Genomic DNA, 72,089 nt, shown 5'->3' with positions numbered 1-72,089 from the left:
GTCATACATAACTGTAGAACTAGATGGATGCAGTTTGCCCATGACGTATATAAATATAAAATGAAGTATATAATATGATTAATTTAGTTTACAAGAGATAAAGGGCTTTTTTCGTTGTATTTTTATTATTCTATGCTTTGGTATAAGAATAGTTGAAAAAACATCTTACATTTATAATTAAATTCCTAATAGGCAGGAATAGCCAAACTATCTATATTTACTCCTAAGAAATGAGGTTTTCTTTTAACTAAAAGAAACTCCTAACTAGGATAAATTTCCGTAATTATATCTTAGTTTACCACAATTACTACACTTTTAAATAAAATTCCTATCATGAATATGAAAAAAATTATTACATGACGTTTCGAGTGCCTTACAGCATTTGTGGTCTATAACCACTTCATCGAGTTGAATAAAGAATAACTATTTAACATAATATACATTAATAAGAGATTATATAAATCATGGAATTGGGTTGTTAATAAATTAAAACCCCAGAAAGAAGAAATGTATATCTATATAAAAATAATTATAAGAAACTAAGATGACTATCCCATTTCATAAATTATTTTACAGGTACAATGTTTTTATCGCTGAGTAACATAGGCTTTATGTCCAATATTTAAAAGTAAATAAGGCTAATAAAATCGCGTTTGTATCAAAAAGTAAATTTGAGTCAATTTTGAAAAACTTTTAGATTTACGTTGGCGCCTGGTAAATAGAGCTCAGAGCTGGTGGTTTCCCTCAACGAATACTTATTCGTAACAATCACAATACTGCAAGGGAATTCTGCAAAGGTACGCTGCCACGGGGACCAAAACTTTATAAATTTGTATTATATATTTAAATTATTATTAATCTATATAAGTTAGTATTGTAAATACAACACAATATTTTTAAAATAATTTAACAAAATACGAAGACCACGCATTCAATATTAAGTTGTACAGTATTTCACTGTTTCATTAAAACAAAAAAACCGGTTTATAACATTCGCACAGCTGGATGTTTTATATATTGTGGAAAGAAAGTCTATAATTTATTTGTTACAAAAAAAAAACAATATTTCCTGTTCATAAAATTAGTATAGATAAGCACGTGTTTTATTCTCTTTCACATATATCGTTAGACAAGGAAAATACTTATTTTGTACAGCGCGATATGATAGATTACGACGTGGATCACTGTCCACGAATGCAATACTCTTTAGGAAAAACAAACTCTTGTGTACTGTCAGAGGAAATGAATATGGCAGATAATATTTATTTAAAAATGTTAATTTATTTAAATGAAACTTTGACATTTATTTATTATATTATAAAATAAAACACTAGAAATAGTGTAAATTAAAATATGAATTACGGAAAACTTAAATTTACAGGAGATATGTTATGACTGTAGCAAGTGGAGACGTCTCTGGACAAGGGGTGAGGCAAACGAACAGGTGGGTCACATAAGAGTTTATTGTATACTGCCGCCCATGGACATCTGGAACTCCAAGTTTGCAAGTGCAGTGACAGCCCTTAAAAGACCTGCTATAAAAACTTCGTATTCTACCACGAAGTCCGAATAAATAAAAACAAATGAATTTATAAATATCATACCTTATTTTGTTTTTGGAAGTCACCTATATGTAATTTTTTAACGCGTTCCGTAAGTTTCGTTACGACTATTATATGTTGACACTTTTCTTTCGCGACACCCGATTGCAAAGTAACGAAGCCTAAACAAACAGTAGAACGTAAAACATTTCTACTTTTCATCGCCCGGAAATGTTTTGTTTAAGTTAAACAATTAATTTATAGAGAGATAATAACTGTATATATGTCTCATAATATTGAATAAGTCGAATGTACAGTCTTTTACTGTAATCACCTAATACCTGTTCTATGACTATGTATGATAAATATAACCTTAGGAGCAACCGTTACAAAGGCTTTCGCTTTAATCTATCTACAGAAGACCAGCATCTCACCTCATGGCTCCCCCAATCCCTTGAAATACCACGGTAAAGCACGTGTATTCCATGATTCCTGAAAACCCTGGCATGTCTCATGAGTCCTTATGGTTTGGATTTGTGGTTTGGATGTTGCTAACCGTTTTACTTGTTTCTTGGTGTAATTTTGGCGTCAATTTAAAATCTGGACATGTCATTCATTCTAAGCCCGGGTGATGAATTATTTTGGTAATAGTGCGAAAATTATTCACACCGAAACAGCTTCTTAATTTCTAACAAGCTACAGTGCATTTGTGTAGTACAGTTACCTGTGGGCAGGTGTTGACAAATGTCGAGAGTAAACCGATTACAGACGACGATTTACTCGCTGTATCTAAAGTTCTAAGTCTTCGCCTCATGTATGCATGTACCCCGAAGAATGTTGGTACTGTACAACTTAGTACTGTCATTCAACTCTGCTGGGTTGGAAGCACGCTGGAGTTTTGAACCTTCATAACATCAACAAACGTATACGATTTGGATTGTCGTTTCTTGTAAAACAACGATATAGTATATAATTATTCTGCACTCTCGTTCTGGTTTGGGACGAATGGTTTGTTTTTTTATTTATTTAGTAGGTTAGGTAGTATGTTAGTACCTGTTTGTATGTAGACATTGTCGTCGGTTATGGGTAGATACTTTACTTTAAAATAAGACTAAAAAAGTATTAAATAATATTATTTTCTATCTATACCCAATTGGCCTTCTATAATAATTATGTTAATCAATGTTTTGTAACAACAACAATGGTTAACTTTTAGCATTATATAATCAGATAATTATAAAGGGGCCAATTAGGGTGTTGCTAAAAACAAAATTCCAATAGAAGAAAATTATGTAATATATGATGTTTTTTATAAAATAGGGGGCAAACGGGCAGGAGGCTCACCTGATATTAAGTGATACACACACATGTACAATCCGCACATGGACACTCTCAATGCCAGAGGGCTCGCGAGTGCGTTGCCAGCCATTTAAGAATTTGTACGCTCTTTTCTTAAAGGATGTACATTCCATGTAAATATATTTTCAACAAAAACGTTTTTTTTTTCCAAACTATAACACATCCATGCGTAATATCATCCGGATCCATTTGGCCGTTATTATGTAGATATTATTGAAGCAGTTTCAAATGCATCAAAGAGTTAGAATGCATGTTCTTAGTCAAAAGTTCTGTTACAAATGACAATGCATTTTTTTATATTGAAGTAATGTGATGTTATCGAAATTTATATCAACATATTTATTAAAGTAGCAGAAAAAAATTAAAAAGTATTCTATTCGAAATGACGACCTTTAGCTTTCATACAGGCTTTAATCTGTTTGGTCTTCAGCTCTTATAAAATCCGGAACGTTAGTTTCAAGCCAGGCTTAGGTAGTCGTGCCCTGTGACCAGTTGCAGAACTAACGTGGACTTGGAGGATTGCAGAATCCTGCTGGAAAGTCCACGATATATTTTTAAAAAGTGTATTGCTGAAAGGTTTCACAACATGATCTTAGGCTGTATCTTCTTACAGTTTGGCTGAAGTTTTCACTCCTTTTTCACAAAAACTTAGTTTTGTGATTCCTTGATAATCCACGCCCCACCAAACCATCACTGACGCTGGATGATGACCACATTGTACCTTTCTGACCACTTGAGCAGTTTTTTTAGAACTGTGAGCATATTGTAATTTGCATATTTAATTCTATATTGTAATTTGATAATGAACACGAAAATATATGTGAAATGGCGCAAAATAGAAAGAAATTTTTAAAATAATAAACGTGTTCTAAATTCTAATATTTAAAAAGTTGAATAAAGGAAAAGTTTTTATTTAACAGTATTTACGGCCAGACTAGTTATACATAAAAAGAAGAGTGCTTTTGACTAGGAAAAAACTAAATGAGTACTTACTAAAATCGTAAAAAGTACTTTCAGGTGCTTTATATTCAGTGTATAAAAACTCCTCATTTCATCGCTCATTTCTCTCACTATAATAACACATCACAGATAAAAATGGGTGGCGAAGATTGAACGTAGAAATATTTCAGTAATATGACAGAACCGCAAGATAGACTATTGGGTGTGCTGATGGATTGCGAAGACCAAATACCACAGACTGTTTAACGGACCTTCAAACATCGCCGATAACAACTTCAAAGTCACGGAACAATTTATTTCTTTACAGAAAAACTTATTTTTCTGTGACGGTAGAACACAAGTTGGTCACAATTTCTCCGTCCACCAGAGTCGAATATGCATTACAATACTATAATAATCATTGGTTTACAATATACAAAGTGCCATGATGGGAACCTGTTATTAACACCCGTGCCAAGTGTCGTAGTACAGTTATGTTTGTACAAGTAGGTAAATATAAAAAAGAAGTAACATAAAGAAAAGAAGACTACTAAAACTTTTTATAGTTTGAATAATGTGGTAGTTTTTAGAATTGTATTCGATTGTTAGTCAGTTTTTCATGTAGTAGATTCTGGTAAGGAAGGAACCAGCTGACTTCTGCGCTATTTCCGAACCAATTCGACTCAGGGAAGAGGAGGAATTGCTGCCAATGCCAGAGGGACTAAACTTAAATTTATTTTTATTAAACTACGTAATGTTATGTAAATTGTAAATGTTTTTTAATTGTTGTTTTTTATCATTACTAATAAACAATTTCAAATTTATCTACAAATTACAAGAGTTCATACATTTTAAACAGCCGTTTATTGTAACGTTAAATTCATACCTCGAACAGTTAACATTGGCCATTGATTTACAAAGTGAGATTCTCTATAATAAGGCGAGTGACGTCTTTTTATAAGGTTCCAGGTATTATGTTACAGTATCATTTGTTATATACGGTAGAATTGTTATGCTTGACATTTTAATAAATATACCTTTATTAAGTTAAGTTTTTTTATAGAACAGGGGGCAAACGGCTCACCTGAACTTAAGTAATATCGTCGACCTTGGAGGCGCTTCTGCCGCCCAGGGATGTTTACCGGACATTTAAGAATTGTTATCCTTATGGAAGGACCCTAAGTCTAATTGGTTCGGAAATTGCATAGACGGCTGGATAATATATCCGATAACTATAGTTAAATTGAAATTGTAAATTCGTTGGCGCTTGATCTGAAGAATTATATTTTATATATCAGAAGATTTAAACTTCATTTTGAGTCTCCAGTACATTTAGCTGTTTTTTTATTCAATAGTTACTTTGTTTAAACTGCATACACTATTTTATTTAATGTATTAAATTAATAAACTAGTTAAAAATACCATACCAAGTATTTTTTTTATTAATGAAATAATGCATAAGGCAAGTCTTAAGCAACTTTATTTTTATTAGGTTGAGTGGGGCCACTTATGCCATAGTTTTGTTTTTCTTTTTGATACTTCTTCCTATTTTGTTGTGTACCATCCTCCCTACCGTGGCCTAATGGTTTCAACTTGCAACTCTCATCCCCGGGTTTGTAGGTTTGATCCTCGGCTTCACCAATGTACTGTCTGCATTGAACACTGTGTCGTACGCCGAAGGAAAATGCCATGAGGGAACCGGCATGGATTAGATCTAAAAAGATGCCTTGAAAGATTCCTTAGAAAGGACCACATAGAAATCAAAGGCCCTGAAAAGGTTGTAGCGTCATTGGCATGTATATATGAACCCTATTTACATTAGCACGAGTATAAATTACTATTATAAAGTCAGTTTCAGACATCATTCAATGTATTTTACTAAGCAGTATATCATTAAACAAGTCACGTATATTTCATCTCGTAAACTGTAGGACATCGTATTAACGCGACGAGACAGTTTTCAAGATAGTAAAGCTGCACAAGAGTAGGTTTCGAAATGTAATTCATAAAAACAGTCTTATTGCACTCTTTAACGTACTCTTTCATTCCGTTCCGTCAATTAATGATCTTTACGCTGTTATGAAAAGAGACGAGGGATAGGGTCAGTGTTTATGGATTTTAATGTACTTATCTGAACGCATGGGAAGCACAAGCGATATAAGATCTAGCGAGCACAAACATTACGGGTTTTGAGAGAACTAACATCGCAGTTGCAATCAACGCGTTGGCGAACGTGTCAGCGATTGTAAAAGATTATTGGCGGTTAGGACGGGGCACATAAATGGACAAATACAAACAAGTTTCTTAAACCAATCAGAATCAGAGACAGTTAAGATAATTCAAACTCAAAAAAGATCTTTAGGTAGGAAAAAATACGGATTGGAAACAAATTCAATGTATAATTTGTTTGTGTTAGATAGAAGCAGAAATATCCCTATTTATGAGAATACATATTGGTAATGCCCACTATACATTGTATATGTATATTCTTACTTTAACATATCTTTTTTACAGCAAACTCCCAGAGATTATTTGAAGAAATTCAATAGTCTCGTTAATCTTTAATTAACCAATAAAGCTTTTTATAAATTTGACGATTATTAAAATGATCCTAATCCTTGGGATTGATTTGCTCCAATTCAAATATGAAAGGCTGCTCTGACTTAAAAAAAAATATATGACAGAAAAATTGGTGATGATGAAAACAGAATGGCGGAGGGATTCTTGCCCGCTCTACGCCCTTGACTTGCGAACTGGTAGTAAATGTAAATTTAGAATCAATTTAACATCTTTTCTGATGGCGTTCATTAGTGTCCTTGATTACCTACATGAATAAAGTTATTTTGAGTTTGTAATTGAGTTACTTAATATAAATTTCCAGAGCCAATTGGTTGTTACCTTGGCTTACGTTATTATGATATTATGTTACATATTACTTATAGTATATATGTAATAATTTGTTAAGTAACAAACAATCTCCCTCTTTATAATATTAGTGTATTGAATAAACACTTTATTTATAAAAATCAAATATAATTACAATTTTTTAACCTAAATAGTATTAATAAAAATATTTAAAAAGTAATAAAAAGCAAATTAAAACAAATTTAAAAAGTTTGGCACTTTTAACGCTGTCAGCATTTCCTCGCTGTATTGCGATACTTATTCGTCGAGTGAGGAAAGCACCCGCTCTGGAATTACCCGTACTATCAACTAGGCGCCAACTTAAATCTTTCTTAACCACCTGTGCACTGGAACCACATGACCCAAGAGTCTCTTCTCCAAAGTTAACAAAATCAAAGTTGGACGAAGGACTCTTTTATTTCAGCCGTTATTCTTTTATTTTCGCCTGCTGGGGCCGCGCCAGCATTTGTGCTTGTCCTAGAGGTAGGACGGGATTAGCGTGTACGACTGGAATCCCATACCAAAGCTCATCCTCTTCATCAAGACATCTTTCAGGGACCAAAGACATCATCCATCCATCCATCATTGCCATCATCTCTAGTGATGCCAACATCTAAAATGGCTAGAACTCTGTCGAAGGCAAGTGGCGTATGATGTGGTGAATACTTATCTATCGTCAAACACAATTTGGGATAAGCATTAAGCTAATAATCAGCTTCCCTAGACCCCACTCCACCCACCTTGCGCTGTAGGCATTGTCCTTGTTGGTAATTATATTTATTTATTCATAATTACATAAAATTATACAAGAAACTATGATTACAAATTTTAGACGTAATAGTATTGGAAGATAAGCAAGCTAAGAAGGGAAAAAAATAAACAAGGAACCTTAAACTATACCATACCATAACCATAAATGAAAACTTAAACTTCATTAAGAGCATGATAAACAATGTTATTATAGATAAACTAGGTATTTGTAAAAGCGTATGGCCCGAACTGTGGATAGAATAGGATACTTGCTGTGTCAAGTATTTTTACAAACCAACAATCGGTGTGGATATGCGGACGCAACCGCCGCATCGCATGTCGGGAAGCGGATAAGGCTCTGCTGTTACCGCATCCCGCCTAAGGCTATTGTTGATGGTGCCTTGTGGGTTTGAACAATCGCGAGCCATTAAAAAAAATTAGTTGGAAGACTCATCAAGTTGTAAGAGCGAGATAGCCTATTCACTGGACCATTAAAAGCAGCAGATAAGCGAGCCGTAGGGTATGTATAGAAGACTAATATCTAACATGTTATCAATATTTGGCTCGTATGCCAATACTATCTTACCTTTAAACTGAATACTCGCGTAAACAAGACGTAGATAATGTAAATGAAAAAAAAAGACAAAGATTAAGTCGTCAAAACCCCTTCAAGCATATTTATGTCAATTGTCAATCCGGCAGAAGAATTAAGACTAGCCACACCACACTGAACCTTTCTCAAGTCGTTTTTGTTTTGGACAGATGTGACTTATATCGGGATTAGAGCGACCTACTTAAATTCACCGAAAAAATTGACAACCGGGATTTGAGCGTCACTTGTTTCATAGCCCTTTATTTAAGGATTTTATGATGCTTTAGGTTTTTTCCCCACATTTTATTGTTATAGTAAGGGTCTGTGATAAAATTATTCTTTCCCGCAATACATACCAACGAGCTCATGTATTTATAGCAACCCAAATTTGTGAAAAATTTGGTGACATTTCGTATTGATTATCTTTGGGTTTGAATGGCTTAAATTGGTAAATTACTTAAAATAAGAATAATGGTACTATTACTATCGGCAATTAAATATTCATATTGTATAGATCCTTAACATTAGCAACACAAATAAATCACTACGATTATGAACTTCACACTATTGACTTTGATGTTGTTAAATTATAAGCTCTGAGTCATAATAACAATGGCAACTGACAGTAACAGCATTGTTTCAACATAATACATTACTTGTAATAATAATAATGAGTATGGACGCTTCAACCTTTTTAGATCTGGGCGTCAGATTTTTGTATCTGTCTTATGATCATTTGTTAATATATTAGGCAAGTAGGCGATCAGCCTTCTGTGCCTGACACACACCGTCGACTTTTTGGATCTAAGGCAAGCCTGTTTCCTCACGATGTTTTCCTCCACCGTTCGAGCCAATCTCAAATGTGCACATAGAAAGAAAGTACATTGGTGCACAGCCGGGGATCGAACCTACGACCTCAGAGATGAGGGTCGCACGCTGTTAAACGCTTTTTTTTAGAATCCATGTAACTGAATCTTCAATGTTCACAATTAAGTTTTGGAAACAAAGGTATTGTTACTGCTATTATGACCAACAGAGTCAAGCCATTACGTAGGAATTACAAATACTGTGTCATCAGATTTTAAGATATCACTTTAATAAAATATTTTATTAAAATCATATAATTAGAGAGTTTAACAATGCTTTGAGTAACATACTGAGGGAAATTTGTCTTAGGCTCCAAAACAAGAATCTTCCGTAAGGCCGCAGAATTTCCTTAAGAATTAGACAATGTGTTTCTTCTCTGAAGTATGTAACATATTTTATGTCCTATTTATATATATAAATTACATATTAAAATGAAAAAAACGATTTAAAAAGAATATTATTCAGTATCACAGTAATTGTGTAATATTAAAATATTTGTTTAAAATCATATAATTAGAGCGTTTAACAATGCTTTGAGTAACACACTGAGTGAAATGTGTCTGAGAGGCTCCAAAACAATAATTTTTCGTAAGGACGCAAAATTCCCTTAAGAATTAGACAATGTTCTTTCTTCTCTCAAGTATGTAACATATTTTATGTCCTATTTATGTATATAAATTACATATTAAAATTATGTTATTTAATGATGATGATAATGATGAATGATATTATTTAGTCTCACAGTAATTGTGTAATTTTAGGTTAGACTTTAAGCGTCTAAAACCCGTTTTTATAACTAAAAAGTTACTATAATTCTGCCTGAGCCCGTTAACTTCGAATTTCAGCAATATAAGCATAAAACATAAGCTTTCAGTGGCATTGTAAAAATGTTATGAAACGAGGAGTTCAGGTAAGCATTAATGAGACGCCCGCTCGGGTTACAAAGTCTGCCCACTGCCGAGAAAATTACTCTAAAATTTACATAATAGAGAATCCGTGGCCGCCCTAGTCCTTTGAAACTCTGAACGGTCCGCGTCGAGTGACACCGCCGTACATTAAATTAACATCTCTCTCACTTTGTTTGTGAAGTCCACACTGCACTAATTTGTGACAAAATTAGTCTAAGTTTCAAGTGAAATTCCGCGGGCCACTTTGTATAACTGTTCATAAATAGTATCATTTATTTATTTATTATTGCGATTGTCAATATTAAATACAAATTAATGCTCACCTAGAAGCACGCTGGACTTTCACCCCCACGTTGTGGACAACCCTAGGTAGTGCGCTGCACTATTTGGTTGTGGAATGGAATTCGGCCAATTAGGCGGAATTAGGAAGGACCAATTCCTAAAAGGCCGGCAAGGCGCTGGCGAGCCTTCTGGCAATGTGAGTCCATGGGCAGCGTATTAATATCCGGTGAGCCTCCTGCCCGTTTGCCTCCTATTACATTTAAAAAAGTGTTGCCATCCATCTTCTCTAGAAAGTATAATATGGGTTCATTAAGGCGACGAATTAATAGGCATCTTCTGGACGGGCATTTCTGTCCAATTCTGAATTTAAAAAAAAGTATATCTAAATTTACACTAACCAAACTGCTACTCTAAACTCTATCAAAATGTGGAAATGACCCCGCATTCCTGGAAGATACAACGCGGATGTTGGGTCTTTAATCATTGCACACTTAAACATTTTTTAAAGCCACTGTTACTCTGTTCCATTTTTAAATATAAAAAAAACACAAATTCAAACTGAATGATATGTTCTATTTTTAAATAAAAAAAACACAAATTCAAAGTGGTTGATATGTTCCATTTTAAATTAAAAAAAAACACAAATTCAAAGTGTATGATATGTTCCATCTTTAAATTGTATCGACAAATATTTACAATTATTTTATAGTACCAATTAATTGAAGATTAAGTGAGCAAACTAATTAAGATGGAGCAAACAAAGGTTAGTTAACTCGAGGTTCGATTCAGCGAAACTAAAAACGTGAATCGAGCATTTCAGGTAATTGTGTAACTGGCGCGCATCATTAGGTAATTGTAGTTGCGGCCACGACTACCGTCGATCCGAACAAATACTCCTCAGCGCTCAATAACTTGATTCTTGTTTCATACTGTTTTCTTTGTAATGCAGATCTTTTATACAAATTTGTATGATTTACAAGTTGGAATATAATTCGAAATTCAAACTGGCCTTTAGATTCAGAGTGGAGACAAATCCAATGCTTTTAAAAATAATAGAAAGGCCACTGTTAGTAAAATTGTCTTTGATTGGAGTTTTTATTTGAATTTAGAATTATAAAACTGTTCAATTGTTTTGCAAGTATATTTTTATATGTGATAGCATAAACAACAGACATTTTAAGAGTGATAACATCACGCCTAGTAAAACACTCAGGTATAAAGCCTTACTTATAGCTTTAAACAAAGTTCATTTACGATTATTTGTATGTAAATGTGGAGGAAAGATCGTGTACTAGTCTTCCAACCTAAAAGCTATTGTTTAATGCATACAAAGTGTTTGTTCTTTTGATTCAAACATAATATTTTCTTTCAGATAGGGGTCTGCTCGTGATCAATGACTTTATCGATTTTTGTATGCAAGTGAAGATCGCCGCTCTCGCTTACATACAAGAACTGAATTGAAGCTAGCTGCGTAAACACAAAGTTTACGCTAATTAATAGGGGCTTAGAAGAGATCGCTTATTGTCGATGGATTCAATAAATATTATAAAATAAAGTGTTCCATAATATATAATTGCGTTTAAATCCGGGTAGTATTTTTTAGATTTATCTTTTATCGAAGTTATACTTCTTTTGGCGTTTGGGAAAAATCGTAAGAGTAAATTTTATTCGATGCATGCACACCGTCACAAAAAACCAACACCCACGCACCGTCACAAAACACCGACACCCTGAAGTTAGGATAGTGTTTTCGTTTTTTTGAAGTTCTACGTGTTTTAGCGCGTTCGGGATAAAAAATGAGAGTATTTTTTTCTATTGATAGTGTCGTTTTTTCGCGTAGAATAAGATGAAAAAAATAAAATTGTAAAAGATTTTTACCTTGTTACACCAAAGCAGTATAACTTCTAACGCGTGTACATAATTACATGCACGATGTTTTTTATTTTTACTTTTGACACATATTAAAATAAAGACAATCAGATACTTATGTGAATATGTTAAAGAAAGGAATCATATGTGGAAATGACATGAGACCTTAAGAAGGCGCAGCCCTAACCAGATCCAGCCATCCTTTCAATGGAGTAGCCCGCAATATCACAGGAGCTCACGAGGGGACTCTTTGTATGGCAGAAGTCGAATAGGTCCGCCAAGCATCGCGCTTTCCTCGCTCAACGAATAAGTATCGCAATACAGCGTGGAATGCTGCCAGCGTTAAAGATACACTGCCACAGGAAGCAAACTTTTTAAATTTGTTTTATTTTCTTTTTAATAATTTTAATAATTAATTTGTAGCTTAAGAAAATTGTAAATATTGTTTAATTATATTATATATTATATAAAAATTGTTATGCACCATGAAAATCTAATACATAGGTTATGTAGGTATAATGAAAATAATAATAATAGCAAATGATAAATAATAGAAAATGTCCACCGAGTTATTTTTCAACAGTTTTATTGTAAATCCGACACATTATCTTATCAGGACCATTTTTCTAATTAAAAAGCAATATTAATATATATATAGTGCACATATAGTCATACTAATTAATTCAATCTCAATTGGTAATTACTATCGATGAAAATGTACACTTCATCGCAGAAATTAATTTATTAACGTTTTTTTTATCGAAGTTCGAGCGTGTTTGTGATAAAAATTAACGAATCCAATCAACTGTTATCTCGCGAATATCTGTAAACAATTTTATATTATTTAAAAAATACATACGGTGGCAGTATTTGTACTACCTAGTCTGTGAAGGTTTAAACGTATAAAATTAAATTACTAACGTAAAACTATTATATAATGCGTAGTTTATACACAATAATTTCATAATTTTTATTACTCAAAGGTTGTATTACCATTTTTTTTCTATTACTTTTGTTTGCTACACCCTAATATAATCTATGCATTAATTTAACTTCTCTGTGACTGTTCTTTAATTAACTAAAAAGTTTAAGTTATTTAAATAATTATTATTTTGTGTAATTCACAAATTTTATGCTATTATAATTACGTCTAGTTTGCATATCAAAAATGCAAATCTCAGCTAAAGATTGCATATAGTTCCCATTGTTAAATTTAGTTTGTTACTGTTAAACCTTTCGAAACAGTATAACTTTAGTTTTATTTATTTTATAAGTTTTCAAAATAAGCAAAACGGCTTAAAAACGGTCTATTATAAGTTTCTTTCCAGTGGCATAACTATACCATCTGGGGCCCGAGGCGATTTCTTTACTGATAGGGTCTACTATCAGTAAAAATTGTCACGTTGTACTCAGTTTAATTTTAATAATCTTCGAGATTTTCAGCGTACTGAATTGCACGTCGTATATGTCCCACTAATGCCAGAATAATAACTCCTCTATTAGGCGAAACGGAATGAAGTCCCCACGCTAGTCCAATGCGTATTGCATTTATTTATAGAACATAATATCTCAATGCATTCATCATTTAGTCGCTAGCTTTTCGGTGAAGGAAACGTGAAATGTATGCACATTTAGAATGAAAAAAAAGGATTGTGCGGCTTCTTGGGCAGGGGCCCTCTTGGGTCGGGGGCCCGCGGCATTTTGCCAGCTGCCACCCTATTGCTACACCACTGTTTGTTACATTTCAGGAAATACTGTACACTGGATATGTAGCACTATAAATTTTTGTGTAACAAAAATCATCTTTAAAAATAATCTTTGAAATTGAATTGAATTGTGTCTAGTATAAGATTCAGATAAAAAGCCATAAACAAACATAATTAACCACATGCATATAGAATTTTTCCGTATCACTTAGACGTCGATCGTTCCTCAACAGACCGTTTCTTGAGAAATTTTTCCCCGGACCACTACTATGTGGAACCAGCTGCCCACTGAATAATTTCCGAACCAATACAAGTTAGAGTCATTAAAGAGAAGAGCGTACCATTCTTAAAATGCCGGCAGCGCGCTTGCCAGCCTTTTGGCAATGAGTGTCCATGGGCAGTATCACTTACTATCAGATAAGCCTCCAGCCCGTTTGCCTCCTGTAACATAAAAAAAAATAATCATAGCGGTCATCATATTTCCCAGCGGTCTTCGTAAGCGCGTTTCAGGGTGTGCCGTCATCGTACTGATTTATAGCAAAAGTTTGTTAGCGACGGTTATGTGACGAGCATGGGTTTCTGTACAATTTTGAATCTGTGGAGATATTGCTTAGTTCTATCAAAGATTAAAACGATGTATTCAAAAATATCAGATGCTGGAAATATCGATATATTTAAATATATACAAATCGAAATGCAACCCGCAGTTTAATATCGTTACTGGTAAGTCCTCTTTGAAGTTGCATCAAGTTTACTCAGTTCACGTTAGTCCGTAGTATATATTAAGCTTAAGTTTAGATTTGTTATTGCATAGTTCATTTCAAAGTCGGGTTAACGATTACTTTCCATAGGAGACCAAAGCTTTTTTATTGCATGAATTAATATGAAAGATCCCACCAACACAAGGTGTTATTATACGCTTATTTTTTGAAGGGGAATGAGCAAGCACTCCAAGTTAAGATAGAGAATTATCACTAAATAAATTCAGAGCCCTCGTTAAGCGTAAATTAAACGTTTTATAAATTTAACGAATATTTAAATAATCCTAATCCTTGGGATTGATTTGATCCAGTTCAAACAATTTGTATGACTTTAACTTAGCGATTAAAAAGAGTTTCGGAAAGTATCTTGCCCGCTCTACCCCCTTGACTTGCGAACTGGTAGTAAATGTAAATATACAATTAATTTAACTTCTTTTCTGACTTTATATAAGTGTAATTGTTTACCTATATGAATAAAGTTATTTTGCGTCTGAGTTTGAGTAAGTGTTTACCGCCCTCCATGGACACCCACACAACAGGAGATTTACAAGTGCGTTATCAGCCTTTAAGATGTGTATAGATTATAAAGCTATATTTTTTAACATTTTGGCACTAAGCTCAACTAAAGTGCCGCCACCCATTGACACTCACATAGCCAGAAGGTTTGCAATGGCATTGCCAGCCTTTTAAGAATCGGTACGCTCTTTTTTTGAAAGACCCTAAGTCTAAATAATGTGGAAATCTTCAATGGCCTGGTTTCACATAGTGCTGGTGCGAGGCAAAAACTGCCTGAAAATGCTCAATTGTGGAACGACGGACGTCAAGGTGATGATTAAGAAGCTTCTTAGATACATTGGGGTATCTTCCCTTTTCTTGAAAAAAAAATTATAGTCTTTTTTCACCGTTTATCACATGGTTAAAACAATTTGACAGAAAGAGACAAAAGGGTAAGTAATAGTGGAATACGGTTCATTTAGTTTTTATGATTATTAGTTGTGGGGCATTGTACTCTCATACCCTATGGTGCTACAACCTTTTAGTTCTATGCCTCAGATGCTTCGTAATTATTTCACATAATAGACAAGTGGTAGGGTAAGGTGATCAGCCTTCTGTGCCACGTACACGCTAATTTTTGGTCTTAGGTATGGTGGTTTCCTCCAATGTTTTCCTTCTTCATACGAGCGAGTGTAAATGTTATATAAAAGGTGCACGGTTCAGGATCGAACCTACGACCTAAGGGAAGTCGTACGCCTAGGACAACACTCCTTTATAAATGGAGGACAACACTCCTAATTATAGTTATTATGAATTAAAAAATATGTCATCTAAATAGATGATAATAGTCAGTTACTACACCTAGATGTACCCATGTAAGTGGGTGTGTTGCATGGAGTCATACCTCTTTGATAACTCACTTGGAGATTTCTTATCTATTAGATTAATATATATATGTAATTCAAAGCAATTTAGGTATAGGTTTCTCATTCTGCAATAAGTTGATGTGCATAGGTCCACGTATCTTTAATGTCGTAACGAATTCGCCTTTTTCTCTATAATGTCATTCAATTACTTAATGAATGAGCTACTCATGAAACGCACATATAATTATAAACTCATTAGCTTGACACAATTAATGGTAAAATCTTACCAATTTTCATATTATTATAACACCCCTGTTCCGGTCTATTGCGTATTCCTGCTAAGATCTAGAATATTTTCAATGCAATCGGATATACTTACGAAATACAAATCGTAATCATAATAAGACATAGACTGTTTAGAAAAGACCGCCGTGAAATTTTAGGTCAAAACGCGATTGTAAGTGCGTCCTCCTATTTCACCATGCCTACCTACTGCTGATAGAGGACAAAACATGTTTTTTTTTTAAATTAATAATGTACTATTAATTGCTTAAGATGTCATGTGGCATTTGGTGTAATGTTTGCAACTCCTGATTAACATTGTGTAAAATGAAAAACTTGGCGATTAAAAAGAGTGACGGAGAGTTTATTGCCAGTTCTTCTCTTCCTTTCTACGTCCTTGATTTAAGAACTGGTAGTAAATGTTATATTTGAAGCATTTAATATGTACTTCTTTCTGATGTTCGTAAGTGTACGTTGTGTTACCTAAATGAATAAACGATTTTTATTTGATTATCATGTGCGCTTGACTTGACTAATGCAATGTCACCCACAGCAGAGGGCATCCAGCGTCAAATGCCAGCCTGATCGGCCATGGGCAGCTCGTTAGCTATACTCCACATCATTCCAGCTGCGTGATGAAAATCAATCAGTAGAATGATTGTCAGAATAAAAGCTCATAACCACTGGTCTATCACTGCTTTTAAACAGTTTTAAAATAATATATTACCTTCTTTTTCACGAAAATACCATTATTACAATAAAATAATAAGAAATAGAGGTTGAATACTAATAAATCCTCGATTCTACAAGTTAATCAAGCCATTATGTAGGATACAGGTCGGATATTGCCTGAAACTTTAATTAAAAGGGAATCCTATCCAAGTACAGCTTATGGCCGTGTTTGCTCTTCACGTTGGCCGTCTCAAGTAACTTAACCCTTATTCGTGCAATTTTTTATAGAATATTTTTGATTATAATATCTTAGTTGGTTTGATATATTATTATTCAATGAGCAGTGTGTATAGTGGTTTCCTAGTGCGACTTTCATCACTAAGAGTTGAATGTATTTGCTGTCTATAGCGCTTTTAATACTCGCTAGTACGGTGAACGAAAACATGGTGAAGAAACCGTCCTTAGACACAAAAATCTGCGGCGTATACACGGCACAGAAGGCTGATCACCGTGTCCATTAGAAAAAACAAATGATCTCGAAATTGATGCAGAAATGTGAGGCCCAGACTTAAAAGGTTATATGACATATATTTGCGTAATACGTATTTACCATCCAACGGAGGCGGCGCGTAAGGCTTTAACGTGTTTAATATACATATTAAGGACCTCTCTACGTACCCCAAAACATTCTTCACTGACATAATATGTGGAACCTGTGATACAGTAATGCTACAAGTTTGTGTGGTCAATTTGACACTAGGGAAATTACGCATTTATTGTAGTTTGCCAGTTACAACAGTGTTAGGTTAATTTAATTGTTATCATATTGTATTTATTAATTATTCTAGTTTTCAATAACATTAAAACTAATTAACAATTAACCTACATAGTAACAAAAAAAAATCATAAATAGAAAATTAAAACCAATTTAAAAAGTTTGGTACCTGTAGCAGTGTACCTTGAATGCTGGCAGCATTTCCATGCAGTATTGGGATACTTATCTGTTCAGTGAGGAAAGCACCAGCTCTGAGCAAGTAGGCGCCAACTTAAATCTTTATATAGCGCCTGTGCACTTTAACCCCACGACCCTAGAGTTGCTACTCCAAAGGGAACAAAATCAAACTTGGACGAAAGACTCTTATATTTGGACCGATTATTATTTTAACAAGGAAACGCTCACGATTTTTCATAATAACTATCACTACCAAACAGAATTCTTACAAACTATTCATATATGATCTAAAAAGCAACAGATATATATAAAAGCTTATTGCAAAATTTTGGAAAAGATAGCAAATGTTAGATATACTAAAATGTTTGTCATTCACCGGACCATACTACTAATACTAATAATTATTACCACTATACTATAAAAACTATAAAAACATTTATTGTGATTGCAATTTCTCAGGTATTAAAGATTCCTGTATAAAATATAGATATTTCAAATTAAATATTCCCAGAGATGAGTTCAAAAGATGAAGTTATTTATGACGGCGTTAAAAAAGAAAAGTTTGTTTTAATTTAGATAAGATTCTTTTGTGACAAATTAAAGCCAATTCGTTGAATGAAATCTCGTGATGATTAAAATTATATGCCATAAAGATTTAGATAAGAATTTTCTATTAAATATATTTATATAAGTTTTTGTTTTATTGTATTGATAGTTTTGATCAAAAATCCTTAATAATTTTTAACTCTCCTCCTTAATCTCTCTGTTCAATCGGCACTAAGCAGTTCATGTCTCTCGTCAGCAAGGAAACATCAGGAGCGGACAATCTGTTTCCACCGGTTTCTTTCCAGCTGCAGCGCCTCCATAACAGTGTACCTAGGTAACACTGTAAATGTTTAGAAAATGAAAAACGGCTTAATGTAGAAAGTTGCCAATACTTTATTATTTTTCAAAGTAATCTCCGTTCCTCTCTACACATCGTCGCATTCGATGGAACCACTGAGAAAAGCAGTGAGCCCATTCTTAGGGATATCCACTTTGGCATTTTCGTATGCTTTCACCGCATATTTAGGGCTCATAAGGCGAATACCTCGAATTTTATCTTTAGTTCTTGGGTATAAATGTGCGCTGTATGGCGGATGACTCATTATCTCGACACCTGCCATAGTCAAATATTCACCAGTCCTCGCGAAGGTGTTTCTGGTCGTCTGTTAAAGTATGGGGAATCCATCTGGTACAAAGGTTTCTAACGTCTAAATGTTCGTGTAATATTTTTTTACTTGACTCATACCAATGCCTAGGCTTACCCTTATATGCTGATAGGTCACTCTCCTATCTTCCTCTATCATGCGTCGCACAGCACTAATGTTATCTTCAGTAGTCGCTGTTAAATGACGTCCGTCACACGGGTCAACATTGAGATTGCTACGTCCAGGATTAAACTCGTTTAACCAATTGTAAATAGTGGCCCGAGATGGGGCTTCATTAAGTAATGCTAATCGCAGCCTATTTGTTTGTTGTGTTGAGTGAGCCCATAACGAAAGTCTTAATAAATCACTGACCGAAATTTTTCTCGCGTTAGGTTAATTTTCACGTGTAACAAGAGTTTTAGATTTGCCGCCAATTCACCAAAACAAATGACAAATGAATGCAATATACAATAGTTCAAATTTTTTTTTTCATTAGCAATGTTTCTAACTGGCCCGTTTTAAACATTTTCAGTGTTACCCACTTATATCCATCTTATAACAGTGTATAGTTTTAAGTGTTACACTTGATAGGTCCATTTAGTTGTTAAACGGCCACGTGCCTTCTCTGTTATCAATAACGATTAGTTTCTTCAAGTTCTAATCGCCTCTGCACTTTGTATGGCCCAAACAAGATACAGATTTGCTGTCGGCATATGGTAGACAGGCGAGTCCGAGTATTTTAGTCTCTTAATACTGTTTTCTTCATATTTTTGTCTTTAATTATTTTTCTAAATACTTTTAAACTCTATATGAAGATACGCACAGATACAGTCTTTAAAAAATCGCATCGTCAAGGAAAAAGTAAAAGGAAGGTTGTAAAGAATTCGTACTGTGTAACCCTTCAGATTTAGTGGTTTTATGACGTTTTGGCGTTTTGTGGTTAAACAAAATGTAACTGCGCCGTTTTATTTTAAAGTAAAGACATATAAGCGACACTGAAGCAGTACTGGCCACGTAGCTCCAGCGCGAAATAAAAATAATCGAAGAAACGGATGCCGATGATATCCGAGGCCGATACCCATATAAGGTCTGTACTGGATTATTATTACTATTTTATCTAGCAGTATTGTTTTCAATTCAAACTCGTTCCGTATCGATCTATAGTTGGTGCGATTAACCAAAGAGTTGCAACTTTTCTCATTGATGCTCCACTCCTATACGTTACTATGTCACATAGCAGATAATCTAGCTTAATGAAGATATATTAAAATCCGTTCAGTTTGAGAGTTCCAATTCCTTTTATATTCAAATTGCTTAGATTTTTCTTGTATTGTCTTTTGTTAACACAGCTTTTACACATTGAAAGAAAACAATTGCGTGGTCACGGTGACTGAAGACAAAAGGTGTTGAATGTCAAAAGTATCACGGTTGTAGAGAAATTTGTGTTACCTGTATTTATTTCCCGGGAGTTGATATCGATAATAATACATAGCTTCAATACGGTTAAAAAGTGTTTTCTTAGATTTTTCTGACTATTCCCTTTTGCTCTAACATTATTAATAGATACAAAACAAGTTCTATTACAGGTGAGTCATGAATGAAATCAATATACTTTTTAAGATCAGAAGTGTATTAAATATATAAAAAACAAATCAATCCAAATGCCATATCACACGCCCGTCGCATCCAAGCACTAGAGTATAAAGGAATGAGTCGAGGCCGGAGGCAGTGAGCTCGTAATGTCCCGACCCGTCATCTGTCAAATCCTCCAAGAGACATGCGTCAACGAAGCAAGTAGACAATATATCCTTCAAGAATATAAACGTCGGAACAATGGCGTTACTGTCAGCTGCCATGTCATAGGACTCGTAAATTAAAATCAAACTTATATCACTGTAAAACGGTTACTAGTTATGTATTCAAAAAGCCTAAATTACTAAATCTACACAAGGTACTAAGGTCAACAGAAATAGTGATTTCATAGTCATTATTATTATTAAAAGAAATTTATTATGTCGGAACAATGACGTTACTGTCAGTTAACATTGTCAGTATGTCACAGAGCTTATAAATTAACGTCAAAGTCAAGTCAGTTCAAAACCTTTAATATAGTGATTCCATAGTCATTATTATTATTAAAAGTAATTAATTATGTCGGAACTAAGGCGATACTGTCAGCTGTCATCGTTATTATATCACAGAGCTTATAAATTAACGTCAGACTCAAAACAATTTAAAACCATTACTAGTAGTTATTTTCGATTTGTCAATATAACTTAACAACTATATTATAGTCCTTTGTAATAGTGTCTCCATAGAATAGTCGTTATTACTTTTAAAAATATTTTATTATGTTTAAGCAATGCCGTGACTGTCATAATGTCACAAAGTTTATAAATTAACAACATCAAAGTCAAATTAGTTTAAAACCTTTATTGACATTGGCCCATTCAATAAACCTTTATTTTTAACAGACTGCTTATGTTACTCCGCATCATTAACCTACGTTTAAAAATTAAACAATTGTAACATGTGGAATTAAAAAAAAACTGGTATTCTTAATATATAATTCTACATAAACGATTATATACTTGAATAAAAATATTTGATTTTTCATATATGGATATGTATTATTCGAACTAAAAAATATATATAATAATATAATATAGATAAAAGCACGAGTTTATTATATAAGTAGAAATTTTTCATACAAATTTCCGTTGATGTTAATGTGCATTCCGAATTTTCCCAAGTTAAGGAAAAACAGTAAAGCAAATATTACAATCTAAATAACATAATTGATAATGTAACTAGAATATAACAATAAACCTATTAATAAGGGGATTAACTCTTTCGCTATCAACTGCATATATTACATAATACATACTTTTCCCCCATTCCGATTAATAATGCGTAACCGGTTATTTTTAAACATTAAAACCGATAAAATCGTATATACTGATTTTTTTAAACTAGCCACATGCAAAGAAAATATCTATATCTATTTAAAATTATCTAAGCAACTTAAATCGCTGCAAACTTATAAAATATGTATAGTATTATATCTAAAAAAATTGTTTATTTAAAAACAGTGCAATGTTATATATGTGTAAAATGACATATGCAGCGCGCTGTCAATCGCTGACAGTAACGTCAATTGACATGTATGTCGTAAATTTTCTAATATCCCGTTTGACTCCCTTATTTTTCTTATGAACCTCCTGACAATAATAAACACAACGAAAAAGAATTGTTCAATCAGTTAACGCGTGTTGCGATGACCAAGGGAAATGGATATTTAATATTTAGTGGCAAATAAATAATAAACAGCTGATTATGAACCGCCATCTTGTCTAATGAAGAACTATTGAGATGCAGTTTACAAGTAGAGTCTAGTCAAGCACCTTTATTCTAGACGACATATAAAATGAGTTGAGCATTATGACCCGAGTTCGATAACGCAAGTTCGGCTCTGTACATCAAGAGCAAACAACGTCTGTTTATAGATCGTTGAGATATTTGCTACCGCGGCTAATAAACCCACCCAGTCAGTTATTAGATAGCCTAACGTTAACCAACATAAAAATCACATTGAATATGCATTTCAAGACTGCTATGGTTACATTTAAACAAACCACAGTGGTTCTAATGTAACATATTATGATTTTATGTTGATTTCTGTATGTTGTTCGGCAAAATAAATGAATTAAAATAAAGCGAAAAATTATTGATGTACTGTTTAAATTGTCGTCAAGTAAGCCTAGGATTATCGATACTTGAAATATGTGAATACACCCACGAGGAGGTGGCATTAACTGACAATTATTTTAATATAGGCCGGCAACGCAATCGCAAGCTCCTCCGGCATTCAGAGTATCCATGGGCGGTATTACTTAACTCAGATGAGCCTTCTTGTCCGTTAGCGCTCCGTTTTATAAAAAAAAACTTTCAATATCATTGGCTATAATCCTGTATATATGTTAGCTTTTATAAACCACGGTGAAATTCGTTTACGTATCCCTCGCATTAAAAGCAAAAGGGGTATGCGGAAGCCGACTTACTCCAGGCTCTCTGGGTGAGCTATACATACTTAAAATATATATATATATATCTTTCATATATTTGTGTGTTGGAAATATATATCAATATTAATTTAACTAGCAAACTGTGTAATCGACACCCGATGGGGGTCTTCCCTGTGAGATATGACCTCCAACTATTCAAAGTTAGAGTGTACTCTTCCCTCAAAGGCCGGCAACGCATCTACTATAAATATCCATAGGCTGCGATGACTGCCTGTTATAGACGTCACGTAGGCTAGTTTGCTACTTGCTAATCTTATCAATATCAAAGGCTCGTTAAAGCTATTGCTTGATATGTTTTTTAGCATAAATTAATTAATTCATAAATTTAATTTCCCTTTTTTTATATTGTTAAAATATTTTTGTGGGTTTGTTGGGTAAACCGACAGCTCTTCCCCCCGTAACACAGTTTTAGACCAGTTCGGAGGGAGGACCATAACTAGTTATCTTTACTATTGAATTTTTCGATAATTTTATCTAGACATTTTTAATTATTATTATTATTACTATGTAGGTTAAGAATATTGTAAAGACTGTATATTTCTATCCCCTTCCTTTAATATCTAGGTTAATTTTATATTTATAAAGGCCATCCCCTAGGGCTGTCGCGGCTCTGGTTTATTATTAAGTATAGTTACCTAGGTAACACTGAAAATGAAAAACGGTTTACTGTAGAAAGTTTACTACACATTCGTTGGAACCACTCAGAAAAGCAGTGGGCCCATTCTTCCTTAGGGGTCTTCTATGGCATTTTCGTTACGGGGTGTCGCTATTCACCTGTGACGGTGTTAAATACAGCATTTGAGTAATTTGTAAGATAAGATCAAAACTTATGTAACTTTTGGCGACACCAGTCCATGCGATACCTTCGGATTCTTCTACCTTTCTGGTCGTCGGTAATGTATGGGGAATCCATCTAGTACAAAGCTTCCTGACGCCTAAATGTTCGTGTAATATTTTTTGAACTTGACTCATACCAATACCTAGGCTTTCCCGTATCTGCTGATAGGTCACTATCTTATCTTCCTCTATCATGCATCGCACAGCACTGATGTTATCTTCAGTAGTCGCTGTTAAAGAACTTCCCTCACGCGGATCATCATTGAAATTCCTACGTCCAGGCTTTAACTCGTTAAACCAATTGTAAATAGTGGCAGAAGATGGGGCTTTATTACGAAATCTAATGGCGGCCTATGATAGCTTTGTTGTTGAGTAAGCCCACAAGGAAAGTCATAATAAATATATAAATTGACCGAAGATTTTCTCGGGTTAGGTTCATTTTCACGTGTAACAAGAGTTTAAGATTTGCCGCCAATTCACCAAATCAAAAGACAAATGAATGCAATATACTACATTAGGCTATCAAAGAGTTCTAAAATTGAAAATCAAAAAGTTTTCATTAGGAATGTTTCTAACTGGCTAATTCTAAATATTTTCAGTGTTACCTACGTATAATTTATTGTATCTGTTCAAATGTAATATAAAGCTCGGAGTTACGAAGAATTTCATAACAGATACGACTAACCCCACTTGTTCATTATTAATCATAATAATAGCATCTCTCAAGGGGCGGCTTAATTTAATGAATTAAGCAGTTCTAAATATTGTAGGCTCCGCTAACCGGGAGCAATGAAATGTTAACAATGTTATTGTTGGGATTTAGTCCAACGGATGGCTCTTATTAATTTTAATGTGTGGGTGAAATCCGCACACAAGGTCATCAGGGTTATAATATATTACGGTAACAAAGATATATGCGTCGTAGCTAGACTTAGGTGTACATAGTTGCATTAGGAAAATTGGCATATGCATTGTTGTTCTATCCGGAGTGAGTTTTTTTTGAACAAGATCAAAACACCCAACTTTTTTTTGACATTACATTTATACGTGTAATTTGTTTAATGCAACATAAATTTATATAGTCTGTTATGCATTACAATTAGTTCTTTTCCTTATTCCTATTTCACCATGCCTCCTGCTGATAGAGGATGTTTGACAATCTGAGACAAATCTTTGTTTTTAATTTATTGAAGTGAAACTTCTTTATCGGCGTTGTAAAAAAAAACCGTCACATTTTTCGGTTACGGGTCACATTTTTCCGTTACGCACCATCTTTTTCTTGACCCTACCTTGATTCGAAGCCATTTAACAAAAATATATAATAACGATAACAATAATAGTAATAATTCTAGTACAATTAATGGAAATAATAATAAGGTAAAATGAAATAATTTTATTATTTGTATTCATGTCTCTGATAATAATGGCAACCATTACACCATGTTCCAGTTCCGTTCAAAGTTGTGTAAAACAAAAAAACTTGTCGATTAAAAAGAGTGGCGGAGAGCTTATAGCCAGTTCTTCTCTTCCGTTCTACGCCCTTGATTTATGAACTAGCAGTAAATGTAAAATTGATGTTTTCATTTAATGTATATTCCTTTTTTATGACGTCCATAAGTGTACATTGTGTTACTTATATGAATAAATGATTTTTGACTTTTACTTTTTAAATGTTTGTTTATTTTTACTCATTTCGTTATTTTTTTATTTCTACAGTAATTTAATACTTATACAATATAAGACTTATAAGTACAAAACTTAAACTAAGAACATAATTCTACATTTACACAAAACAATCTTTTTATGACAAATCGTGAATAAATCAATCATTGTGCAAGACAGCGTCTCACATGAAGACGTTTTTGGGTCTAATACATGATAATTACTTCACCTTCTACAAGTTATCGTAAAAAGAAATATCCATATGGGGTTTGAACACACCACTTCGGATTTAAGTCAAAACTGCTTAAAAAAAATTCATAATTATTTCAATACAGAAATTATAAACATTATTTCGTCATTCGTTGTACTAATATTTTATCATTGTTATCAAGTGATAAGGGAATATACTAACGTTTTGTTTCTTAAAGGTACACAACTTTAACAAATTAATCGCTTTAGACTGAACAATAATTTTATATTGTGAAATTTATGTTTTAATGGGATAAGGGAGTTACAGACAGGCACTTAAAATTTAAGGCTAACACACCCAGTGTTGCGGACTTTTGAAGGATTGGAGTATTTTTTTCATGAAAGCTCCTATTTCGTATGGGTTCGAAAACACCTCCTCCGGCAGCTGGTTCCGCTAAAAGTTGGTATGCGGCAAATGTACCTTTAAAAGCGCTATGTCGGAATTACAAGTCCTTTTTATAATACTGTCTTAAACATATCTAATATTAAATTAATAATTTGTTTTTGCACCTCTCAGCGGTAACGCTAAAACATTCTTAACCATACAATCGTGTCGCGGACTAACAGAATTTTCTTACATTTTTAACAAAAATATAATTCGCATATCCGTTCAGACGAAGTCACGAGAATTTTAACAAATCTCATTTTGCAAATAGATTCTAAGGTTGTTTCAATTAATTTATTAAACCCAATGTAATACTGCATTTGGTTTATCGGTGAATGAGTATTTAAAGAGTTGAGAGGCGTTTATCAGTAACATTTAGTAAGATGAGTAATTAAGCTTAGATTCAGTCACCAATTAATTAACGCAATCACACGGATTACGTACCCAGAACTAATAACGGTATGCAATGATTGCTCACATTGCGTACACTACATTTTTTTACGTAAAGAATAGAATTCCAAATGAACTAAAATGTATTAAATAATAAGTCATATTATTATTATATTGGTAAGTGTACAAAATATAAGTTTTAATAAGTTTATTATAAAGGGGTATAGGGATGTATTTTGGTGATGGTCCCCAATTCGCTGCAAATCAAAACCATTTGACACCTCAATCCACTTACGGGAGAGCAATACTTGAAAGCTGGATTTAGTTGAAGACGCGTCCTTTACTGTCCTATATTTAAATCATTTTTAATTTGTCATCAAATTTGGTAGCTAAATTTCACATTAAACAATTCTTCGATAACATTAATTAGAACGACTATATTGTACTGACGAATTTTACTTTGTAAGCCACAGCTTTTTAGAATTATTCCGCGTAAAAGCTGTGTCTTTTCACTGTGAACTACATTGTGCATGTGCTCATCAACAAATGCCTTTTCCAAGAGCCTACGAATTGTACGTTACCTAAATCTTTCACTAGGTGTAAAATAACCTTCTACCTACATTTTGACATGATTAAAGCCAATTCAACAAATGTTTCAATGTGCAAATAACACGCTTATTATCTTGACCTAACAGTGTCCACCCTACTGGCGTGTATCCTAGTTAGCCATAAAATTTGGCTATTAGATTGCCTCCTTACTTGATTAAAACGGGCTTTTATCATGTTAATAGGAATGTACGTCAAGGTCAGTATTGGCCTAGTGGGTTCAGGGTGCAACTCTCATCCCTGATGTCGTCGATACATCCATCTCCAGCTGATCACAAATGGACTTTCTTTATGTGCGCATTTCATATTCGATCGAACTGTGAAGGAAAACATCGTCGACGGCGTTTATCAGGTACAGGAGGCCGATCACCCACTTGCTTATTAGTGTTAACACAAAGTTACATCAGGTACAGAAATCAGAGGCTCAGACCTAAAACGGTTGTAGTGCCACTCATTTTAATCACGTATCTTTAATATTTCAGCTTGGTAACTATGACAACAGCAACGCTTAGCGTCGGGCAGTCAGTATAGTATAAAGGACAAAAGCAGTCTTTGCTTTGTGACTTTCATTCCTGAGGTTGAAGCCGAGACCGAAAAACTTGTAGCGCTACTGGTTTTATTTTAGAAAAAAGGACAAAAATTAATCCGGCAGAATTATTTCCTTGAAACAAATAGCAACAAAGCTATTCCAGTTTCTAATTTATTATTTATTCTTAGCCTTAAAGTAATTCTAATTAATGAACGGCACTCTCCGGCATTTTCTTTTTTGTAAATAGTTTTTGAAAAATATATATTGCATGTTCATTAAAGTCTATCTATTTTTGAAGGCTGAAGAGAGCTGAGAAGTGTCTAGTGGGTGCAACTTTTGGCTGCGTCCATGCGTCGGGACGAAGGGCAGATGGCTGGCCATGCGTCATACTCGGGTGCTACTTGTTGACTGGTCGGACTTGAATTCGGTGATGTTAGTTATTTGGACTATGTATTTGCGTGTTGTTCCCACGAGAATGTAAGTGCCTGCTCCTATTTCACCATGCCTCCTGCTGATAGAGAACAAATCTTTATTTTTAATTTATGTTATTATTATTAACTAAAACTTACTTAAGAAGATGCGTGGAATATGGCGTAATGGTTACAAATATTGTGTAAAAAAAACTTGGCGATTAAAAAGAGTGGCGGAGAGTTTATTGACAGGTCTTCTATTTCGTTCTACGTTCCCTTTATTACTGTAGTATTTATTTTGTATTTATTTTTTGACGTTCATAAGTGTACATTGTGTTACCTATATGAATAAATGATTTTGACTTTGAACTCAAAGTCACGTTTGTGGAGAAAGTATGGTATACTGTTCCACCAACCTAAGGGAGGATTGAGCAGTCTAACCACTGACAAGCCTGAAGGCCCCAGTCGAGAACTTGTGTATGCTTAGTGGCCGAAATTACTTAATTACTCCAAATTGTGGATATGCGGCTTAGTCAAGACCTTTTGTATAACCTTGTTTTTAAAATTATGGATATTCGGCGTAAGATCGAGAAGACTGTTCGATACTTAAGTAGCTTAGAATCTTAGATGTAATCTAGAATTGTTAGAAAACATTTGCAGCATCAAACTGCCACACTTTGTAATTATAAGTTTTATTTTAATTAAATTAGCTTACTCGTATAGAACTTTTTTTGTGACCTCAGGCAACCAATAAAATAAACCCATACATTATTGGTAAAATAAAAAATATTTTCAGTTGAACACAATGGAATACCCAAGAGTGATTTGGGCAACATTGTTCGATTCGTGCACATCGTTTAAAAATCAAAGACTTGCTATATTGAAGTCTATATTTTGGTATTTAAAATATGAAATGTCTACTCTCTATAGTGCGATTCTTGAAATAGGAATGTGTTTTTTTATTTTTATCACTCTATTACAAGAAGACGTCTGGATAATTTAAAGTTCTTTGCTCAAAGATTATCACCCTTATTCCTAAAAACAAATTTAGTCTGGACGTTTCAATAAAAGAAATCATCCTTCTCTTTCTATCACAGCGAAATTTCATAGAAAGAGATATTTGTGAGATTCTATTTTATTTCTACAAAGAAATGTCAATAATAAATTACGTTTATCGAATAAATGTTATATGAATAGTATATCTAAATAGCCATTTTCATGAATGAATAATCCCAGAGGAAACGATTTGTTAAGGGAAAATCGTAATACAAATAAAATAATCGTTTGTCATTGAGGAAAATTCAGTTGGTTTAGATGACGTTATAAGAAAAATACTTGGAACATCCGGCGCAAATACGCTCTGGTTTCGTGACTTTGCAAATCAAAATTATTTTCTTTCCTTGTAGACTTTAATATTCCTTGACGATGCGGGAGTCTCTATTAAAACTGGCCATTTCCGCGAGAAATGCACTTTCTAAAAAGTAAAATTACCAATGAAAAAATTAGATGTTGTTAGCTTAATCAAACTTAGAAATATAAATATATACAAAAAAATTAAAAGCTATACAACTTATGTGTATGCAACTGAATATTTAGTGTGGGTATTTAAACGAATATTGTAAAGTTCAAATATTATTTTGTGTTCGTTGAAAAATCTCCAAATGGTTTTAAAAACACATACAAGTAAGGAGCTGTATAAAAACTTAATAGTATACGATGAAACGATTCTACATCTCTGCAGAAACTGACAACAGAGCAAAGTGATGTACAATTGAAGATACCTAAGTTAAAAATGAATTTACGAATGAATGCGGTTGGAATCGCAGAGCACAGTTCAATTATGTTACATTTTTAATGCCACATTACAGGTAATCGTTTTTCCACGTGGAGATCGCGTGCTTGTTCTCGCGTGAGTCATTGTAGCCAGGTTGTCTGCAACACAGCCTCCGTGAATCAAACGATGTCCTCTCAGTCGTCAGCAATTTTTTTAACAGTAAATATATATTTTATTTTATAATTTCTGATCATAAATTAAGATTATCTTGTTTGATTAGTTTTTTTTTGTTAATTTAGTTATGCATTTTACCTTTAGTATTTATATTGTCCTTACTAGGGTTGCTTGGTAATCGCTTGTATATGTACTATACTAAAAAGACGATAAAACCAACCTTATACATTTGGACATCGTCATTATAATCCATGTTCTCTTGTGAATTGTTTTTGTACTATATTTCTTTGTTATATCCTTATAGCTTTTTAAATCTGTTATAACGAACCAATGTTCCATATTCTATATACTATCATATATTTACATTAAAGTTTAGTCCCCTTAAACATTAGTAGGTCGGTAGTAAATTATCAATAACTGGATATCCTCAACTGTCGCCAGTGATTTTTTTTTCTTAACATATACAAAAACATAGGTTAGGCGGGCAATCGCTAACAAGCGATTTCCTTTGGATACAAGAAGTGATTAAATATCATTATAACAAAATAACGTAAAGTGTAACACTAGAATTATCCAATAAAATAAATAAATCTCTCAGAATTCTGTATCTGTTTGGCACGCCAAGTCTGAGGCAAGCCGGTTTGCTCGCGATGTTTTCCTTCACTGTTAAAGCGATTTAACGCGCTTAAAAAGAAAGTTGTTGCACAGCTTGGGATCGAACCTACGAATTGAGGAGTGAGAGTCGCTCGCTGAAGCCACTAGGCCAACACTGCTCAGAATTATACAATACTAAAATAAAATCAAACTCTATTGTACATTCAATATATTTAATCACTATGTAAAAAAACTTAGAAATGCGTATAACATTTTAATATATTTTCTTTTTTTGAAGCTGAATTTTGTTGGATTTTCGTGACTGAAACACATTATTAACTTTTTTGAAAGCATTCGTCTATGATGAGAGAACGTTGAGGAATTTGCGGCTGATGAATATTCGGTATACCATCTTTACATTCAGCAACATAAAAACGAGTTAATGAATTTTCATATGCATTTCCCCTGACAAGACTTCTTACATTAATTATTATTAATGATTTAGATTGTAAGTTTCTGTAAAATAAAAAAATAAACCAGTTTCCTTAACAAATTTTCACAAACAAGGGGTACAGATGAAAATTTTGAAGCTTTTCTTTTCAACATCTTTTAGCTACACAGTGTATTCGGCACAAAGGATTTCCTTTAGTTCAATTTCTTTTGTAATTACTGTGTGCGGTTCATATACGAAAGAAACCATCGGGAGGTGAGGGTGTATCCGGAATTTAAGTGAGCCTATTTAACTATCGAGGCCCGACTCGGTCCGATCGTGTTGGGAATGGAAAATGTTTACCTGTGCTGTGTTTTGTCTCATTTGCTCGGTATTAGGTAATTTTGGAAGGCAATTGCTGTTTCAGGTTAATTAAAGGGACACATGATGTTCAATACAGTGAAATTTGTGTGGCACGATCGTTTTCCCTGCCAATTTTATGGGAAAAATACTCATTTCGGGAGTTAAGTTCGGTAGCAATTATTGTATGGAGATGTTCAAACAAAATTCTCTGTTTGAAGGTTGTAATGGTTTGACACATGAGCTTATAACTGACACAAAAATTAGGTATAGAGGGGTTGTGACGCTAATAAAAACTTGGATTATGGATTCATAAATCTAATTATGTTATTGGACATTATCCGAAACGAAAATGTTAAAATTTATGAGTGTGGTAAAAACTAAAGGGCCTCATTGGCTTCAACTGTGTTTGATTGTTTACATTTGGTTTGAGCTTCTAGATTTTAATAAAATATTAATATGTAACTTTACTAAAGTTAGATTACATTAGGGTGATATAGGTAATAATAATAAAAATAAAAATTCAATTAAATCAATGGCGCTACAACCTTTTTAGGTCTGGGCCTCAGGTTTCTATTAATCGAATAGGTAAGTAGGTGATCAGCCTTCTGTACCTGACGCACGCCGTCTACTTTTTGGGTCTAAGGCCAGCCGGTTTACTCACCTTGCGATGTTTTCCTTCACCGTTAAAGCCATTTAACGCGCATAGAATGAAAATCCATTGGTGCACAGCCGGGGATCGAACCTACGACCTCAGGGATGAGATTCGCAGGCTGTAGCCACTAGGCCAACACTGCTAATAATAAAAAAAACAGTATTAATCAAACACAAATCTTATGTATATAGATATTGAGTATTAGGCAGAAACCGTATTTTTTATCGGTAATTTTTACCGGTAAAAATAGTATAAAAAAACTGTATTAAGATAAATAATTACGTTGACCACGGTTCCTGTTATATTATAAATGTTACGTAAAGAAATATATACAAATTACTCAAAAATGTTAATGATATTTGACTTGAAATGCCCATTTAAAGTTTATTGGACGAAGGCAACGATTACCACAAGCACTTGGGAACTACGAACTAAACTTCGATCTCGTTAGCGGGTACTACTGTTTATTTCCCTTATATGTGTTTTCCGTTCTATATAAATTTTCACCATACTATATAGTCTTAAAGGTTTTATCTTTTTTCTGTTAATAAAATAAATATCTAAATCTGCTCATCGGCATAATGCTGAGCCAAGGCCAATTACAACCACAGCACACACAAATTACACACTTAAAACATTCCTTTTTAAAAAAAATCTTTTAAATATTTTTTTATATCTCATTTCATATATATTTTATTAATTATTGTTATTTTATGTGTTTCTGTGTGTGTGTGTATGTTTTGTTAGTAATAAATGTTCTGTCTATGTCTAAGTACATACATTATTATAAATACACAGAAAAAATAATAATGTTTTTTATTTATTCACCAGCTGATATAATTATTTAAATACTAAAGTATATGTATGAAGTATTTCTGAATCAATTCGACTTAGGGTCCTTCAAGAAAAAAGCGTACCAATTCTTAAAAGGCTGGCAAAGCACATGCGATCCTTCTGGCAATATGAGTGTCCATGGGCGGTATCACTTAACATCAGGTCTTAGAATCTAATCAAACCCTCGTCGTACTACCAAAAGTATACGTGAATGCATGAGTATTCGAATGGGTGTGTGTGCGTATAATATCTATAGAGAGCGTGGCTGAGAGTTGTAAGCATGTTGTTTATAAAGATAACATTGATATAAAGTCTGGCTATTATTATGTAAACGCATCCGAATGTACTTCCAAATGTTGTCTTTATTTGTCGTGAAATGTAAAATAGATTATAAAATGATATAAAAATATAATAAAAAGCCCTTTTTTATCTGACCATTTTAACTTACATGCTATTCTCAGAAAATAGTCGTATTCTAAAAACTAATGGACGTAGCAAAATAATAAATATATTATGAACCACTTTGGTCAGGTTGTCTGTCGACACAGGCCACCCCCAATTGTTTCCACGTCTCTCTATCCTTGGCAGACCTTCTGCATTGGTAGATCTTTTAATTTGACCTCCTCGTTTTCTTTTGCCATTCCTCGGGTACCACTCTATTAAATCCTTAGTCAATTTTTCTTTGTTGGTCATCATCATATGTCTAGTCCAGTTCCATTTATGTTTTTTTTAATTTTTGTAAAACGTCATTATTTTATAGTACCAGAATGTCATAGCAGATGTAAAAATCTACAGCGTAGGTATCGAACCTACATACGAAATGAACTAATAATTAATAAATTCTTCCTATACCAACACCTGTACAGAATTATAAGAATAATTTCAGATTTAAATACTAATTATTAAAAAATTAATTTTCGTTCGCATGAATTCACTGTTAAACTACAAAGCTACATTATCAGTCAACATAGGTTATATATTATATATACAAGCTTAAATTTAAAAAAAATATCGATATCCATACAAGATTACTGCAAAATTTTAAATGTTTATTAATTAACTATATTTAATCCCGATAATGTTTAAGCATGTTTTTCAAGTAATTAGGACGAAGTTATTTCTCAATAATTGGCGGTAGAGAAGAGGCGGCAAAGTTGGAGTCAGAGCCGAGATTTGAGAGAAATTAATGAGTGTTAGCAAGTCGAGACGTGCTGCCTCGACTTGATCAGTTTGGACTCAGTACCAACTTAGTTGGAAATTTCTATGTGCAGACAGTAAGATGATAACAAATAAAGTTTTATTTTCCGTACGTATAAATCCCGTTATGCAGTTCCATGACACATTACTTTTTCACATTCTTAGGTTTTTGAAACCATGGCCTCACAAACAAATAATATTCTCGGATGCACACAACGCAAATATATTAACTTTTTTTTTCAAACAATCTTCTTAACCTGTCCTATGCTGATACAGAAAATATTCTTATTGAGCAAAAATGGTTTAATTATAAATGTGTTATGTGGAAGTCATTGAGTAATATACTGTTTACATGTTAAAAGGAAGAGACTAGCTGCCCAACACGGGCAATTCTAGTGTGTATCCTGATGTGTAGAATCCTGTATATTGTGTTGGAGGAGGCTTGTCTGATGTTAAATGATACCATGGACACATGCAATGCCAGGCCTTTTAATTATTATGCAATAAGAATGAAGGTACTCAGAAATTACTTTATGCAAATAATTCGTATTACAGGATAAAGCGTTATCCTTATTGCAATGTATATAACCCGATATACCGATGACCGAATTGTGAATATTGACGTAACATGACGTCATTATCGTTTTCCTCTGCCCCTATAATTACTTTAATTCGATTATACAAGGTGTGTCAGTGAATAATTGCATCGCTTACGTTGTATGATAAATAATGTAGACTGATATTTTAATAGTAAAGGCAACACGCATGCAAGCGTTTATATCATCAGTTTTGTAGAATTATATGATTTTAATATAATTGATTATTTTCGACCTAGTGTGCTAGTGAGCAGCGTTGGCCTAGTGGCTTCAGCGTGCTTCCGCTTCTACTCTTATCACTGAGGTCATAGGTTCGATCCATAGCTGTGTACCAATGGACTTTCCTGCTATATGCGCATTTAAAATTCATGTTCGCGTGAAGGAAAACATCGTGAGGAAACCACCGGCATGTCTCAAATCCAAAAAACATTTGACTCAAAAAGCCGACAGTGTGTGTCAGGCACAGGAGGCTGATCAACTACTTGCCTATTAGATTGACAAATTATCATAGAACAGATACAGAAATCTGAGGCCCAGACCTAAATTATTTGTAGCGCCATTGATTTGTTTTGATTATTTTTACGATATGATACGCAAAGTAAGACCTAAAGTAAAAGTAGTGTTGGACTGTCATCCCTGAAGTCGTAGGTTAGACTTTTTGTCTATTTGCAATAACACTCACTCGTGCCGTGAAGGAAAACATAGTAAGGAAACTCGCATGATCTAAGGAACGAAATTGTATTGTCAAAACCCCCGAACATTAGCGCGTAAAAGTCGGACAAAAATGGGACCGATCTATTCAAAGTTAGTAAACAATTGTAAAAAGTATTTGAATATTACTTAGAGTCCTTAAAGAAAAGAGCGTACCTATTATTAAAGGCCGGCCGGAGGGTATCCATGGGCGGCGGTATCACTTAACATCAGGTGAGCCTCCTGCCCGTTTGCCCCCTGTTTTATATAAAAAAAAATCCTTTGTCTATTATTATCAAGGAATGTAGTATAGGCCGCGTGCGACCCTCCCTAAATCGCTTCTATCTGAGTACGCAGCACTCGTACGAGGAAGTACAGCATCCATTAGAATCCGGAATGCAATCTTAGGCTACCCGCATAGGATTGTACCGCCAATGGATGAATGGTCTGTAATATGTAATTCATAATGTGATTGTAAACGTGACCAGTTGAACAAAAAAATATAAGGCATCTAAGAGGATGCTAGCGTTAATAACTAGTTAAGGTTACATATAAATAAATATATAATAAATTGTGCGTGCCCAAATTATTAGTAGTAAACATAACATTAAACAGCGCCAGTTAAAATAACGGCCATAAATTCTAGAATCTGCCAAAGTTGAAACTATCCCGTAGGTACTTGTGCATAATTAAGCTAATGTAATAGTCGGATTGACGCACACCACAGACAATCAATTACCTATTTCCAACGTGTGTTGCCTGTTAAATTTCAATGAATATCAACTAACGTTATAGACAGTTCATTTTTTATTATTCCACACTCCCGGATATGGGTTAATTACCACAATCCGATCCAATAATTTATATAGGGTTTAAGTTATTAATTTAAGAGTGTATTTTTTAGTGTAAAAGGCATCGAGCTGTGTTGGTAATTCACTATACAGCGAATTGACGTCGTGTGACCAGACAGTATACAATAAATAAATCAATACAAAAAAAATTTTAGGTCTGGGCCTAAGATTTCTGTATCTGTTTCATGATCAATTGTAAATTGAATAGGCAAGTAGGTGATCAGCCTTCTGTGCGTGACACACGCCGTCGACTTTTTGGGTCTAATGCAAGTCGGTTTCCTCACGATGTTTTCATTCACCGTTTCAGCTAATGTTTAATGCGCACATAGAAAGAAAATCCATTGGTGCACGCTGAAGCCATTAGGCAAACTACTGAAGAAACCAGCATGTCTTAGACCCAAAAAGCCGTCGGTCAGGTAGAGAAGGCTAATCAGCTACAAGCCTGTTATAAAAATAACTAATGATCAAAAAACACCTTACATAGTCCTTATGTTACCTCACCGCGTCACCAAGTCACTAAAATTTAAGTTAATATAATTTTGCAATCAATAATAATCGGTAACTTAATGGCATCTATATAAGGATATCAATACAAATGAGTGACAAAGTGAGATGAGAGATCCTATCCTTTGATTTAATTATTACATGGACTTTACACTGTATCTACTACATATACTAGCATGCACTATAACAAAGAGGATAGGACACTCAGTTCTGTAGAAATAAAAATCTATTTAATCGTATTGGTCAAGAACAAGAACAAGGATCTTTGTAGAAGACAACGATGAATTATTGATGAAACTTTTTATTTATTTAAGTCATTTATAAAGCAGATACGAATATTCTGATTCTACAGAACTAGTTGTTACGATGTTAGTACTTTCATACTTGATCTAATTTATAATTAATAAGGCCAATTGAAAATCGGTATTAGTATCCTGCTTTGTGCTAAAAATTATTTATTGAAGTGAAACTTCTTTAGGCGCATGAGGGTAAAATTCTTACGGATGAAACGCAATAATAATAATATTCGCGTCACGAAGATGTGCGGCGTTTTTACCGAAGAAAAGTGAGAGAGTGATTGAGACCGATTGAGAGAAAGAAAGGGCGAACGTAGCATGAAAAAAGTGAGAATATGGAGCAAGCAAGTGAGAAAGATCGAGAGAGAGAGTGAGATAGAGCGAACGTCGCATCACACACAGTGCCATGGAGCGAGAGGTGAGAGAGATAGTGTGAAAGATTCAGAGAGAGAGAGTGAGTAAGAGAGATCGAGAAAAAATACACACTATTGGTTGATGTATTTGTTTAGTTGTTACATATTAAAACTTAAAATGGCAATTCTGTCGCATAACGTCTTGTGCTGTAAACGCAGATGTTTTATTTATTAATATTATCATTAGCACGTAAACAGTGTGAATATAGATATACAAATACATGGAGTGATCATATCCGATAGATGATCATCTATTGGGGCTTTTACCTTAGCTATAATTAATTTACAAAGAAAATTCACTACTAACATGTGAACTTTATACAAACGAACTTTTTTTATAAAAAATTACTGGTTACAATTAGTTATTATGGATTATAAACAATTTTACTTATTATAGATAAATGTGAAATACTCAATTAAGAAAAATATTTATTACACATAATAAAAAAAGGATGTTTATAAAAGAAAGTGCACAAGCTCTACACTAGTATTCCCTGTAGAAAGCTAGTCTCATCAATTTGACATATTTAAGATACTTGAGTTAATAAATTACGCATAACACTTACTATTTTATAGTTAAACTACTGTTGGACAAGAAGAATACTCTCCGTTTCAGTTTAGGACATGTTGAGATGTTGTTTAAGATTGTAAATGTGCAATATTCGTCGTCAATCGACATCGTTGTCGTCGTCGAAAGATCGTCAGTGAAAATGTTGATTTTAAGAAGTGGTTAAAAGAAAGGGCCTTTGAAAGCGTTGGACGAAGAAAGTGGGTTTTTGGGTGGCTTGAATATAGGTTTGCGTAGTATATGTTTTTTTATAGAACTAGGGGCAAACGGGCAGGAGGCTCACCTTATGTTAAGTGATTGACACTCTTAATGCCAGAGTGCTCGCGAGTGCGTTGCCTGCCTTATAAGGATTGGTAAGCTCTTTTCTTGAAGGAGTCTAAGTCGAATTGATTCGGAAATACTTCAGTGGGCTGTTGGTTCCACATAGCGGTGTTGCGCGGCAAAAATTGCCTCAAAAAATGCTCAGTTGTGGAACAGAAATAATATAATTCGTCATGGAAAAATATATATACTAGAAATAGCTAATGTTTTATCTTACTACACAGTTTATATTAATGAACTTACTAACATTCACGTATTTATCGCGTCACGCGACAATTCGATGTAATTCGCGAAAACATGATGAAATAGCCTAAAACTATCACTCCATCTTTGAATATTGCATCATTTCAAACAACGAAAAATAATAAAGTTGTTTGTACAAATACAACACAAGATATTTGACACAAAAACTGCCTTGCCCTCAGCATAGTGATCCTCGTTAATAAATTCACGCTAAATTAATTAATTTAACCTACATTTAATTAAAATTAGTTTCGGATTTAAAATATTGTATCAGAGTAGAGTTATATTACTAATAATAAAAGTATTTCAAACTACTTGCATAAGTCACCAATGTTTCTGATTTTAGCTTGCTGACACTAATTATGTTGATATGTTCCATCTCATCAGGATGTGAGAAAATATTTTGAAGAGGCGGGAAGACTTTTTGTTGGTTTAGCTGCAGCAATTTAGATTTTTTCTTTAAAAATATTCAGGATTGATTGTCTTTCGTTTAATGTTAAATTTCTTTTACTTTTTCTTTTTGTCTATCAATGTTCTAATAATAATGTCTGTTTCATATATATTGTATATCTATGTAATATGTTTTGGCTTTGCATATTGTCTAAGAGCGTACTTATTATTAAATTAATGCAATCAGGTTTTTGCCACAAATTGATGACAGAGAAATGTAAGAAATGTTAACCTTTGCTCTACTTCGGCACTCTACTTTTTTTTAGGTAAACAACACAGCCGGTAGAAATGATAATATATAGCAAACCCCACATACACATATATCTGCACTTTAACACCCATCACACAATACAGCCGAATTAGATATTACTTAGTCAAATGTATTGAATATTGTTTTATTGATTTTTTCCTTCGTAAATGTTTGAACATTTTTGTTTAATGTATTCCATTTTTAGTATATTATTTATACACAATTGCTGTTGTAGATGTAGCATAAATAAATAACACCTTCATTCCATTCTTCGGAATAGGGATTGTTAGAGCCATAGCATGCTCGCTCCAGTCAGTCGGCCGCAAAGTCTCGTGCCTCACAATCATTTTTCTCATTCAATAAAGGCGTCATTAGCGAAACCTGCCTTTCAACACGTAATATTGTCAATTCTTAATAGCTATCATTACGATACAATTATGATTTTAGCTCATATAAGTCACGTTACAAACTTGCAGGTTTTCCTCATTTTTAAGGAAATATATTATTGATTAATCCAAGACAGCGTGTTGAGGATAACAACGTGAAAGAACACGTGAGTTTCTAATACTTCCTTTGAAGGTATTCTGTATGATTGTAACATCCATAGCGATGCGAAATTTGTATAAAAGCAGTACTATTCTGTATTAGCATCGCTGTTAGAAGGGACAGAGTACCAGCCCTGAAGCTAAAACAACAAAAATGTGTTGAACATATTCATAAACAATAAACCATGGATTTTTATAGCACACAACTATCCTAGTTCTAATGCTATGAATCCCAATCAATTGTATGAATCGATTACTATTCCTTTGGCATACAGACTCTTGGGCCGTGGGGTTCAAGTGCGCAGGCGCTAATTAAAGATTCAACTTGGTAATACCGGAGACCCAAGAGCTGGTGCTTTCCTCGCTCAACGAATCAGTATACAACCAGGAAATGCTTCCAGCGTTAAAGATACCAAAAAAAGACGGACGGACGGAAGGACCAAACTTTTTAAATTTTCTTTTTATTAATTTTGAATTCTTTTTAATATTATGAAGTAGGTTACGACAATTGTAAATACTGTTTTTATTACTAATAAAAATTATTACATGATTTATTTATTCCTAGGACTAGTTTTTCCCAATATTTAAAAATATTCCAAGTTCAAGCTTTATAATTAATATTTATTAAAATATAAAATTATTGTATTTAATAACACACAGATATAGAGTAGTTAACACATTTAACATACATATAATAATAATACCAACAGTACTTTCACTATAAAAAAATATATTAAAACATTAAAAAATACATACTAATTAACAAATTATTTGCTAGGGTTTAGTAGAAAATACATACTAATTAACAAATTATTTGCTAGGGTTTAGCTAATTAAAGACGGGATAAATATTAATTAAAGGATTTGCGCCATTTGATTACTAATTAAGTGTTTTAGAAAATTATATTAAGTGAATTTAATACATTAAAATAAAAGTTAAAATATCGTAAAAATATGTCTTAAAAATTTTCATAACTAAAATCTGGCGATAAAATATTATATTTTTATTTACGACACAAATCAACTGTACCGTTGTAATGCATTTAACTAAAATTTCAAGCCTTAACCTTTTTAAAATACCTTCAAGTATTTAAGTAACAATAAAAAACCAATTTTTAATGAATTAAGTTTATTATTAATTTAGTATTTTTATCGTTTGTTTGTGTTTGTGTTTTTGGTACAGATGTTTGGTAACTAAAAGCTATGGGCTGGGTTAAGAAAGGTGCAAAAATGATCTCCGTGACTGAGTCATAAGCGGGATAATACCGCGCGGTATAAATGAATCTGTTTCATGTAAGACAATTTATTTACACTTAACACTTCTGAGGGTTAAGAGCTAACAGTGAACATGTTTTTCATACTTGTGGTGACCGCAGTGGTTTTATTGTGCACATATGAGTTTATGCGTCGGCGCAGTCGGAATTGGAAGATGCTTAGTCAGTATCCTGGGGACTATCCACTACCGATCGTCGGGAATGGGTTCCAATTGGGATTCGATGCTGACGGTGAGTTTATCATTTTTAGTAAAAAAAAATGCCTCATAATAATAATTGAAATGTCCGAACTTATTATTGAAATTGTTTTTTTTTCCTTTCTTGGTCTGCACGGTTTGTGCGTCAGGCATTTGATTTTTATTAAGACGGTTTAGTATTATTTATTTTGAATAATACGTATTTATTCTTTAAAGCATAGATAGTAAATTAGAAAGCCTTTTTGATAATAAACAATGCCTTATGTCGTCCTGGGAATTTCTGTCTCCAAAAATCATTTTAAGAGTGACATCTACCGGTGTTAACTGAAACTATTATTATCGCCGGAAATTGCACTCCGAAATACGCAATATGCGTTAACGACGGTACTTATATTACTTGTTTAAAAATTTGAGAAAAACTAAGTATTTCTCTGGTTCCCTTTAGATTCTTCCCACAAGTTAATGGAATTATGGAAGAAACACGGAAGGACCAACTTCCGAATGACAGTGGGATCTGAAGAATGGGTGCTTCTGTCAAATCCAGATGATATTGCGGTAAGGAAATCACTATTAAATAAGTATTTACAAATTACTAACAGTCGAGTGTTTTATTATATACAATGTGTTTCGTTGTTTGCCATGATAACGCACATGAGCTCAATAATATTAACGATTTTCAAAATTTGAAATAAAGCTGTTTTCCATAGCATATTGTATGTAGTAAAAATACAATGATAGTACCCCTTGGCAATATGCTGTTTTGTGTTACGCTATTGTGCGAAAAGTAAGGATATATCTATCTATCCCCTACCGTACTTACCTTTTAACCTCTCAAGTGACAACTGACAATCTCAACTGTCAGTCGATTTGTCCGTGTTGTGACCGAAATTGGTTGTGTAATTTGTCCACGCGCAGGTGCCTTATGCGCGCATATTAATCTTAAGCATTACGAATAAGGAAGTTGTGATTGGTAAAAACCCAATATGAATTAATAACTGCTGTGATAATAGTGATAGTAGCTTATGAACTTTGTGTTAGAAACACCAGTTAACTAAAGGTACAAATAAATGTAAATTTTTGCCAAGACATCACTTAAAGTTTCTTTAACCGGTTAAAAAAGGTAAAAACCTTTTTGAAAACTGCAGTAAGTTTCATACCGTAATATTGTATTTGATTTTATTCTAAAGACGATAACGTATTATTTAACAAGTCCTACTCGTACGTCAAAAAATAATAAATTCCATACACAAAATAACCGTCGTAAAGTAGACCTATCATAACAAATGAGTCGATCTACTTTATAATATATTCTTTAATTATAAATTTTGATCAATGCACAAATTCTTTTATGTTGCCGACAGCTATAGTTCATAGCTTGTCGCGCGCCGCTTCGTTACAAAATCATATGATTTACATTAAGTTTAATAACGTGAGTTAACTAAAATTAAATCAAATGTGAACCTATTGAATTTATACAAAGATACATTTATCATAGGCTACACACATTAGGTATAATTGAGATTTATTTAAGTATTCATACGTCACTTCTGAACATCGAAAAAGTCGTATCCTTTTCATTGTAGTTTGTTATGATTTCGCCACAAGGAAACTTAGCGATAATATGTACGTCGCAATAGTACGTATTCTTTTAATTCTACCGAACTGGGACTGCCAAGGCGTTCACCGTCGCGTAGTCTCATACTAATGAATTTCCAATGGTGTTAAATTTATTGACTCATTTTACCTCACTTTTTGGTATGGACAGATGGGTTTCTTAATTATTAACATTTTCTTTGTACTTTAACATTAATATGCATATTGGCACTGATATCCTTTAAATAGAAAAAAAAGGTCATTACGGTTAAAACACGTTGTATATTATTTAAAACTTGTATTTATAGATCTTCAATAACGCCCCAGGCATTATTTAGACAAACAGTATAAGTTTAAATTACATTTTTTTATAAGTCATGATAAGCTAATTGATAGAGCTTGATTAGGTATATATATTGTATATAATATACTGGCTGACCGGCAAACGTCGTTTTGCCATATATATTATTTCCAGGAAACATTTTTTAGTTCAATAAAAATAACCTATCTACTATAATAAAAATAGGGGTTGATCGTAGAGGGGTTACAATTAAGGGATGTATTTTTTATGCTGTATCATAAAAAAATTAAATCAAAAAAATGATCTAATTTTTTTTCTGTATGGACTCACTTAGGGGTTTGAAAGATAGTAGCCGATTCGCAGACTTACTGAATGAATATACATACAAAATTCTTAAGTATCGGTCAAGCCGTTTCGGAGGAGTATGGGAACAAATATTGTGACACGAGAATTTTATAAATACAGAGAAAAACAAAATTCTAAATTTCAAATCATCTTATTTCTAGGATGCTTGTTTCATCAAATTATAGTTACTATTATCACTGGTACATTAAGAATTGTCAATAGAACATTCACAATATTTTGACATAACCTGGCCCAGATGGCCCGCGAGTAACCCCACTTCAATGTCAATAAAGCCTATTTTCTTAAGCCATATTACATTTACAGAGCTTATGACCCTTTTTATATTTGGTTTACTTGTATTTGTTGCCTAAAATCGTATACATTTGGTTAATTTCTCATGCGCAAAATGGCGCGCCCTAAATACATAATTTAAAAAATTCACGCTGAAATGTGTGAACTGCTGCCCAGGCCCAGCCCCAGGTGGAAACTATCAACAACTCGATCATCTTATTTTGTTATATTACAATTACTTAATAAACTTAATATTTCGTCTACCCTCAAAATGCGCAAAGTAATACTTTCAAATAGTTAAATCTTCTAGGTGTGTTATTTTGAGTTGCTATTTGGATATACTTACTTGACGGACTCACTACCGTAACCCTAGATGAATTACAATGTGAATTATAGTTCGAATTTATGATTCTATAATAATCATGATTGCAGACTATTCTTAATCACCCAACGGAACTCGGAAAGCAAGTTGAAAGAAACACAGCAATGCAACCGTTCTTTGGAAATTCTGTCTCAACTTCAGAAGGTAAGATATATCACAAATATCTTTATATAACAGAAACGAAAATATAAATAGACTTGATGTACTAGTATTTTGCGTTCGAACGGACATACATAGGCTTCTATTATATAATTTATGCGGATCAATGTCCTATTATTTAATCCAATTAATCCATTTTGTCGTTTATTAAAATTGTTAATCATTATAACGACATGACCATTAACTTATTTGATTAATAAAGGATAGAATATTATAAATGGCAATTAGATATTATCAACAAATCATTGCAATACAAAACTATCAAGAACTTTAAACAACTTGGAGGGAACGTATTAATGACAATAGATTCAAGACTTCCGTTAAAGAATATTCAATTAAAAAATAAACAAATCAATCAAATCAATCAATGGAAGCTTATCCTCTACTGGACTAAACGCAACGAATTCTTGAGGTGGCTTGCCGATGTTGGCCAAAAAATTACACATCGAGAAACCCAGTTGGGTTTTTTGGCTTAATAGAAAGCTTTTAAAAACCTGTTTACGCAATACATATTAATTCTTTAGGTGTTACTCTAAAGTTGTAAAATGTTAAAAAAAGTATATTTAATTGGAGTGTTTTTTTCTCGAATTCGTTTGAAGAACATCTCTTATAAATTGACGTTTTGAGTCGTGTTTTTGCTTTTATATTTGATGTTGCCTAATATTAAAATATTTTTAATTTCAAAATTCTTTCAATTAACCTCCTATTATTAAAAAATGCAGCCGTGCGAAAAGCTGAACAAGCCGCTAGTATACCTAGTCTAGCCATAAATACTGAAACAAAGTAAAAAACATCTATTGCAAATAACATTTATTACTTTTACAGTGTATTAGTTTAATACATAAATTTGAAATATCATGAAGTGGTCTCCATTGGCTGCAATACAGTCCTTTAAACGTTGAGGCCAGATATCAATAGAAGCAAGCACACTTTTGATGGGGAAATTCTTCACGGATTGTGTTAGGGATTCCAAATATAATTTGGAATGGCGTTTAGAGAAAGCCGTACTGTCAAAAACTGACAATACATCTTCAGATGTTCTTCATCTTCAAGGGGATTAAGATCGGGACTAGATGAAGGACAGCCTTCAGCTCCTGCTGCGTAAACCGAGCATTATTACCCGGCGTCAAGTCTTGCTGGAAGGACTATTGTTGGTTATTGAACATGGTGTTGTTAAGGGGCTTCCCTACCTTCTCAAGAATTGTATCTTGATACACTTGTGCCGAAGTTTTGATACCTGTTTCATAAAAGTATGGCTCTGCCACTCCTTCATAGCCAATACTCCACCAAATCAACACTGAAGTCAGATAGTGCCCACGTTGCACTCTGTTGACTAATTGGAATGCTCCCTTATAGCTTTGAGCATTAATACGGTCATACTATTTGTTAAAATGATGCTCTATTGTAAAAAAATTCTCAACGGTAACCAAAATGTTTGTTTGTCCTCCCTTTGCGTACCGCTTCAGTAGTTGTTTCGGTTTTACCACCCTATTATTTTTTATGAAATGACTAGTATGTAGTAGTAGGCTACAAGACCTAAGTCATCTTTTAACATACGCGACATGGTTTTAGGTGTTATTCATCTCCCGTTATAAAATCTTTTGCTTTCGGACAGGATTTCTTCGAATTCTTTCCCCTACAGCTTTGACTACCTTTTTCGTAAGAACACACGTAGTACTCATACGAAAACGGGCCGATCTTTTTCTGTCTCAAACTGAGGAGGTCTCGTTGTACCTATTAATAGCCCGGTACACGAAACGTTTTACTAATACCAAGCGTATGGAGAGTTTTAAAAATTGCAAAAAAAATCTTTATCACCACTCTCCATTTTAAGATCGCAAAATATTGTACCATTTATTGGTGCCATGAGAACACCCAATGAATGGTGTATAAAAATAACAGATTCTAATTCAAATGTAATACTTTGTTAATTTTCCATTGTAACAGTATTTATGGTTAGACTAAGTATATGTTGTTAACTAAGTTTAAAGCAATATAGCAATTTGTCACACCATATGAATGCTAAAACAGTTTACAATATGCGGTCACTGTGTCTGACTGCGGTTACTGAAACTGTTACCAATCCTTGTTTATCTCAATCAGATATTCCCACGCACTTTCACATTTAAAGGAAGGCCTTTTGTATAAGGCTTCCAAATTGAAAGAGTTTTTTTAAGATGATTAACTAAGATTAATTAAGTTGATATTAATAAAATTAATATTTTTTTATTTGTCTTAGGATAACATTCAGAGACAAAAATGCGAAATATGGCTCCCGTGTATCAAAATCCTGCTTAACTCTAAGTATTTGCTCAGAGTGTTAGCCTTTAACTTTAACTAACATTTGTATTACTATGTTTAATAGCAAATTAAAATTTAAAAAATCTGGTACAGTTAAAGGATATTACAATTATGCCCATATATATATATATATATGCCTGTTGTCTTTGCAATTCCATTAATCTTTACATTTTCTTCGAAACACATAATTTTACATTATGAATAAACACTGCATAATTTACTGAATATACCATTTTATAATTGTTTAAAATAACTTTCAATATGAGTTAATCCTATTCTAGGCCACCATAATAACAGTGTTCAATTCAAATTTTCATAGGTGAACGTTGGAAAACAATACGCAAGTTGATGGCGACAAGTTTCCACTTCAAAACCCTAGAGAAGAGGGTAGAGCACGTAAATAAACACTGCGACAGCTTGTTCGAGGTTTTTGACGATCACGACGGTACTGTGGTCGATATGTACCGCTATTTGAGACCGTATATGTTCGATATTCTGTGCAGTAAGTATTATGATAAAACATGTATAATCTAAAACATTTAAGTGGTCGTAGGAAACTGTGACTTGTGTTAACGGGTCCGGATGATCCAATAGCTAATGAAAATTTAAAAGACCTCGTGGCAAAGCAACATAAAAGTTAGAAGACGTCAAAGACTAGAGTCAAAAACGGCTTTCAGTCAGTCACGTACTTCACTCACTTCAATCGAAGTCCTTTCTAAATTACATAGAAAGTAGTTTATTTATAATTAAAATTATAGGACAACACCAGACAAATGTACTATAGTAATATTGATCCAGTGGCGCTTCAATCTATATGGGCCTCAGTTTGCGTGTTTTTGATTATTTTTATAAACAAGTGTTGTTCTTCATCGTACGAGTGAATGTTAGATGGTAATTCTGGTAAAATGGTAATTCGACTTCCACACTTGGGGCCATTCAGTTTTCATTGATTTTTAGTCTTCATAATCCTTCTCTGTTTTCAGATTCACTTATGGGTGTCAATTCGGATCTTCTTGCAACCCCGGACCATCCTTACTTACAAGCCAGTGCCAAGTAAGTTTCCTGAAATTCCTAATTCCTCCTACTAGACTACCCTAACTCAAATAAAACTTATGACGTTGATTTAATTGGAATCTAATATTTCCTGTTTTATGCTGCAAAACAATTCATTTTAATAATAAAGAAAAATATTCAATATCCATATCAGAATTAATTTTTTAACTATAAATGTGCATATTTTTATATGATAAATTCTCTTGTGTTTCAGAGTAGTTAATATCATAACACAGAACTTTTTCTCGTATTGGAGGAACATCAAGTTTATTTTCCAACTAACACCATTTTACAAGGAAATGACAGAGACCATAAAAACCATTCGAGACACAAGCACTGTCGTAAGTTCTTTATCGAGTTTGTATTAATTTGTTACATTCATAAGGATCATAATGGTTATTGAACGCTTTACCCTTGTCACTCTTGACATACCTTAAATAAAAACATAAACATGTTATTAATTGAGCCTTATAATACGTTTATAATATTGGGCCGATTTATTAATAGACATGAAACAAGGATAAGCAAACTACATTAAAAATACTGAAACAAATACAGAAATATCTGCTCTTTCCCGTATTAAAGGCTTACGGGTAGAGATATCATTATACACTATGTTCACTTAATTGGTTATAGCGATATATTTGCATTCAACTTTCAACACAACCATACCAATAATTAATTGTAAGAAATAAACTAATAATATATTCCCAAAAACTGTTGTGTCATGCATATAGATTTCGGTATAAGATAGACAAGGAATATACATTCTACAGCTATTTGAGATTGATAAGAGGAAAAAAATAATTATAATTTTCACGTGCTACATTTTTAGATAATTTCGGAGAGAAAGAAGGCGCTTAAAAAAATAATTAACGACACTGAAAATAACAATAGAAACGTTGATGTTGACTTGGAGGAGATATTGGGGAACAAAGTGTCTGATGATATGTGTCTTTTGGATAAATTCCTTTTGAGCAAAATGTATAATGGAGAGCCACTTCCTGAAGACATGATTAATGACGAAATAACGCTCGTTACTTGGACTGTAAGGACATTTTATTAATTCATTCTTTAAAAAAATTACAATGACTTAACATAATTATGAACTGCTAATGAAACAAAGTATTGTAAGTTGTTCATTATGCGCTGACAAGAATACAAATTTACTACTGTAAGCTTGTAAATTGCGCATTGAAATACATTTTTGTGATTAATACAAACCTTTTATTATTTTCAGCACAACTAAATTAATTAGTTTTTAATATATTTGTTTGCAGGGACACTACACGACAACAATGACGATGGCACACACCTTATACTGTATAGCCAAGTACCCAGAGGTACAGAAGAGAATTTTAGAAGAACAACGATCTATTTATAATAAGGACTTTTCCAAAAAACCGACCAATACTGAATTGACAGACATGAAATATCTCGAGGCAGCCATTAAAGAAAGTATTAGAATGATACCCACGGTTACGAAAATTGGAAGACAGCTAAAAAATGATTTAGAATTTAAAGGTAATTAAATTTAAAATTTTAAGCTTCTACTTATCTCGTTTATGCACTTGCAAAGTGGCATAAGAGTGATAAGGACCAAGCTATTAGATTTGACCGAAAATTGCATTTGTTTCACACGATCTTACATAAAGTAATGGTTTCATAGCTGGTACTAGCATCCACACATGGTTGGTAGTCACACGTTTAACTAGGCCAACACTGTTCCAATAAAGGTGTATGAGTTTTGAATAGGTCTTTTATAAGAATTGATAAATGTTTTTGCGGATAACTTTTCATAAGGCGTTATAAATCGCCATGACTTGGCATTGAGCGCAAGTTTGTAGTTCAGCAAATGATACCTTAGACCGTGAAGCGCCTGTGCAAATAATTTTTCTATAATAAAAATATTTGCTTGGTAAATTAGTACCGAAAATAAATTATGACCAAACTAATAAGCGTAGTGCGTAGTAGGTCGTTTAGTTGCAAATACAAATATATTTACAAAAATGTGTGTAGACAATACAATTATTTCATTTCAATTTTCATTGTAATAATCTTAATAACTACTATTATTACTATCATTGTTATAGTTATTATATATTTTTGTTATTAATAGCTTCGAATCTCTTCGAATCAACCGTGGTAGGGGCGTAACGAAAAAAATGTGACGCGTAACGGAATAATGTGACGCGTGACGGAATAATGTGACGCGTAACCGAAAAATGTGACGGTAATTTATTTACAACGCCGATAAAGAAGTTTCACTTTAAAAAATATTGACATTTGGTATTGAATTTTTTCACTAATAATTGTAAAACTCCTTTATTTCAGATGGTAGAAAGGTACCAGCCGATACAACCGTTGTAGTATTTTATGAAGCCATATATCAAGACCCGAAGACGTTCCATGAACCGGAGAAATTTAATCCAGAAAGATTCTTTGAGCCAATGCACAATCATGCTTTTGTTCCGTTCAGTGCTGGACCAAGGAATTGTTTAGGTGAGTGACTTTTAGTGTTGGAACTTTTCATATACCATACGAGGAAATGAAACATGCTTACACTGGTACAGACTAAAGAAATATATGTGTATGATGTATTTATATAGTCGAGCTAAAGTGGGCTGATCAATTTTAAAAAAAAGCAAAGTACCTATCCGAAACCGATAATTTTTTGCCTATTTTTGTACCTTCACCATAAATGTAATGTGTTGTAGAATAGTAAGACATACCGTCAAAAATGCATTATATATGACGTGATGAACTTCAATAAAAAAATGATTATAGTCTAAAGTACCGATAAAATAATAAATATAGGAGATACATATATATGAATAATAAACTATAAAACATGATAACAAACAGACAAAATAAAGTAAAAACTACATAGGCTTTTGACGTGTGTCTGTGTATAAAATCGTTATGGGCTTTTCGACGTAATTATAAAAAATACAATTTATTTCCTGTTTTCACGACGTTCTGTTGTTTTAGGTTTCCGGTTCGCGTGGGTGGCAATGAAGGCTACCATATCCAATATTATCAGGAGGTACGAGCTTTCCCTCGGCGGTCCCGGTACAGAACCACAATTCGCTTACAGAATAGTAACAGAATCCAAAAATGGTTTACAACTTAGACTAAAGAAACGAACCTAGATCCATAGACTGCCCTAAAAAACCTTGTGACCAAGTCAATATTTGATAGTTAATTAATTAATAAGTTAAAATCCCAAATAAATATTTTTGAGCCATCCTTATTCGGGTGTGGTAGAGATGAAACTGTAGAGAATCTTACGTTACTTAGTTCCATTTGTATAAAAATCCGAGAATATATATGTCTTCCAACTACCAATAACCGGCAAGTAATAGTATATATACTTAGTAATCAGGCGATTGCCGTTCTTAAAAATTAACAAAACAAATTTCACTGGCTATTAGTACTATTAGATACCCGTTAATTTTATTAGTTATTTCAATTTCAAAGGCTTTATTAAAAAAAATACAAGAGAAAAGTTTACAATTTTTTTTTTTGTTTCGTTGCACGGCTGTTCTCTTGTACAGCTTGCCCTTGTGCACAAATGCCAGCTCCAGCTGCTTCCAATGCTTCCTATCCCTGGCAAGTATTTGCCACAGAGGACCAGACCTATTTTAAAGTCTATTTTATCTGCCCATCGCGCGCATGGACTACTTCTCCTCCTGTCCATTGAGTAACTTCTTTCAAACATTTTTCTCTCTGAGCAGGTGCCCTTACCGTCTCCATTTAAGCCTTTTGGCTCTGTTAGTTATTATATATAATAAATTCTTTGTTTATATAAATTAAATGCGAACATATTATGATTTAATCTCAGCGGTTTATGGACAAGGACAAGTATTATACATATAATGTTTTTCTTTGTGATAATTTTTCATTACGAAATTTCTAATAACAATGAATTAATTACCTAATCGTTGCATTGTGTGAAAATTAGATTAAGAAAATTTATTTTAATCGTTTCTATAGTAAACGGATGTATATTCAAAGGCTTGTAATACATAAAAGATAACTTTATTATAATTAAGATGTATGATAGCAATTTATTTATAAAAATAAAGTAAAAGGTTATGTTACTTAAATAAATGTAGTTTCAATTTATATAACTTTTATATAAAACGAAACATGCATAACTTTATCGTTTGTAATAATTATTACAAAATCATTGTATATAAATAATTATCTGTTATGAAGTAAATCATTATTTAACTATTCTATTTTATTTTATATTAAAATCACAATCGATTTATAAAAGACCTTTGAGAAGAAAATGGACACTGAAAGTTTTTTAATTCCAGCACAAAATATAAGCAACAAACTTACAGTCCTCTCAGATGGGTAAGAGATATTTTGTGCAAAAATGCTTTGCTTTTAAGTTTATGTTGGGAATTTGTGAGGGATAATCGGAGTATAAAAAGAAAAACTTATCATTAAAAACGCTTATATACAAACATAGTAGATTTTATTAATTGATTTACACGAAGAATTTAATAAAAATATATTAATAATAGGCACAAGGCTACTATTGATAACAAGGTTATCCATAGTATATATACTTAGAGGGTAGCATAACATAGGTTATATACTTAGAGGGTAGGTGAATAGACCAAATTGAAGAAACAGGGCAGAGAGGAATGGCGGGGCTTGGAAAGAGCACACAGATACAAAAAAAGGTATGAAATAGAAACGTGTTTAAATGTAAAACTATCTGAATTAAAAGATTATTATCAAGATAACAATAATATTAATATAATTGTTATTGTTATCTTGATAATTATCTTTATCTCATATACATAAAAAATAATATGTATTTTATTTGTTCATTTATATGTTCACATAGTATAGGTAAGCAGAGACCACGGATGTCAACTTGCTTCGGTCCTGATATACGCTTCATCACTCACCTTTCACTCACTCACTTTCATGACTCACCAAGCATGCTTGTCAGTTATTGGAACTTTTGAGTCGTTCCTTCTCTAGTGCGTCCTAAATTTAGTCCGATTTGGACAAGGCCTACCCATCCCGACTCCATGGTTGGCTTTGTATATCCTATTTATAAAGCTCTTCTCATCCGTTCTACATGACCAACCCTAAGCATACCCTTTAAAACCCTTGTCTACTACACTATTACTTATAAAACAATGTTACACCACACTTCTACTTCTTCCTCTTCTTAGATTTTTAGTTACATAATATAAATAGATTATAGTAATAAATCTAATTAGACTGAAGAGCAAAAGCGTTTACTATTGTTTAACTCTTTACATAACATAATAATAACGGACGTCACAGGAACCACACATTACGACGACACATTTTTACTAATGTTTAGAACGTAATAATTGACAACCACTCTTCGCAGAAATAAAATATTTTTTGTTGAAACAGGGATATATTATTTTTTCTTTATTTTGTCGCATTAACCTTTATGATCATTGAGTAGAATTACAATCTAAACTATATTTATGGTTGTTGCGAACTGTTACAAGGGATACAATATTAGGTAAACGAGTATTACTAACATTGTACACAAAGTAATGTCTTCATGGTAATGTTTTGCAAAATTTTTTAAAAAATAATTGCATTAGTACATCACTCAAGGACGTCAATAATAACAGTTGTCATTGTGTTTTAAAACTTTGTTCCCCGGGGCAAGCGATATGTAACCATAGCAGTCTTGTTTAGAAAGGCGACAAATGCATATAAAAGTAGTTTATCAACTTACTTTATATGTTGGATAACGTTAGGCTATCCAATAATTGACTGGGCATTCCATTTATTAGCCGCGGTAGCAAATACCTTAACGTTCTCTCGTCGTTACGTTACGTACGTTTCCTACGTTGTTTGCTCTCGATGTACAGAGCCGAACGTTACCGCTCGTGTCTGTACGTCAACTCGTTTTTCAAGTGTTTTTTGATTGCACCAAATGTAAGGTTTCGGTTCAAACCCACTGCATTCTTTGCAATTAAAACTGGTAAATTAGGGAATGCAATCACGAGTCGACATCGTTAATTTGAAATCTCGTGGGGCTAGGAATTACAATCTTGCGATGACTCGGTATTTTCGAGATTTCGGGTATTGAGGATGCGTGTTGGCATAGCCGCCGCACGTAAATCCTCTACGTCATGGTGATCGTGGTGTAATGGTAGCCTTACAAATGTTGTGTAAAACAAAAACTTGGTGATTAAAAGTATTGGCGGAGAGTTTATTGCCAGTTCTTCTCTTCCGTTCTACTCCCTTGATTAGAATGCTGCAGTAAAGGAGGAAATTCATCATCGATTTCTGTTCTATCTAATTACTGAGTACAAGCATATTTTTCAAATAAAACAACGCTGCGGGTCCATTTATTCGACGCTCAGAGATACGCTTATCATCGAAGAAACCAACATTCTTCGGGATTGATCTCGAAAAATTCCGATTTATAACTCGGGATTACATTCCCTAAATGAAATATCGATACCGGATTCGAATCGATCAGGAAACGTAGCGCTAAGTGTTACTTCCGTATGTCAAAAACGTATTCTGAATGCCATAGTGCTAAGACATCTCTGAACACTCCACCTCAAATCGAATCGGCCGGGCCAATCACATACGAGCCTATAAAAAAATTCACGAGACCTATAAAAAACGAGACTGACTACTACAATACCTCTGAATTATTATTCTTGACACAAAAAGCTAAGCAAGAATTATTTAATAAATTTTTTGTCAATATTTTTTTTATTTTAAACTTATAGGTAGTATAATAGCTTAGTAGTTCGACAGAAAATAAAACAAAACCCAAACCGTCCCATAACAAACAATAGACAGTGCCACTCCTTTGAATCCTATTATAAATGGTGAATCTCTGAGCAAGTTCACAGCGTCACAGCCAGCAATAGTCGCTGTTTGACAGCATAATCGTAGGTAACTACATAGGTTTAACAGAGAACAATTATTGGATCCAAGCATTAAATCGTTATAATATCAGGCTCTAAGCCAAAATTTCTTCGACGCAACAATAAGCTCTGATCTAGAAGGACTTAGGGTCCTTCAAGAAAAGAAGTTTTGGCCTTGTATATTGTCTGAGTGTTAAAAATAAAATCAATGGCGCTACAACCTCTTTAGTTCTGGGCCTCAGATTTATGTATCTCTTTCATGATCATCTAATAGGCAAGTAGGTGATCAGCCTCCTGAGCCTGACGCACGCTGTCGATTTTTTGGGTCTAAGGCAAGGTGGTTTCCTCACGATCTTTTCCTTCACCGTTCGAGCGATTATTAAATACGCGTAAAGAAAAAAAAGTCCATTGGTGCAACCAACCGAACCTACGACCTCAGGAATGAGAGTCGCACGCTGAAGCCACTAGGCCAACACTGCTCTAAGCGTTAATGGTACTCTTATACCTTATACTTAATGTTGGCCTTGTTTTTCATATCTTATCAGTTGAATTTGTTAAACGTATTACTGTCACTGGTCTGATTTAGAGTTGAACTTTTCGTAGTCAATGGGAAAAGTTACAATCAGATACGTCAAGAACTAGGAAATAAGCTCGAACTATCTAGAAATAGAAATAAATCTAATTTTTATTATAGATTAAATAATTATTATGTAAGTATAGTAAATTATGCAGTGTATAATAGTCAAGGAAAATAAAAGGTTTTTCAACTAGACACGTGTTAGCCTTATGGCCTTAACCCCGGCGGTGCACTAGTAGACTTTCGACGCACATTTAACATTCACTTATACGGCAAGCAAAATATCAGGAATCTAATGCCTTAGACTTAAAAAGTCGACGGCGTTTGTCAGGCACAAAAGCTTCATCACCTACTTGTCTATTAGAAATGATCACGGAACACATACATAAATCTGAGGTCCATACCTAGGTTTTAGCGCTACCAAGTTGATAGTATAATTTTTCACGTAATATGTATGGTATGTATATCAATAGTATAAGGTACTTAAGAATAGTAAATATTAAAAATTTTACCTTTATTACCTTATTTTTAACTTTATTTCTTTAAAAAAATAATGTGACACAAAATGGTCACAATTTCTCCGGCCCCTGAAGCGTCCACAGTGGGTTACAGTTTTTGTGATAGAAAGTGCAACCTAGGAATCTGTTATTGGCGCCCCTGACGTCGAGATACAGAGTGTCTTTATAATTGACTTAGTTATACAAGTAGGTAAGTATAAAATAAAAGAAGAAACAAACACTTACACTGTTCTACTAAAATAACTACAACAACTTGTAACTTAAAATGTCGGTTTATACATTACTTAACGTATGCCGTGGAATATCCTACTTAAAGAAAACCTGATGATTAAGACTGGCCAGAAAAAAAATTACACTTAGATAATATAAAATATAATTATCAATTTTAATTTAAAAGTTTTCATCTCGTGAACAAATAGCGGGAAAATGTTCTGTGTATTATTTCAAATCAAGAAATTTTATTGTAAGGTTATCTGTAAATAAATCTATAAATGATAAGCAAAATATGTTGTTAAGCGCGAAACTTGAATATTTGTTAAATTTATTTCTTGAACTCTAGAAGAATGCCTATGGGAGCTATGCAATGAGGTGTCAATTGACAGGTTTATAAAAAGCCCAAAGGCGAAATGGGTGGGCCATAGCCAAACAAGCCCACGACTGGAATTCGCAAGACAAAAGGAAACGTCGGCAGTCCATAAAAGACCTGGAAATGAAGCATAATAATAATGTCCCTTTTTATGAAAGGGGAGACTTCGACACTCCCGTGCTGCTTAGCTACTCGGTCATATCTGCCTGATTTCGTTCCTAGGCTAGGATGTAGGGATATTTATAAAAAAAAGACCTTAGTGTCTAAAGTGATACATGACAAATTTACAAGGCACAATAGCAATTTTAAATTCCTTATAAATAGTTTATAAAAAATATAATTAATCCAAAAAAACGTAACGAAAACATAACAACAAACCGAGAGAGAAATAAACGTTTTTATACCGTTTACATAATATTACATCTATCTTAAATTTATGGAGCCAAGCAATCAAATCCCAGGTTGGCTAAGAAATACTTATTATGCAATTTTCAACATTGTTAACAATATTTTTGAACTTGAATTTATTTCCTTATTGCAGTTGCTGATAATATTCAAATGTTTATTGAAAATATATATTATTTATTATAGAAATATATTTTTAAATTTAAAATATTTCACCGTTACAGTAGCTAATCTAAATTTGCAATTCGTTCTACTATAAAGAGCGTAATAATTCTTAAAAAGTCGACAAGGAATTCGCAAGCATCTCAATTGACGTCTCTCGCATTGAAAGTGTAATCGTTATCTATTAAAATCAGGTAAAAAAAATTCGTTCTAATAACAAAAATGCTTTACTCTGAATATACCCTTAGATACTAAAATCAACGATATATATATATATGGCGTAGAAAGGCGATTTCATACAGTTTTGAAAAATAATTAAATAAATGTAAGTACCTTTATCGTTTTCTAACGTTTGAAGGTAGATTACCGTCTATTTGCATACATCTGATAAATTTTGGACAATTCGTACGCGGCGTAGGACAACAAGCAAGCTTGCTTAAGGGAATGAATTAGACATTATTTATTACGAGCCCAGATTCAAAATAGTTCGTCTAGTGAGAAATTTTCTCTGTGAGATTTTTTCTAACTTCATTATTTTTGTATATCTATATACACTATATGCATTTTTTTAATTATGAACTGATACACTATTTTAGCTTTTTAAATTTATACATATTCTGTTTTATATTCGAAGAAGTTATAAGCAAAATTGTTCGTCTAGTTGTTAATCGATGCAAAAGACTTCGTATATAGGTGAGTAAATATGGTTAATAATGATTTCCTATTATAAAAGAGTACCAAGAGGATTTTTACACCGGCTTTTTCTCTCGGCCTACAAACACTGTCTTCTTTGCTGAGTAAGGATTTTTATTTAATGACGTGAAATAAGTGATACTTGTATCATATGTTCCATAATAAATATATTTTATTTTAATAAGATTATTTCCTCTTTGTAGAATTATGTATAATAGGATGAGGGTAGGGAGAAAACGAGAGGCACGGGCAGTGTTTGCCGTGTTTTCGACACTTTAAAGACATAAATTGTCTTTGGTGTGATGTATAATTTTGAATCATTTCGGAAGTAACTGTTTTTTCTAATTATTATTTTAACATTTGATTTTATTTTGTTGTGAAGCTAATTGAAATGTTTTCTTTCTTTTAAGCTTTGGGAGACGCCCTCACCTTAGTTGATCAATTATTGAATGATAAATTAACAAATTTGTTTATGTGGTAAACGTTACCACATAAACGGTTTGGTAGGATAAACCAAAATCCTCCTGGTGTCCACATTTATTTAGTTAAGTTAATTATAAGATTTAGTTTAATAAATTTAGGTTTTGTAATTTTCTAGTTTAATTGTTTGAGGTTCCTCTTATAAATATCCTAATATGTGCTAATTTGTTTTATTTAATGTTAAAAGTAAATATTTTACGCTTTGTACTACTTTCTATACTAGACGAACTTATTTCCATCGGGGTTCGTAATATCATGTAATATAGTGAAGTTAAAGATTTTTGACCTTGGTGCTAAACAGTGGTCGGTGTGAATCTTACCCTAAGGCATATAAAAACCAATTGAAAACTATAATAAATGTTAAAAGTGAAGGCTTTGTCGTAGATATCAGTAGTATTTACTCAGTTGCACGCGAAGAAGACGATCTGAAATGTTCTACTTGCTCGTGGTGATTGGGGCGATTTTATTATGTGTTTATTGCGTCCTGCAACGATGCACACGTAATTGGAAAATGTTAAGGGAATATCCCGGAACTTATCCGTTACCCATCATCGGAAATGGCTTACAATTGGGATTTGATTCAGAAAGTAATATAACTTTATTTTTATATTATAAATGTTCAGCTATTAAATTAATATTTTGATATAATGGAGTATTTGTAGCGCTTTAAATATTATGTGTTTTTATTTATTTATGTTAAGTATTTTTTTGTTTATTTGTAGAAATTACTTGGATATAATTAAAAATTTAATTTGTTTTTGTTATATTTCATATGGTATGTTAGTTTAAAGTTAAATATTTTACGACTAACTTGCTGTACTTGTGTAGGTTAAATTTGTAATTTTGTAATTCTTAATTTAAATTAACGTCTGAAAGCCGTGACTGCGAAGCCTTGCATATAAAGAAACCAAAAAATAATTGACTAAAATTATCTCAATAAAGACTTTTTTACAATTTAGAGGAATTATTAGTGAGCATGAAAAGATCTTAAGATGTGTGGTCGTGGTCACGAAAATTTGTCGCTTTTATTTTCTATTAAATTATTCTGTTTCGCTTTGGTTATAGGTATTTGAAATATAATATATATTGCAATGTTTACTGATCTGGTTACAGAATGTACTGATAAGATTTTCAATCTATGGAAAAAATATGGAATGAAAAATTTTCGCATGACGGTCGGCAGTGAGGAGTGGTTGCTGGTGACCAATCCCGATGACGTCGCGGTAAGTTTATATAATAATCAAAAAATATAAGGATATGTATGTTTTGTATGGTGTATCAAGGTTTATAATAATTTACCAAAAATATAAAGATTTTATTAAAGTTTTTAAAAATCGACCTAATATCTACAGAAAACATCTTATATTAATGCTTATTTGAGTGAAATATTATAATTAATATTAATTTGTTATGATATAATGATGTAGTGATAAAAGAATACAAGAATTGATTTTGATGTAACTACTAAAGTTGTACTTTTCAATTATGTAAAACGAATATGCACGTTATTGGTGGCAGTGTGGCAGAATATTTATGTCGCAGTAAAGTAGTTAAATTAGAGAGTTTATTGAATCTCTAGGCAGTTAATTAAATGCCGATATTCAATCAACTCGCGAGATAGTCGAAAATTTTTAACTATCTGTCTGACCGAAAGCCAAAACTAGACTCCGCCATGATTATTTCATGTGTTATTGTTAATTCTTTGTGATCGTGAAGAACTGAGATCTTGGAAATTCCGTGTTTTGCTTTATTGTAAATGGTTAGGTTAGCCTAACAAGACAACAGCCTAGGAACGTTTAGGAACCTCGTTAAACGTTTTGTGCACTCACTTGTCTGACGGAACTTTAGCGACTTGATTGAACATCGATTTTTACTCTCTGATTTAACTACTACACTGCGACATTTATACCACCATAATATTAATGTATCATATTATAAAATAAATTATTATTATATGTCTTGTTTCATGAATTCGGTCCATTTGGTTAAAAGCCGCAAGCGTAGAAAAATAAATGAACTAAATAACATTAACGATCACTTCATGTTTGACCTGATCTAAGGAACCGAGCACTTCATTTTGGTTTATTAAATTGCAATTGAATTAATATAAGCTATGAATACTAAATTTGCTGTAGTATCTAAGTCTGGCACAGTTTTCACAGGAGTTTCCAGCAGTAAATTCAACATATAACCATTGTTATAGTACTGATTGATGGGTCTAGATTCTAGACGTGTTATTCTAACCCTAGAAGTCAGCGTAGCAATGTTTTCTTAGCGATATTTCCGACTAGAATCGTTAATGTTTTTTGGGCAATTAAGACTTAGCGGAAACGAAATGAAACATTGATTCCAATAATGATGAAACTGTTAACTAAATACAATTATTTTTCTAGACAATCCTGAATCATCCAACTGAGCTATGTAAACAAGTTGAGAGGAACACAGGAATGAAACCCCTTTTTGGAAACTCCCTCTCAACTGCTGAAGGTTATTGAAAATGATCAAATCAAATCAAAATCATTTATTCATTAACGTTACACAATGCACACTTATAAACGCAAAAGGAAATACATATTGAATGCTAAATGCTTCTAATTGTACATTTACTGCCAGTTCCAAATCAAGGGGAAGAAAGACGAACTGGCAATAAACTCATTTTTATACGAATTTAACTTAAATTGGATTCAGATTCGCTAAATAAAAGAACAATGCTGTTTATTTATAAACATAACTTAGTTTTAAACATAAAAATAATTTATAAAGTTAAGCCTACTTGAACCGGTCTACAGAAAAGGAAAAAAATTAAGGAAATAATTTACTTTCCCCCTCGAGGAATACTCATATCTTAAAAACTTCTGAACTGATTTTGATAAAATGGTCCTTGGAATGTATCTAATGCAAATCAAAGGACTGTCTCTATACTTTTAATTTCCGGAAAATTTGTAAACTACGTACTCTTAAGATCTTGGAATTATACAGCCTCCAATACTATCAAATTCAATCCAATAATGTCATTAGTAAACACTAAAACATGCATTTCTTGAGGTAATCTTAATGATGTTGGCAAGTAATTGAAATCGTAAATTAGTTTGTTTTGCTTATAAACTAAGAAACCATTTCCGATTATTTGTATCTTCGGAACCTGAACAATTACGTTTCTTTTACTTGTGGATTAGCTTTAAAAATTATAATTTCAAGCAGTCGCCAAAACGCTTCTCTTTGCATGATGGCGTCGCACCAGTTCCTAAAACGCACCATGCCAGTAAACACGCACAAAAAATCAAGTATTGCGTCAATTAAAGTCAACAAAATGTACACTTATATAAAAAAGAAATATACATTAAATGCTTCTAATTTTAGATTTACTGCTAGATCTCTAATTAAGGGCGTAGAACGGAAGAGAAGAACTGGCAATAAACTCTCCGCCACTCTTTTTAATCGCAAACCTTTCTTTTGTATTACACAACGTTTGTAAGCACCTGCAACCATCACACCATGTTTCACATGACATCAAACTATTGTTTGATGAGATATCAATCAAAAGTCTCCGAAAACATTATTTACTAGCACGGTTTTGTGTCATGTGCCTGTAGTATAAAAATATTATACCAACTAATTAAAATAATATTAAATATTATACGTTTTATACATACCTACCTAATAACATTTTTATACCGTCATAGCCTCCTGTATTTTATATAAACACTAGAAAACATTCTTTTTTTAAATTTCAAGGTGAACGATGGAGGTTGGTACGCAAATTGATGACACCAAGTTTCCACTTCAAGACATTAGAGAAGAGAATCGAGGCCGTCAATAAGCACTGCGACCGATTATTTGAACTTTGGGATAACCAAAACAGGGTTGACGCATACAAATACCTTAAACCATTTATGTTGGATATAGTGTGTTGTAAGTGCATAGGGTTGTGTCAAAGTTCTTTCTAATGAGGAATAAAAAAAAACATATTATTAACAATTTCCACTCGCAGTTGTTCTGACGATTTCGTGTATTTTGTCAAGATATTTTATGCTTGTGAGTTCTTTAATATATACTCCTAAACTTTCCTCAAACATTATACTATCTATTGGTTAAACCGTACAATATCCGTTAAGTATTTTTTGATTGGAAAGTTCAGACCTCTTAATTCCGCGTTAAAATAACTACAAAATTGTAACAATGGTGAAAATATATATTCCATCATACTGTATATTTATTAACATTAGAATTAAAAGATTATATTTCATTTGCCAGTTCTTAAAGCAATGCTGTAGAACGGACAATGGGAAACCCTGAAATGGGATTACATCATTTCCGGAAGGCAGTCATTTCCGCATGGGTCATTTATTTTTTCTCTCTTTCTGGTCTTACCTATCCGCAACACTTATCTAAAAAATCCAGGACCTTCCATTGCTTAGAATTCTTCAGACATGTTAAATTACATCAGTAAAAGTTATAAATTTTTTGCTCTTTACAGCTTCCCTGATGGGCGTTGATATGAATTTCCTAGACAGTATAGACCATCCATTCTTCGAAGCAGGCGACGCGTATGTAATTAAATTTTAAATTTGCATTTTGCTTAGCGATCTAAATATATAACGATGCAATATTGCTCTCAATATAATTAGAATATAACCTATGTCATGTAGGAATAATGTAGGTCTCTCGTGAAGAATTTTTAAAATCGGTTCATAGATCGAAGTTGGGAAAAATGAATATATGACGAAATTTTCACCAATAATTATCCGGGCTTTGGGTTACTTTGCTTCTGTTGTGCCTCAGATATTTGTGGAAGCTATAATAAGTAGCTTTTCAGCTATATTGAGTCAGGGAGTCGCAGTTGCACAGGTACGCAGCACCAAATTAGTAAGGATCACACAAGGTAACCACAGGCATATACTTCAGGGAACTTCTTTATTTTAATTGAAAAAAACATAATAAAACTTTACTAGAGTTTACATAATACATCACAGTCATTGTCATTCACAGACTAATTTTTGTTGTAACTTATCGTTAGTCATAGATGCTTATTACTGTATTGGCAAGAAGAAATTAAAGCATATTACTTTGTATGATTAATTGTGTTTTGACATGCAAAATAAAACCAGCTATAAAATTATGAAATTTTAGTACTTATAAAAATGATAAATTTTTTCAGAGCAATGAAAATAGTAACGGAAAATTACTTTTCTTATTGGAGAAGTATTCCACGTTTTGTGTCGTTAACAAAATTGTATAAGGAAACGCAGCGTGTCTCTAAACTTCTCGATGATACGACTAATGAGGTATGTGTCCAAATAAATTAAAATCCTCCATGTCTCAGCTGTACTAAGCTCCGACATAAACCTTTTTAATGTGTTAACAAGAATTTGAAATTTGTAAACCTTTTTGGTCCACAAACGGATCAATTGAATTAATTTTCTTAGCACGACGTGTATAATTATTAAAATTATAAATAATAAAAACTTTATTTACGACAAATAGGTTGTTACAAAATTGATCTATGGCTAGTCCCCACACTAGAGAGTCCCTATGTTGTTTTATTCCATCACTTATTCCATGTTTTAAACAGTTTTTTGAGAAAAAGTAGTTTAAGTGTTACAACTAATCAAACAAGTTTTATAAGACATAAAGTATGCGTGAATGCGTGAGCGTGTGAATGGGTGTGTATGCGCATGTATTTGAAGTGTAGCTGAGAGTTGTTACGATCGCGTACTGTGTGTTAGTTATTGGAACCTCAAAGCCAAGATACGTAAGGATATTAGGACTCGTAATTTTTATGTGGTTTGCAAGTTTGTATTGGGATAGATTATCAAAGAAGCGTTGGTACTTCGTTTTGGCGTCGGGAATACAAAACGTCTGTGCTGAGATGTGTCCGGATTTGTTAGTATATAGATTTGGTGATATCTTAAATAGATCGCTAAGATGTAAAACTTTCGTACAGAATAGGTTTTTGTTTCTAGTTGTTGTCCCCCACAGTCAAGTGGGGTATCTACGATAGGTAACTTGAGCTTGAGGTAGAATTGCTCTTTATTCACGTTCTACCTCAACCAGCATCAACCGTTCCTCTCCATGCAGGTAGACATTATGTTAGAATGGACTGATGAAGTGCTAAATAAATTATTATAATAACTTTGCCTGCTACTCGTTACAGTCTATTAAAGATATACATTAGTTTTCTGATCCTATAAGACTGCATCAATGTGCTTTTCTCAAGTGAGGCGTCGATCTATTATTGCTCCTACATATTTAGTACTTTTCGGGTATTCGAGAACTGGACATTAGCATGCATGGGATTTAATGACTTGTTGTCATAGGGCAGGAGCAATCTGTTATGCTAAAACACGTGAATTTGGTTTCGCTGATATTTAGACTAAGCAGATTGTTTTGAAACGCAATTATTACCTTTCTCTGCTAAGACCCTGAGCTAAGAAACCTGTTCCCAAGAGCTAGCATGAAATATATGTATCGGCGGTGACTAAGTAAAGGTTTCCGTTGTCCAGTAGTCCAGACTGCACAGGTCGTTTATTTTATCAGTTTGTTTTATTAAAAGAAGGTCGGTGCGAGTGCGCTCCCCAAATGTAACGTATTTCTGGTGATTTGTTTGCTGTATGTATGTTTGTGGACTCAGTTTCCGCACTTAGACTTGTATATCCCCTAAGGCGCTGCTGCCTATCCTTAAGGTATGATTGGACAGCTACCCCTCTCACTTCTAACAGTTACATTCTTCGAGGCAAGATATAGTGGGAGAACGTGTGTGAGGCTTTTGCCGATCTATACCCGCCTCATATCAAATTTCTCACTTATAACTCAATAAGATTAGTGACAGCGTCTTCTGTTCATCTTTGTTTTCTGAACCAGAATTGGTTGTAGGAAAAGAGCGATCGCTTTTCTAAAAATGACAGCAGCCTTGTTCACTATTCCTTCTAGAATCTTGGCTATGACTTGAAGAAGGAATATTTCTATGTAATTTGAAATTTCCATTTTCTTTCCTGACTTGCAGTTTGGGGTTACATTGGCTAGTTTCCAAGCTGCAGGAACGGTGCTGCTCGAGATCCGCAAGGATGATATTTAGTCTGATTATCAAATGGCTTCCTATATGGTCCCAACCTCCAGCTGGGATGCCCTTAACCTTGTTGATAGTAGCACGTATTTCCTGCTCATCTTTTGTGTATTATATGAAGGTGTTGCATGTTGAGAATAGTTCGGATCTCTTTTCTAACAGCTTCAGGCTGTTGTGCTACTTTGGGGATGGTGTTATTCCTAGAATGGCGCAGAGGTGATCTGACACTTAACTGGTTGAAGGGCGAACTGTAGTTGGGTGGCTTAAATTTCCTAGGGCGTGTAAGCAGTTTCCTTTACGTGTAGGAAAAGTTCACGTGCAAGTTCATGGTGCATGTCATAGAAGACTCTGGTTCATTTTTAATTTATGTATATCTGATCATATTTGGTTTTTTTATGATGTGATTAAAGTAGTTTATCTATTAGATGATCAACGAAGCAAACAATTGTTATAACAAGTATTTTTAAGTTAATCGACGATTAACTAGATATTTTAGAATCATATGTCTTTGGTTAACATAGCTTTTACACTTTGAAAGAAAACAATTTTTAACTGGATTAAAACTATTTTACAGCGTGCGTGGTCACGGTGTAAAGCACGCGAAACGTCGGAAAAATTTAAAATTGTGTAAAATAATTATAAGTTAACATTTTACTCACAAACAATTCAAGAGTCTAATAAAACAGTGTCAAACAATCTTTTAGGTTATTGCACAAAGAAGAAGAAAAATACACAAACTAATTGAATATGCAGAAAACAATAAAAACCCTGACATGGAACTCGATGTCTTAATAGAAAATGATTGTTTATTGGATAGATTAATTTTGAGCAAACTGCATTGCGGTGTTGCACTCACTGAAAATATGATTTATGAAGAAGTCAAACTTTTTTGTTGGACAGTAAGTATTAATTTGAATTAGATGAGCTATTAAAGATAAAATTAGACCCGGTGGCATCCGCGTGCGAGTCTCATCCCTGAGGTCGTAGGTTCGAGCTTGGCACCAATGAATTTTCTTTCAATGTGTACATTTAACATTCAATCGAATACTGAAGGAAAACATCGTAAGAAAATTGGCTTAGACACAAAATGTGGACAGCGTGTGTGCCCAGGAGGTTGATCACCTATTTGCCTATTAGATTGTCATAAGATCATGAAACAGATACACAAAACCTAAAAAATTTGCACCGCTACTGATTTATTTAATTTTATTAAAGATAAATATTACGCTTTCTAATATAATTATTCTAATATATTACCTATGTCACCCTACAACTATAAGGATACATCAAAGTCAGATAATATGTTAACATAGTCTATGGTTTTCTTCTTTATGTATTGTCCTGACTGATTAATCTAATCAAATCCAAAACCACAGAGACGTTAAACATTGGTATGTACTATCCACTGGGGAATTATTTTTGAAAATTCCTCTTTCACTCTAACAAACATATATAATTTGGAACTGTAACTAATAAGACACAGATAAATATTATCTGTCAAGATTTTTCAAATGTCATAAATGACAGCTAGTTTACCATAGATTCAAGAGTTTCTATGATTTTATTTTCTTTAGGGTCATCATACGACAGGAATAGTGTTGTCCCACGCTCTGTACTGCATTGCAAAGTTTCCTGAAGTACAAAACAGGGTGTTAGATGAACAAAAATTAATTTTTAATAAGGACATGTTAAAGAAACCAAACCATAAGGAGCTGATCGAGATGAAATATCTAGAAGCTGTTATTAAGGAGAGTATACGTGTTGTGCCAACAATAACCAAAATATCAAGACATCTTAAGAATGATATACAGTTAAAAGGTAATTTATACTGTGAACGCCATTTTACAATAAACGATTTCACTTCCACGGTTTACAATTGAAGTCGATTAATGAATACTTAAATCTCATTTAAGAATTTGCTGGCTATCTATCTTTATATTAATGTTCTCGGTTTTAAATACGAGTTTAAAATATATGTATGATTTATAGAGCAAGAGCCCAAGACGGCCAGACTTTCGTTGTTTTATAGAAGCTAAAGAATTTCAGGTACCACATTCAAAACTCTGGTCGCTGGTCGCTGGTTGTTCTTACCTTTGTTACCACACCAGATAAACTTTCAGCTTTTATAAAATAACTAAGCTTTGGCCGTCTAGTATTAGGGTTGAAACGACGAGAATAATGATTCCAGTATTGTAATAAGTCACCGATTTTGGCGTACGGGATAGTTCGCGCCAATTCTCGAAACGTGATTATCCTAAACCTGTGTACCATTATATTAGTAATCAAAGCTATTGAATGTTATATGAGATTTAAGATGTAAAGTGAATCTAGCTCCATTCCTGTATATTGTATGAGTTACTGTGTATACAAATTTGGCAAAGTTTGTAGTAATTGGCATTCGAAACAGTATCAAATTTCTCGCCTACTATTCTCATACAAAATACACGGTTGTTGTATTAAAATGAGAATAGTATATTCTAATTTTAACCACGTATAAACTAAATATCAGCTTAGCCACGGCTGTTAGAGAGATGTTCGATATGCCATCTACCTTTTTCCACAATATTAAATAAAAAAAACATAACCATTATTGGAACTGCAACGCACACTTAATAAGAAGAATGAAAGAATGTATGATATCCCCTGATATTTGGAATCTGTTTTTTTTTCTTTTTCTTCTCTTTTTAAATTTGCGACAACGCACTTGCGAGCCATCTGGCATTGTGAGTATCCATGGGCGGCGGTATCGCTTCACATCAGGTGAGCCTCTTGCCCGTTTGCCTGCTATTACATAAAAAAAAATCTGAAATATGTTCGCACTCGAAAAACTAGACAAGTTGCAATTATTGCTTTCAGATGGACGAGTGGTACCAGCTAATACGACGGTAGTTGTTTTTTACAAAGGGATGTACCAAGATCCGAAGTTGTTTACAGAACCTGAAGAATATAATCCCGACAGGTTCTTCTTACCGATGCATAATTACGCATTTGTTCCGTTTAGCTCAGGTCCTCGTAATTGTATAGGTATGTAAAATGATTTATATTTATATATATATATATATATATATATATACTAGCTGCCCCCACGAACCTCGTTTCTCCTTAATGTGGTTTAGTTAGCCTTAATACCGTGACACGAAAGAATAATTTCACTGTATTATCGTCACTATAATTTGAATTTGATTTACACTTCGGTCTAAGTAACACGTGGTATGCTAACACCAAAAATTTAAAAAGTAGAAATAATTGAATTTCACGGTATTTCGTTTACTACAAAATAAATTTAATTTATACTTTAGCCTCAATAACACGTGGTAATCATGATATTGAATTGTAGCTTATATGACACGTTTGTCGGTTTACCGTAGCAGTGCCATCTATTGATTACTTACTCAATCCAGTCGAAAAGTATCGACATCTGTTAGAATCTTTTGGAGTGAACAGATAATTGTGTACTGTCAATTAATTATAGACAAATAATTTGAAATAAAATAAAATTGCGACTATAATTAAAGATCTAAGCTATCCTATCTCTTAAGTTGGACCAGACTGCTCACGGTGTGCCAATTTAATTTAAAATCGGTTCTACTTAACCGTTTAGGAGTCCATCGCGGACAAACATCGTGACAGGAAATTTATATATATTACATCTGAGGAAAAGTATTATTTATAAGGGGGTGTCATTTGACAACGCAGCGCAACCATGGTGGCAGACATGGTCCTTAATATTCCTTAACATATAATTATTGTTATTATATTATATTTTGCAGCAAATATATTTTGCAGCAAATATATTTTGCGACCCAGCTCTATATTCAGTAGGAATTTTTCGGATAGAATAAATATATTTTATTGGACTGTTAATTATAAATGATTTTCTAAAAAGAGATTTATACTAGTTAACAAAATAATTTTGCTACTCCGGTAAAACTAAATATTTAACTTCTGTTAAATAAATATTTAAGGGCACCATTTTTAGTTACAAGACATATGGAGGCCTGCTATCCGTTTTAAATCCCATTACATACTTTAAATTAAGCTTTGTATTTTTCAGGTTTTCGATACGCATGGGTTGCAATGAAAGCTTCAATATCCAATATTATAAGACGGTATGAGCTTGGTCTGGCTGGTCCCGGTACAGAGCCACAATTTGTACATAGATTAATGACGGAATCAAGAAATGGTATACAACTTAATATAAAAAGACGTGTTTATTAGTTAATTTATTTATTGTTGTATACATAATAAACATAATTTAAAATAGTGTGGTGGAATATGAGACATAGTTTTTCTTTCCACCAGGACCTCCAAAATTAACTAAGACTAATATTTATTAGATTAGATTAATATTTATTTTATACTAAAAATAGCTGAGATTGGCTATCATTTGAATACAAACATGAATTGGTTACAAAGAATTTTCAATACATCTCGATGAATTGAATTCTTCATGTTTAATTTGAAAGGCATAAGATCAAATTGTATGAAGTAGGGTTATCAAGATAGCACAATAAGGTACAACAATGCACCTGGTACTACAGCACAAAAGCATTGAAATGCTACGAGCGTCGCTTAGTGCTACGCCGTAGTGTGTTCGTAAAATAAACCTCTACGATGAGAGCTTCGGAAACCCCTAGCGCGGCTTCACGTTGTATGTACTAGATATAAAATTGTTCTATTACTCCATTAACAAAAGTCATTTATTTGTGACACCAAGAAGATTATAGTAAAAAAAGAGAAGAAATAAGTCATGCAAAAACCATCGTGTGGCTTCCTTAAGTCGCGGACGGCGTGCACAAATGTAGCAACTATAATATATGTTATTAATGAGTTTACATAGCAAGAATTACAAAATATACCAAAAGAATATAGCGATAATCAGATGATTTTAGGAGGGGCATAATTTTTTCATTTTATTTTATAGATGGTAAATACATATAAATACGAGTTTAGGTACAAATTTAAAAATGTATTTTTTCGTTGCTTTAAGCTCTTTTTTTATCAAAATCTGAGAATTGATTAACTTCGAGGTAGCTAAATACTTTTTCAACATAAAATAATAATAAAAAATTGAGTAAGTTAAAATTATTTAGGCCTAGAAACGTTTTGGGTCAAAGACAGCTGTAAGTGTATGAAAAATATACAGATATTGTTTTTTTCGACTCGATATTAAAAGCGTGCGGTAACTAGTGTTTACATCATTTTATTTTGCGATGGTCTAAGTTCGCGAATAAACGTCGTTACCCAAGCCAACTTTAGCCATCGAACTCTTTCTATTATTAAAGTTTCAACCAACTGGGCCACTCTCGGACCGATTTCAATAAAAGATATAAACTCTTTCATTGCAATATTTTTGTAATGAGGAGAAAAGTTATAAAGCTAAGCGGATTTCTCGTTGAAAATATTTTATGTATTTGTGTGAGTTAAATTGTGACTCATTTATGACATATGTTTGACCTTATTTCAGCATAGATATATTATGAAATAACTTCACATATTTTAAAATCTCAAAAATTTGGTCCAACTTTGATTTGATTCCTTTTGGAGTAGAGACTCTTTTGAGACTCTTTTAGCTTTCCTCGCTCAACGAATAAGTCTCGCAATACAAGGAACACTGCTACAGGAACCTAACTTTTTAAATTTGTTTTATTTTTCTATTTATAATTTTTTAATTATTATTATTATTACTATGTAGGTTAAGAATATTGGTAACACTGTATATGTGTGTACTGTATGTAAATAAATATTAATATAATAACTGAATCATTTTCTATTTATACATTTTTAATTATTATTATTATATATGTAGGTTAAGAGGGTTAAGGGTTTGAAATAAATATCAATACAATTTAACTAAATCATTGTATCGTACACTCGCACGCAAGGTCAAAAACTCGCCTCGTTCGTTCCGTAGGTAGGCAGCGTGCGCGCATTTTTATTGGAAGTAGTGCGTGCGGCAGTGCGCTTTGCCACATTGGGCTTCGTGATATATTGTTAGATGCCCGTATGCTTATTTATATATTATGTAACCGTAAAAAAAATATATTATAAGTGGTGGCTATTTTTTCTACCCTTTACTATAATAATCACATTGTAAAGAGCAGTGTTGGTGTAGTGGTGGTTGCCACTCTAGGTTCGATCCCATAGACTTTTGGAGTGAAAGATAACGTCGTGAGGAAACCAGCATGTGTCAGGCACACAATAATAAAAAACGTATGAAACAAAAATAATCAGAGAAACGGATGCGATCCTAGGCGAGGCCTAGGTCTACATTAGTCTACATATATGGTTGTAGCGCAACTGGATTGTTTTCACCTAATTTTATTTTATTATAATAATAATTTAAATTTCTTCTGTACAAACATTACCTGTCCACATTGTATCCCTAACTTTCTTACTAACTACTAATTGACGTGAGACTGATATTAAAGTATCGTGATTCATGTGCACTTTTTATTTTTAATGTATCCCTTTTTTAGTTGTTTGTTTAGTTATTCCTGTTTAGTTTTGTCTTAATAACTGTGTATAACATGTATTTTTGCACTTCTTGCCTATCTTATGTAATGTAATACCTTTTTGTTTTCTGTACTCACAGTGGTTGCCTGGAAGAGATCGCTCGAAAGCGATAAGTCCGCCAGTTGCCCTCCTTTTGATTTAATTATGTTCAATTTTTCTTTCTTTTTATATTGTAATGTAACGTAGTGTTAATAAATAAATAAATATAAGTATATAAAATAAATAATATATAAAAAGATTCACAAAATATGAATTGACTACATCACGGCCAAAACTAAAATCACCGACGCGCTAACACGCGACTTACAGCTGAAAGGAAATGGGGAGGCAAAGTGTACAGTAATAGCTCTACCGCCAAAGCTACCCGCCACCTCCAGGAAAATGAAACGTGGGAAGTGATGGGCTGACGAAAGGGTTTCTGGGGCATAATGTATGGATGAAACTAAGAACAGATCC

The 72,089-nt window shown here is 33.2% G+C and overlaps 2 protein-coding genes across 4 annotated transcripts; both read left to right on the top strand.

Moving 5' to 3' along the window:
* The first annotated feature begins 41,160 nt into the window (after positions 1-41,160).
* On the top strand, positions 41,161-51,732 carry LOC123715242 (probable cytochrome P450 4d20). The gene is made up of 10 exons (XM_045670179.1): positions 41,161-41,337; positions 41,749-41,858; positions 44,266-44,359; positions 46,995-47,177; positions 47,659-47,728; positions 47,943-48,069; positions 48,564-48,776; positions 49,009-49,252; positions 50,063-50,230; positions 50,720-51,732. The coding sequence occupies exons 1-10, from the start codon at positions 41,181-41,183 to the stop codon at positions 50,878-50,880; spliced, it is 1,527 nt and encodes a 508-aa protein (XP_045526135.1). The 5' UTR covers positions 41,161-41,180; the 3' UTR covers positions 50,881-51,732.
* Positions 51,733-56,944: 5,212 nt separating this feature from the next.
* On the top strand, positions 56,945-71,566 carry LOC123715648 (probable cytochrome P450 4s3). 3 transcript variants are annotated; one of them, XM_045670848.1, is made up of 11 exons: positions 56,945-57,075; positions 58,439-58,641; positions 59,168-59,277; positions 60,448-60,541; positions 61,790-61,966; positions 62,532-62,601; positions 63,213-63,339; positions 65,822-66,016; positions 66,692-66,935; positions 67,974-68,141; positions 69,172-71,566. In XM_045670848.1, exons 2-11 carry the CDS (start codon positions 58,485-58,487, stop codon positions 69,333-69,335), a joined length of 1,506 nt encoding a protein of 501 aa, XP_045526804.1. In that variant the 5' UTR covers positions 56,945-57,075; positions 58,439-58,484; the 3' UTR covers positions 69,336-71,566. The 3 variants fall into 3 exon arrangements, with proteins under 3 accessions (XP_045526804.1, XP_045526806.1, XP_045526805.1); XM_045670849.1 differs by having other exon boundaries at positions 57,075-57,206; XM_045670850.1 differs by lacking the exon at positions 58,439-58,641 and having other exon boundaries at positions 56,967-57,075.
* Positions 71,567-72,089: the final 523 nt, after the last annotated feature.

Source organism: Pieris brassicae, chromosome 10, assembly GCF_905147105.1.
Source record: "Pieris brassicae chromosome 10, ilPieBrab1.1, whole genome shotgun sequence".
In the NCBI taxonomy this organism is placed as follows: domain Eukaryota; kingdom Metazoa; phylum Arthropoda; class Insecta; order Lepidoptera; family Pieridae; genus Pieris; species Pieris brassicae.
The sequence above is the reverse complement of the archived record's forward strand: the minus strand, read 5'-3'. Positions and strand labels throughout refer to the sequence as shown.

Coding starts and splice junctions, on each gene's coding strand:
- LOC123715242 (XM_045670179.1), top strand. CDS start 41,181: ATGTTTTTCATACTTGTGGTGACCGCAGTGGTTTTATTGTGCACATAT. Junction 41,859..44,265: donor CAAATCCAGATGATATTGCG/GTAAGGAAATCA, acceptor TCATGATTGCAG/ACTATTCTTAATCACCCAAC. Junction 49,253..50,062: donor AAATGATTTAGAATTTAAAG/GTAATTAAATTT, acceptor CCTTTATTTCAG/ATGGTAGAAAGGTACCAGCC.
- LOC123715648 (XM_045670848.1), top strand. CDS start 58,485: ATGTTCTACTTGCTCGTGGTGATTGGGGCGATTTTATTATGTGTTTAT. Junction 62,602..63,212: donor TTCTTCGAAGCAGGCGACGC/GTATGTAATTAA, acceptor AAATTTTTTCAG/AGCAATGAAAATAGTAACGG. Junction 68,142..69,171: donor AGGTCCTCGTAATTGTATAG/GTATGTAAAATG, acceptor TGTATTTTTCAG/GTTTTCGATACGCATGGGTT.